The 72,089-nt window shown below is 41.1% G+C and overlaps 1 long non-coding RNA gene across 3 annotated transcripts; it reads right to left on the minus strand.

Moving 5' to 3' along the window:
- Positions 1-17,025: 17,025 nt before the first annotated feature.
- LOC110341232 lies at positions 17,026-29,091 on the minus strand. 3 transcript variants are annotated; one of them, XR_002383119.2, is made up of 4 exons: positions 21,044-21,094; positions 20,620-20,751; positions 19,824-19,927; positions 17,026-17,284 (listed from the first exon to the last, which is right to left on the minus strand). It is a non-coding gene; the product is annotated as an uncharacterized LOC110341232 (long non-coding RNA). The 3 variants fall into 3 exon arrangements; XR_005881476.1 differs by lacking the exons at positions 20,620-20,751; positions 21,044-21,094 and adding an exon at positions 28,894-29,091; XR_005881477.1 differs by lacking the exon at positions 20,620-20,751.
- Between the last annotated feature and the right edge of the window lie 42,998 nt (positions 29,092-72,089).

Below are 72,089 nucleotides of genomic sequence, written 5' to 3' on the forward strand. Positions count from 1 at the left end.
ACATGCGCACATATGCATTTCCTCATATAATATGAAATATTTAATGAGGACATACACTCAGACACATACACAGATTCTAACATTTATCACTAAAAATAAGTGTTTGCACTTTTTAAAACAAGTGTGTCCTTCAGAGTGTCTGGCACAATCATCCCTGCAAGCTATTTGTATTTTACCTTAAATGAAATATAGCTCTGGTCTATCCAGTTTCACTGAATTTGTCCTTTCCACTCCATGGTGAATTCTCATGACAAATCAGTTCTCAATCACAATCATACAAACAATGACGTACCATACATTAGAAAATGTATTCACTAAAATAATGTGCTTCACATTAAAAGCTGGAGAGAAGCCTGTGACGTTTGCTTATATGACAATTATTACATCATTGGATGGCAGACAAGGAAGCTCAGGCCCTTATTCTCCCACAGAAACACAATCTGTCCAGTGGACTGGATAAGAGAGTCTCCTGGAAGCTTCAGACACCAGTTAAAGGTGTATGGCAACCACATAAATACCCCAACAAGAAAAGTCACACAAAACTGAGAGGACTTTGTCTTAGGCACTGTTCTATTGCTGTGAAGAGACACCATACCCAAGGTGACTCTTACAAAAGAAAGCATTTAACTGGGGGCTTGCTCACAGTTTCAGAGTTTTAGTCGATTATCATGGCAGGGAGTGTAGTGGCAGCTCTGGCAAACATGGTGCTGGGGAAGTTATTGAGAGTTATGTCCTAACTTAAAAGCACAGCAGAAACTTTCCAAATCTCAAAGCCAACCCCAGTGGCACACTTCCTTCAACAAGGCCACACATCCTAGTTCTTTTTGTTTGTTCGTTTTGTTTTTTGTTGAGACAAGGATTCTCTGTGTAATAGCCCTAGCTGACCTGGAACTTTCTTGGTAGAGCAGGCTGCCTCAAACTCACAGAGATCTGCCTGCCTCTTCCTCCCAAGTGTTAGGATTAAAGACCAACACTCATCCAATTCCTTTTAATCCTTTCAAATGGGGCCATTCCTTGGTGACGAAGAATTTAAATGTATGAGCCTATGGGGGGGCAGGCTTTTTTTACACCACACAGAAATGTTGAGGCATTTTGCTCACTCTTGCCTTAGCACATCCCTGGTGTGTCATGATGTCAGGAGGAGGCTGTCCCATGCTCACCTCCTACCCTGCTGTAGGAGGAGAAAGAATCAAACTTCATTGCAGCGTCTAAGCTAATCTAAGGAGGCCACACATGGATAGATTTTGTTTCATCTGGCTTGAAGCCCCACTTGGACTCTTGCATGGCTTGGATATTCTTTTGGGAATACCTAAATCAGCTGTAGGTATTGTGTCACCAAAGAGGACTGTAACTTGCTGGTTATGGAGGACAAGAGGTAACAGACACAAGTTACAGTAGACAGTCTGTGTGCGTGCAATTGAGAATTTGATTCACAGCTCCATAGCTCCCCAGCAAGAAGCAGAGGGAAGCTTTAAGGAAACTGAGATATTTTTGTGTAGCCATGAACATGGGAAAATGAAGAGGAGGGTGTGGGTAATCCAAAGAAGATACATTCTCAGGGAATACTTTATTTCCTACCCTGGTTTTGCTAGTGTAGCTCTTCTACACAAGACCCCAAAGAAAGCATTTTACCCCTAATGCACTGTTTTCAAATGAATGATACTAATAGATAGAAAGATATTTTAAAAGGAAAAAATAATTTAACAGAAACAGAGCCAAAGAAAGACAGGCTTAGACTGACTTGACAAAGGCTTCAAAATACCTGTATTAAACTTGCTCAAAGAATCAAGGGAAACACAGAAGACCAAAAGAAGCAGGAAATAATGAGACCATCTACAAAAGATCAAATGGTAACACTAAGCTGAAGGGAAGGGGTGTCCCGGGTTTGCTTTAACAGGTACCGCTTCAGTTGTAGAAGGTGAACAGAATCCCATATATAAATCATGGTGACAGTAGCTAATGATAGGAATGTTCCTAATGCCACTGAACTGGATGCTTAAAATAATAAAATGGTGAGCTTTATGTTATGTGTATTTTAAATACTATGATTAAAATGTAAAAGTCACATAAAAGGAGTTCAAGACACTGTCTCACTCTGTGGCAGTGGTTTTCAGACTTCCTAATGCTGTGACCCTTAAATACAGTTCCTCATGCTGTGGTGACCTCCAACCATAAAATTATTTTCATTGCTATGTCATCACTGAAATTTTGCTACTATTATGGGTCATAATGCTAATATATACTCTGCAGAATATCTGATATGTGACCCCTGTGAAAGGGTTGTTAGACCTCCAAAGAAGGGTTTCTGATCCACAGGTTGAGAGTGGCAGCTTTATGAAAAGTTTGTATTTAGATGTACTTTCAGTGTCCTGTCTACACAGTGGTAGTCAAGGCCAGTTCGATGACTTGTTCTCCAGAATAGTATGTGGGAATACGTGCTGGGCATTCCCCATTGCTCTTCGGAGCCTACTTTCTGCCTTGCTCCTCTCTGAGCTGTGCTCCAGGAGGCTGGCAGGTGCACACCCCGGGATGTTTCCTTTGTCCTCTGGCTCTTACTGGGATTCACCAACGGGAATCATTTGTTGATGATCTTTCCACATTTTTACTCTGTTATTGGCCTTTGTAATACTGTTTAGGAAGAGCTCCTTATGCTCAAAGATGGTGTCTACATTAAAGAAGTTGGTGGGTCACTAAGGGATACAGCACAGTAGAGAACAGGCTGGAAGTTATGGGTGGGGAATAGAAGGATGTGAACTAACTTCACAAGAAGAGAACACTGGAGCATCTGCATTACACAGTCTTCATCTGTGTTTTACCCCGAGGCAAGCTTCATGGGATGTAACTTATCTAGGTGTACAGTTTTAGGGGTTTTAGCCCATGGCCCTGGCACCATTGCTTTAGGCCTGAGGCAAGACTGACTATCATGGTAGCTGAAAGACTGTATGGCTGAGAGTGACGTCAAGAGAGCAAGGATACACTCCCACTGTATGGCCGTTCCTGAAGGCCCTCCTAAGCTCTGCTACTACCAACAATGCCATCAAATTATGACTCCATCAGGGGTTCAACCTACTGAGGAAGTCAGAGCCCTCTCAATCCAATCACTCTGTCAAGTTCATCAAGGAGCAGATAAAACTTAAACACAAGTGCCTTGGAAGAGGCATTTTATATCCAAACCATAATGCTAATTTTAAAAATGAGATGGTTCTTTCTGATACCAATTGTCTTAACTATTTCTCTTCTTCTAACTAGTGAGTAGAAGAGTTGTCTGTGAAACCAGGTTTTTACCCTAGCCTGCCTCAGCATACCTTCACCTCCTTACCCCACTTTTACCATGAGGAGGAGGGAATTACCACAGATGGTAGACATCTTTTCTGTGTCCTTAAGAAGAGAAAGTATATCTATAAATCTTTCATTCCATTTTAGCAGTAACAAGGTCATTGAAATACAAGACTCAGAGACCCCAGCATGGCCCATTCCTCAGGACACCCTGCTGCCTGAGTTTGAGAGTTTCTGGGTTCTTGGTCCCATCAAGGCCTCCTGGACAGATGAAGCCTGCAATCCATCAGCTTTGCAGACCAATGTGGTTGACAATGAGTGCGGCCCTGGCTTAGTTACTACTGGAGTCTGATTATGGTGACACATGAGCTGTGTGTGCTTTGCGTAGGAGAAAGCCAGACCTTTTGCCTCTTGCCTGTGCTTCAAATTGGTCTCCATCCCTGGGATTGCTCATTAGGAGAGAAATGTGAAAGCACACAAAATCTGATCTTTGATGCAGAATCCTGTGTTTATTCCCAATGTTTAAAACTTAAAGGCTTTGGATTCTGAGCCCTGGGCTGGGACCAAGAGACATTTATTCAGGTCCATTGTGCATGCAAGCATGGTTTAGCTCATTTTCCAGCTCTGTGAAGTGAAAAAGTTAGGATTTTCTTCTTTTTCGTTATCACAGATCCCTTTGGAAATCTGATAGAAGCTGTGGATCCTCAAAAAAGGAATGTCTCTTGGTCATACTAGACTTTTTATTTCTCACTACTGAGCAGTCTATGGGACCTCTGACAGTGGAACCAGTATCTATCCCTAGTGTACAAATGGACTTTGGGAGTCTGTTTTGCATGTAGGGCTACTCTCTCAGCCTAGATCCATGATATTCATGATATGACAGACTTTGATGATACCTCATGGGAGTGGATGGGAGGTAGGATGGGGGGGCGGTGGAGGGCATGGGAAGATGGGAGGGAGTGGGAACTGGGGTTGGTATGTAAAAATAAGATTGTTTCTAAATTATATTTAAAAAAGAAGAAAAAACAGTGTAACTAGCAGGAACTTTCTCCTTGTGCCCATCTGCAGATCTCAAGGGATCCATGGCCTCTCTGTTCATGTTAAATATCTATGAGGCTATTGGTCACCACGGGTTAAAATGCACATTTAATTCAGGGCTGGTGAAATGGCACAGTAGGCAAAGGCACCTTCTACCAAGCCTAATGACCTATGTTCATTAGGGATCTAGGTAGTGGAAAGAGAGAACTGACTCCTGTAAGTCGTCCTCTGACCTTTACACATACAACCCCTATCCCTCACAGAATACATAATAAATAAATAGCTACATTTAAAAATTTAAAATATACACTCAGGAGGCAAAGTTATGTAGATTTTTGTGAGTTTGAAGCCAGTTTGATCTATAGAGTGAGTTCCAGGACAGCCAGGGCTACACAATGAAACCCTGTTTTGAAAAACATATGTGTGTGTGTGTGTGTGTGTGTGTGTGTGTGTGTGTGTGTGTGTGTGTGTGATGGGGAAGTCCTGTGTATATGTCAATAAAGCACTGTTGGCCAATAGGGAAGCAAGATAGGTGGGACTAGGAGTTGAGGAGAATTCTTGGAAAGAGAGACACAGGCAGGCATCATGGAGCTGCCATAGAAGTAAGAGGTCCAGACCCTTTCTCCGGTAAGAGAAATACCTACATTAACAATTATGGCTTGAATACTTAAGTCAGAGATAGCCAGTAAGAAACAAGCAAATGGCCAACAGCTTCATAATTAATACAGTATCTTGTGTGTTATTTGGGGATTGCAACACGGCAGAGCCCAGGCGACTGGTGGGGAAAAACCAAAGAGGCTGGCAAGGAAAAGTCTTCACCGTGTGTGTGTGTGTGTGTGTGTGTATTTTATGTATAAACATATTTAATTATATAAATATATTATTAATATACAAAATATATGAATATAATATATATAAAACCTAGCTCCAAATGTTATAGTGACTTTCCCCATTTTCTCAACTTTAAGCTACTTATGCAGAAGCCAACCTTCTGTATGAACAGGAGGCATGGTAGTAAGATGACATGAAAATTCTTTCTACAGCTAACCACATTCTCTTTGAGTCTTGGTTTGCTGTAGATGCTTTCCTAATTGGTTTCCCCATGGGGCTTTGGAGTTTCTTGCCTGGCACTGCCTGAATGACAACACTAGACATATCACCTTTATTTGCTACTAAGCCTCTGCCTTGGTTCTGGGATTTGGATTCACATATTTAAGTCCTTTAGATCTCTGGATAAAATCTTTCCTAAGTAGGCATCACAGCATCAAAACAACCACCTCACTTCTCTGTGTCCTGACTCCCTCACGTCTAGGTATAAGCTGACCCTATAGACCCCTTCTTGGCTGTCACAGGCAGGGATAGCTTTCTTCATGAAGAAGGCTCATACTCATTTTGTCTCTAAAGTCCAAGGAAAATTTACCCATCTCTTTTCAGTGGGCCCATGAATATAGAATAAGAAATGAATATCTCTTTGCCCAGTATGACTCCTGCTTTGGATAAAAATAGAATGTCAATTGTGTCTCTCTCTTTGCAAATCTTTTATTTTCTCTCCACCTCTGGACATTCTAGTTTGCTTTCTATTGCTGTGATGAGCACCTTGACTGAAACAACTTGGGTAGAAAAAGGTTTATTTCAGTTTAAAATTTATAGTCCACTAAGAAGGGACATCAGGGCAGGAATACCAGGAACCTGGAAGCCTGAACTGACACAGAGGCCACTGCTTTCTGGATTCCTTCTGAGTCTTCTAACTTTCAATGGTGCTTCTTAGAATTAGCCTCAGCTTGGTGATGTCCAAGGGAAACATTTTGGCATGTCTGGAGCAGTTTAGGCGTGAGAATGTGGCAGATTCGATGAAAAGTCTTGGCAATGAGGACAAAGCCGAAGTGGTAAAACTTGGATGTAGCTGGGATAAGTGAGAGGAAATATCTAAGTTTATTCTTTTTCTTAGACAAGGCACAGAGGTTTTCACAAAGGAAGAAAGAAAGAAAGGAGCAAGGAAGGAAGGGAGGGAGGGAAGGAGAGAGGGAGAGGAGGAGAGAGAGAAAGAGAGAGAGAGAGAAAGTAAGAAAGGAAGTAAGAAAGAAAGAAGGAAGGAAAGAAAGAAACTGATTTAGTGGAAGAAACGACAAATAATATGGAAAAGATGGTGAGGTCGAGACACCACGCCAGGACTTGCAGTAAGAGGAATGGGCACGTGGCTCTGTAGGGCTCCACTTACTGTTTGGCCAAGGTCATGGGCTCTCAGCCAACTTCCCTGCCTTGTGCAGAAGCACAGGGGCAGCGTCTAGTCAGTGAAGTAGAAATCAGGCTCCAGGCAAGCGTTCATCCCTCCACTTCTGCTTCTTGCTTAGGAGGCAAAGTGCTAAAATCCACCAATTCAATTGGGATTCAAAGTTTGTTTCGAACATGTCATGTTGGGGACAGAACCCCGGGCTTTGACCATGCTAAGAAAGCTCTCCACCATTCTGTTACACCACAGCCTCTAGGTTTTGAGAGACAGGGTCTCATTGTGTAGCTTAGGCTGACCTTGAACTTGTAATGTAGATCAAACTGACTTCAGACTCATAGTCACCCTGCCTCTGCCTCCTAGATGCTGGGAGGGTAGGCATGTGCTGGTAAGTGTACCCAGTTCTTCCCGACAGTGTGCTGAATAGATGCTTGCGATGCCTGATTAATTCCAGGCTGCAGCAGATGGCTTTCCCTATTACTCAACAAGTCATCAAGAGTAACCAAACCTGAACCTGGTTACAGCGTGAGGTGAACACGGCTAAGTCATGCCTCAGGCCCAGGATATGCCAGGCAGTAGTGTGTGTCTACTTGCCCATAATACCTTCATGACAGCAGAGCACAGAGGAGAAGAGAATCTGATTATTGTTTGGGGGAGCCATTTCTAAATTTCTAAAATTAACCACAAACTGCAAGAAGACTTAGACCAAGACGCTAGAGGAGAATTCCCTCCACTGCTCCTAAGGAGGATTTCATTTTGTCTCAGTTTCTTGTTTGTTTCCCGAGTGGCACTTATAGTACACTTTTGCCTGCATGTGCTCACTTGTGATGTTTCTATAAAACCAAGAGGAAGCAATGTTCCATCATTTGTACCCCAACACTTGGTGCACAGACCAGTACGAGGTACACTGAACAAATCAAGGGGCTCCTAAGGATGCCTGGAGAAAGTGGCCCTGGGGTGAGATTACAAGGACGGTGAAAGAGACCATGCCTCTCTGTCTTTATTGAGTTCTTTATCCTCTTAATACTACCAATTCCAGTGCTCCTGGAGGCCTCATTGCCACTGGAGGTTCCCTGCTCCTAGAGAACCCCATGCCTCTGGAGGACCACCTGGCCCTGGAGGACCCCTGTTCCTAGAGGACCCTCTGCCCCTGAGGCCCCCTTGGCCCTGGAGTTAGCCCTTTGCTTCATAGTTAACTCTGACTGCTGTTACTTCTTTCAATGTGGATGAAGGCTTGATGTTTATGTGTTTTAACCACTACCACTGCCAGTGCAGTGGTTTACTGAAGAAGCCCTGTCTGAGCTTATTTTTATGTACACAAACACAAGGAAAAGATAAACATCTCTAAATGAGTCTTTAAACAACGTTTCAAGAGATATTCTTTGATTAGTCCTCATTTACTGGAGCTGTTGGCAGTGGCAAATGCTGAGTCTCTGGAAGATCCTGTGGCCCAGTCACTCCATGAGGAAACCAAGTAGGGGATCATCTTCAGGACAGAGGCTGAGCCAGTTAGGGAAGGGGAAGAAGTGGATGGAGCCCAAGTGTTATCCGGAAGAACATAGAGCAGAGGTGAAAGCCTGGCCATTTCCAAGGACCAGTCATCACAGGGCACATCCCTGTCGTGAGCTGTTACATCACAGTACACAGAACTCAAGGTGGTAGGTGAGTCTCAGCTCTTGAGGACCCTAGACTTTGGGGACAGAAATCAACTTCAATTGTAAAGTACATTATTTAAAAAATGTAACTTGAGCATCTGATGAAACTCTTCTCCCAAACTTTAGAAAGTATGTGTATATGTATGTGATGCGTATGTGTGTGGTGTTTGTGATATATGTATATGTGTGATGTGATTGTATGTAGTTGTGTGTGATATTTGTGATATGTATGTGTATGTGTATGTGTATGTGATGTGTGTATGGTATGTGTGTGATGTATATGTGATATGCGTATATATGTGTGTGTGGTGTGTGTATGTGTGTGTGTGTGATGTGTGTATGTGTGTGTGATGTATATGTGATATGTGTATATATGTGTGTGTGTGAGATGTGTGTATATGTGTGTATGTGATGTTTGTATCTGTGTATGTGTAGGTCAGAAGTCAACATTAAGTGTCTTCTTTTGTTCTTTTGTTGTTTTATTTTTTGAGACAGAGTCTCTCCCTGAACCCGGAGTTATGTATTTCATCTAGACTAGGTTGGCCAGTGAGATCCCTGAGATCACCTATTTCATCTGCCTGGCACTGGGATTATAAGTGTGTGCAGTTAAGTCTGTATTTACATGGGTGCTGGGAATCTAAACTCAGATCCTCGTGCTGTACAGCAACAGCAAATGGTTTATGCCCTGAGTCAAATTTTAACCATCAAGAGTCACATCTGTAAGTAGGTCAAAACCGCCAGAAGGATAAACCTAAAATGCTCTGTGCTTTAAACTTCCAAATAGTTCAATATTTCTCTGTGGGGCCTCATCAAAAATTTAAACTTTTGCACCAGTTGGCATACAATCTAGAGTATTCTCTTTGTGTACAAGAAAAAGTACCTTCAGAACCCAAAGAACCAATCACGAATTGTGTTCCCTTCCTTTCTGGCAGAAAATATGGGTGGCAATGTGTCTTTTCTTCACTTTAAAGGGGGGGGGAGTTTCAGAGCATCTTTTACATTAGGCTTTTAAAAATATTTTGGAAAGAACAGCCCTGTGAATATTCTGATTTATAAAGATCAGAAGATATGAGAAATGCAGTGGGAAAGACAGGTGGTGCAATGATTGATTTAGATGGCCAACTTGACAGGATGTAAGGATGTAGACTCACCTGAGAGACAAACTTCTGGGCGTGGCCGGGAGGGAGTGTCCAGCCTCTGGGCATGGCCGTGAGGGAGTGTCCAGGTTGGGATGAGGTAAGAAGACAGTGTGTGATGGTTGTACCCTTAAACTGCAGGCCAAACAACCCTTCCCTTCCTTATTTGCTTTTTTCTTATCCTTTGTCTCTCTGTATGGCCTGCCTCCCTCTCCAGTAACCAGAAAGTTCCCTGCACTACACAGAGGCAGACCAGAGAATTGCCAGACTGTATCAAAGCTGCTCAGTGTGTTCATATGTTGTGGGTTTGTAAGGGACATCTTTGGTCAGAGATGCAAGAGATTATAGATCAGAATAGTCAGCACAGAGGAAAGCCTTTGTTTTGGAGTCAAAGCACACCCACTTTGCTCCCAATGCCACCCCTGGAATTCTAGATAGTGAACATTGTATGGTTGTGTAAATGGAGTTCTAATTGGTCTAAATAATAAAAACCCAGAGTCAGAGAGTTCCTGTTTCCTACCACCCATATCCTCTCTCCACTCAGCCATCTCACTTCCTGTCTGTCTGTACAGACATGTAGACCTCTATGGTTAGCTAATGGCAAGTTCCACCCTCTGATGCTCAGACAAGCAAGATATCACCACATGCTTGCATTTGTAGCCCATTTCCAGGGACCTGCCCCTTAGGTCAACAGCATTCACCTTCCGTATTCCTCTTTGGGTATTTCTGTCCAAGGGTTTCACACCAGTGTAACAAATGGACAAATGATCTCACATTGCCATCAATGTTTCTGGTAAAGAGTGAGAGACAAGTGAAGTGTTCCACTTGGTGTGGCTAATTAGACCCCAGTACTGTTTTTGAACACCACCTCACTGTTCTCCTAGGTTTGACTTAACCTGTGACCCCAGTTAACTTCATCAGGTGAAGAGGAACACTTGATCCCTCAAAAACAAAAACACAAAACAAAAATTAGTTTTAGGCAATTTGAGAATTCAGTAAACATTTCCAAGATACATAGAGTCTATGAATCAGTCAATGTCATAATAGATAACACACATTGAGAATACCTTTACCGTGGCTGATCACAAGTGACGACTGTAAGAAGCAAAGATTGTAGAGCACATAGGACTTGAAAAAGTTGGAGCCTGAGCATCCCTGGGCTCCATTATTAGAGGTGGAGAGTGCCTCCTAGAAGCTTGAAGAGCATTTGGAGAGGAGGGCCATAGACAGCCTGAGGCACCACCACAGGGAAGGAGCTAGGAGAGTAAGTGCCCTAATGATTACTCTACTTCCTCCCCTTTCTCCTCTCTAATCCCTCAGTGACCAGGAGATCTCAGGATGAAGGGGAGCCCACAGATGTGGTTCATAGACATCAACTTCTTAGACACAGCAAAATAGGAAGGCTAGAGAATGGATCACAAGTGCCAAAGGAATCTGCCTTGTGCCGTCGCCGCATAGTCAGGAGAAAATGTTGACTGATTACTAGAAGTAATTCAAATGAAAACCTGGTTTGTGGTAGTCATACCAACTTCTTAATGGCTCCAAAAGAAGAATACAAAGCATTTCCTGAGGATTTCTTTTGCGTTCTCTGTTAAGTGGAAACTCCTCTAGGTTACAGTTCTCTCAACTTCTGGTGCTAGGTACTAGCCTTTCTCATTTTCACTGGCTTGATGAACTAGCTTCTCCAGGCAGCATAGCTAAACAGTGGTCAACTCAGACCTAACTGGTCTGTCTCCAACACCCATAGTCGCTCTACTGTAAGAGGAAACCCCAGCAAAGTATAACACATGCAAATCTGGCTTTTCTGAAAACACAGAGAGCTAGCTTATTTGAAATTGGGAAGGTTGAGATGATTTACATATATGTGGGAAGCAATACTAATGAAAAAAGAAACCCTGCTCTTTGCTTGACTCCATAAAGAAAAACATGGAAAAATGCTGATGCAGCTCTTCTCCGAAAAAACCAAGCAGACTGACTTCTGCCTATCAAGACCTGATTCATGTGGCCAAGTGCACCACTGTAGTGGGTTGTATGGCTGCTTCCTTGGGTCATAAGAGACTGAGCCACCAACACCCTACTTTCTTCTCTACTGACAATTTTAACTTTGATTCATGTTATTAAATCCCCTCTTTCATCACAGGTTACTAGCCTCACAAGAAGTCACTACAGAGAAAACTATGGGGCAGCTAAAGGCAATTAAAGTTTTTTTAGTATTATTTGAGCTTTTTATGTTAAGCAACTACTGAAACATTACTTGATACAACCATCTCAATCAGTTTTAAATTCTGTTAGCTTCATTTTACATGAAAGGTAGCTCTGAGGTTTAACTAATTTGCTTAAAGTAGCACACTGGATGAGATGGTGTATGGGGTTGAGTTTTGACCCCAGTTCACTAGACACTTGAGCCCACAGTCTGAGGGTGAATAACACCCCAGGGAAGCGGTGGTAAGATGAAAGGGTCAGAAGCGGAGAAATCCATATACCCCTATCTCTGAGCTTCTGTAATTTGGCGTCATAGCTACAGCTATCAACTTGATACATACTTGGGAACCACAGATGTCAAATGAAAAGCTGTCTTAATTGCTAATTGATACAGGAGGGCCCAGCCTATTGTGGCAGAGCCACAGCTGAGTCACCGGCTTCCACCAAAACCACTGCCTCAGTGGAACAGCCTAGAAATAAACACAAGAGAATCCATACCCCTGCCTCGGGCCAGTAGGAGATTGTAAACACTTTCTTCCAGATAGACTGTCTATAAACCAGGCAGCTTCATGCATCCTTTGTGAAGAGACCCAGAAAGATGTGGTAATAGCTCACTGTTTTCTCTTTGGGTAATAAACACTATTATCAAAGCAACTTGGGTAGAAAAGGGTCTACTTTAGCTTACAGCTTGTAGTCCATCACCGAGGGAAGATAGGCAGAAAAACTTAAGGCAGGAGCTTTGAGCAGAGCTGTGGAGGAACTCGACTCAGCTACCTTTCTTATACTTACAGGCCAATCTGAATAGGCATGGAACTGCTCACAGTGGGCTGGGCCCTCCTATGCCAACTAGAAACTAAGAAAATGGTTAATAGAGAAGCCCACAAGGGGGCGGCCTACAAGTGCAGACTGCAGGGACAGGAAATGAATGGGATTGAGATACATGATGAGAAAGACAGAAAGAATAAATAAAAGGAAAGTTAAAAAAAAAAGTAGAGAATCCCACAGGCCAATCTGAAAGATAGAAATAAATATTGATAATACTGTGGTTGTGCATGTAAGTAATAAAGGAACATATTAAAAACAAAAAGAATAAAAACTGCATACACATACTGTATCAGCTGTCTTTTACATTCTTTTAAGTACTGTTTATTGTGATAAAATACATTAGTCATAAAGTTGGCTATTTAAACTATTTTAAAAAATTAAGTTGTTGTATGTGTGTGTGTGTTTTGTCTCCACGTATGTTTGTGATTTTTTGAAAGAAAATGACCCCCATAGGCCCATAGGGAGTGGCACTGTTAGCAAGTGTAGCATTGTTGAGTAGGTGTGGCCTTGTTGGAGGAAGTGGTCGCTGGGAGTGGGCCTTGGGGTCTCAGATGCTCAAGCTACACCCAGCCTGTTGCTGTCACTTTCTGCTGCTTTCAGATCCAAATGTAGAACACTCAGCTACCTCTCCAGCACTACATCTACCTGCCTGCTGCCTTGCTGCCCACCACGATAATGGACTAAATCTCTGAATTGTAAGCCAGCCACCCCAATTAAATGTCTGCCTTTAGAAGAGCTGTCATTGTCATGGTGTCTCTTCAGAGCAATAGAAACCCTAGCTAAGACAATGTCTGGGCAGCATATATGTACCTGGTGCTTGAGGTAGGTGGTCAAAAGGAGCCTTCAGATTCCTTGTTTGTGCTTTCTAGGGGAGCCCAGGCAAAAGAAAGTTGCATATGTGCTGCTTCCTGTAACTGCCATAAGCCTCTCTGTCCATCATGAACAATGCAAACATTTTTAATGATGGTAGCATAAGACAGACTCCAGAGCCATGCTGCTTGTCAAATGACAGTTGGTTAAGGAACATCGGATAAGTTATTCAGCTTTTGGCTGTCAGTATTCCTACATATAAAATAGTGGTAATAGTAATAAGCCTCATTTGTTAGCAAAATAATTGAAGTTATTCAGATGCAGTGCTGCTTTTTTTCTAGCAACAGCACTGATAACACTTCATTGTGTTTTCTGAGGTTTTTCACTATAACAATAAAAACTAATAATTTCTGCAACTTTTCTAGTGTTAAATAATGCATTGTTTGAACTGCCTTGCATGAACTGGGTTCCCCAGGCCATGTGTTTACCGTGTGAACCATCTGTGTAAAGTGTGTCTGATTTCAGATGTCCTTAGACTAGTTTCTGAGCCCAAATACCAGCTGTCTATGGATATGGCAGCACTTCCCAGCAGCCATTGCGAGCCTTAGATTACATGTGAATCACAACCCCTTCCCCCAAATGAAAGTCCTCGGGGCACGAGCCAGTGCTTTTTTTTTATTAACATTTTTTTCATTTATTTTATACATTAACTGCAGTTTCCCCTCCCCCCTCTCCTCCTGTTGTCCCCCACCCTCCACCCCACACCTCCCATCTACCACCTCCCCGCCCACTCCTCCTCTAGTTTCAGAAAGGGGCAGGCCTCGCTTGGGCTTGAGCATAGCATGGCATATCAAGTTGAAGCAGGACCAATCTCCTCCCCCTGTATCAAGGCTGGACAAGGTAATCCAGTATGGTGAATAGGTTTCCAAAAGCCAGTTAAGCTCCAGGGACAGGTTCTGATCTCACTGCTAGGAGCCTTACAAATAGACCAAGTTTCACAACTGTCACACACGTGCAAGGGGCCTAGGTCACTCCCATGCAGGCTCCTGAGTTGTTGGTTCAGAGTTCATGAGCTCCCACGAGCTCAGTCCACTGTTTCTGTGCCGACCCCTCTGTCATGACCTTGAACCCCTGCTGCAGCCATTGCTTTTTGTTCTTCATGATATCTTTAGTAATTAACAAATTAACTATGTGTCAGTCGTAGTACTTGAATATTAAATGACACTGTAACGACATATTTCTAGTATGTTTGCCAGAACAGGAAGTATATCTGTAACATTCTTTTAGTGAACTTGCAAATGCTAATAGACGCCTACATAAACTGGTCATCACACGTGGGACATTTGGTTAGGAGGCTCACACAAGTCTGGGTCTGAGTCTGTAAGAGTTGATACTCATAATGCATTGCTGTAATATAAACTTACTCATCCATCCCCACTTTTTAAAAAGTAAACATGTTCGGTATTCCAACTGTGTCAATAACCAAAGGGCAGAAATGGATCCCACAAGAAAACAAACACTTGGCCTTCATAATTAAAGTCAATATGAGATGAAGGCCCCCAAAAACAGGCAATCACCTGGCCCCTCTTAGATCATGCCTTGACCATCCACACTTCTCCACTTAGATCACGCCTTGACCATCCACACTTCTCCTCTTAGATCACGCCTTGACCATCCACACTTCTCCACTGTGGGACAAATAGCTGCCTTGCCAGGGATCACCTGCTTAGACTTTTTTATGAAGCGTGACTTTGGTGCTGGGTGAGGAAGCCCAGTCAAGCAAAACCGTGCAAATTAATTTGGGTTTAAGTTACCAAGAGTATATCCTAACCACTTGCTTGCAAAGAAATTGTAAGGAAAATTGAAACATCAAATGTCATATGAACAGAAAAATAATTGACTACTTTGGAAGCCATAAAATTGGGCCCTTCTGGGAAATTAAACTCAGATTTACAAGAGGAGACCAAGTGTAAGTAGAACTGATGAAAACAGACATAAGAGAAACAACTATCAATTTGAAAGAGGGGCAGTTTAATGTCTATTATGAGTACCTATGCACATGTTGTAGAGATAAGTTTTTAGGGACAAAAAAAAAGAGGATGTCGTGTCTTCTACCAGGATTACATGTGATAGCATGCAGTAGGAACATACTCAGTAGTAGGGTTGATGGAAGGAAGCATTCTGGTGTGTGTGTGTGTGTGTGTGTGTGTGTGTGTGTGTGTGTGTGTGTGATTTTCCAGGCATAATAATATGGATAGAAGATGTATCATCTTGTTCTCTAAGATATAAATACATATAAATACCTCTCTTATAAGATGAGACACTCACCAGCCTTCCAACTTCTCTGGGATTCTTAACTAAAAGTGTTTGGGGGAGGATATTTTCCCCTATTTCCAAAGCCTGTGGGTTCCTAACTATAATGAATTGGACCATTCTATCCATCACCTGGCTTTAACACTTGACACCTTTTCTACATTGCATCATCCCCGCACTGAAGACTGCCCCATATTTCATGCTCCCAAATACACCCGACACCAGCTCTGTCATATGAGACTTTTCCTAAATAGTCAGATGATGAATGGGTCTCACAGTGTAGCATCAATCACAACATTAACTTGAGTATAGTTAAGTATCACTTAAGGATTGGGCTGTGTTTAGAATGAAGTTTTGTTGTGTGAGTACCATGGAGTACATTGACACAAGCCTAAATGACAGAAGTTATTATACAGCTAGGTTGTATGGTACATAAATAGAGCATAGCCTGTTGTCCCAGGGCCATGATAAACAAAACATGGCATTGCCTCTAGCATAAGGGGAGATGTTGTGATAAATAGACAAGGTAAGCCTGAGATGTTGCTGATGGGATCACATGACAGACTCTTTTTCAGAAGTGTTTTAAAAAGTGGTTATATTATAAAATAAGAATATGTTACAGAGGTGGTAAATACTCATAAATCAATAACATATCACTTATTATTCTCATAAAGTACCATATAGTATATGTAATAAAATATACTAGAGTCCTATATGACTGGTAGATAGTTCAGGACGTTGGCTTACGACAGCATCACCACAAACACGCAGCTAATGTTTGTGCTCACACTAACAGCTATGCTGTCTTTAAAGTAAGGGCATTTTCAATTGCATTGAAATCATATGAGGTCACTGTCATATCTGTGACCCACTGATGAGACATGGCTGTGTGGCACATGACTGTGTTTAGATAGTCGTAAGTCTTTTACAATCCATTTAACCACTAAATTATTATGGGTGTCATGATTTATCTTTTACTTTCTTCTCCCTTTAAGCTGAATTCTTACCATGGTTTGTCTCCAAATCTCCATTCTTTAGTTAAATTTCTCTGTCTTATAATTTTTATTCTATTCTAATAGGGTATTTCCTTCGGTTCTATTGTTATTGTTTCTTGAAAAATGGAGAGACTATTTGTTACTTGCTTTAGATGGGATTGGTCCAATAGGCCAAGGAACCGGGAGATACAGAGCAGAGAGAACCGTGTTGTGACTTGAAAATGATATGTCCCCCATAGGCTCATGTGTATGAACACTTGACTCCCAATTGCTAGTGCTGTTTGGGAAAGGAACCTTTAGGGAGTGTGGCCTGGCTGAAGAGAGTATGTCTCTGGGAGCGGGCTTTTGGGATCGGTCCACTTCCTGTTCTCTCTCTTTCTTTCTCTGTTTCTCTCTCTTTCTTTCTCTGTTTCTAGCCTGCAACTGAAATGTGATCGCTCGTCTTTCTGACTGCCAGACCCGAATCACACTCCTTCTGCCATGCCTTCCCTACCAGGGTGGACTATAACCCCTCTGGAACTGGAAGTCAAAATCAATCCTCTCTTCTCTTGATTTGTGTCAGGATATTTTTATTACAGTAACAGGGAAACAGCTAATTCAAACAGTTTCCAAAGTTAGGTCTCTTTTGCCTGAACTCTGTGTCTGTGGGCAAGTTAGCAATGTCTGAACTTCTTTATATTCAAATTGAAAATGGGGCAAGACTGGATGACTGATAAAGAAAAGAGGTTTGTTCTAGTCCACAGACCTGGATCCCCAGATGGTGACAGGATGATTTCTGGCAGAGTCCTGGGACACTCAGGGTATCATCTGGGGAAAGACAGAAAGCACAGAAGTGAGAATTCTCACAGCACCGCAATCAACATTCATGGGATGAGTTCCCTTGATCTAATTGCCCATCAAGATCATTCCCCTCATCTGCTTCACTGGTCAATCTAGTCTGAGCATAAGTTACAGTGGGAACAAACCATCTTCAAGTCACAGCAAGATCTAAAAGTCTGACCCTTGACAACATTAGCTAGGGATATAGTGATGATCATTCCGCTAAGCTGGATCAGGGGCAACCATTTCTATGAGCTGATGTTCCACCCTGAGTGTGATTCTGGGGACCACTCTGCCCAAAGCAAAAACTAAGACATGTGGCTTAGTGGCTGTGTAGGTGGAGACAACAATATCAATAACCCTCAAAATCTAGTATTCTCCTAGTGCTCATGAAATGCATAGTTTCTTGAGGGGGATTAGTTTAATGTAGGCTTGGGCAGTAGAGCACAGGTTCTGGACTAGAGTACAGTTTGAAGCTCAGCATTCCTGCAGCAGAGTGGTGTGGGTCAACCAGCCTGCTCAGTGGAGCTTTTATAGCAGCAGAGACTTCAGTTTCCAGTTTCTAAGAGTCTATATGTTCCTTCTTGCCCTGTTTCCTCTTACCTTATCAAAATAGGGTTTCAGCAGCTCGAGAATGCAGGTAGGTAGGGGCCCCTCTAGCCACTGATTCCTTCCATATGTGTGCTATTTCATTTTCCAAGGGGCCCTATGGTTTTGGAAAACTACTTGTCCAGTGTAATCACCTACGAGCTAATATAAACTCAAGCTTTGCTGTAATTTATTAGTCACTGACATGACAGAAAGAAAAGGGGTTTAGAGAAACCAAGAAAACAGTCCTTTGAGAGATTCTTATCTGAAGTTCATTTGAACCTGTTTGGGTGTTGCACATCAGAGCAGCAGTCTAATTTCTATCAGTATCCATGGAGCATCCTTCACAGTGATGTGTTAGAGCTGATAGGGTGTGAATGAGACCACATTACCCAAGTGTCCCCAAGAGGTCAATTTCAGAATCTATGATGCAAGGAATACTGGTGTTTGAATCTCTCTCATGAGGAATTAAAGTACTGAGCTTGTGTTAGCCTTATTATATAAACTCCGAATTTGCTAAAATATCTTTGAGCAACAGAGTTGATATGCTTTAGAACAGATGGATTCTTCTCTGTAGTCAGAACAGCCCTCATATTTGTGCTGGGGAGTTTCCTAAATATCTCCAGGCCTCACCTTGCAAAGGTCAAGAGGTATAAGCCAGAGCAGAATCTCAGTCATTCGTGAAGCTGTGTGTGCTGTGTGTGTGACACAGTGGAGGAAAACCCCTTACTCTCACAGAGCTGAAAGACTGGCAGATGAGATAGACATACCACACACACACAATCAGAGAGAGAGTGACAGAAAGAGAGAGACAGAGACAGAGAGAGACAGAGAGACAGAGAGAGACAGAGAGAGACAGAGACAGAGAGAGAGACAAAGAGAGAGGGGAGAGAGGACAGTACAGTCATTGCTCTGTATCACCACAGGATTACTTCCAGGTCCCCCATGAAGAGCAAAATCTGAAGCTGTCTAAATTCCTAATATAACATGGTACATACACCGTAGTATGTAACTTATGGATATAATTCTAGACACAGACATTTCTCTATTTCTGTGGGATACACATTCATGGAGTGAGCCAACTCATGATTAAAAGCTTTCTGTTGCCAGTTGGGAGGTGGTGGTGCACACCTTTAATCCCAGCACTCAAGAGGCAGAGACAGGAGGACCTTTGTGAGTTCGAGGCCCGCCTGGTCTACAGAGTGAGTTACAGGACAGGCTCCAAAGCTAAAGAGAATCTCTGTCTCAAAACAAAACAAAACAAAACAAAAACAAAAAACAAACAAAAAAAACAAACCAAAAACAAAAGATATGCACATTGTATTATTTCATTATTTATAATGTAGAAAGATTTCTAGTATGTAGAAGGATGTGTGTGGATTGTATGCAGATATGCCACATGATGTAAGGAACTTGAGCACCTGAAAAATCCACTATCTGAGTATTTCTGGATTCCTCCCCTGATTCCAAGAGACTTCTATACTTTAAGTCATCTCAGGATTGCTTACACTATCAAATCTCATGCCACTTGCATGGACGCAGAAGAATACTAAACATATAGCAAATTCAAGTTTATCTTTTGGGAACTTCTTATAATTAAAACAAACATTTTCAGGTTTTAGTTGGTGGACTTGAGGAATATGGAACCCATGGATGCAGAGGGCTGAATGTATGAAGAGAAGTCTATCACAGTCATGTTTAATTTGAGCCTCCAGAGAGTCACAAAGTCACGTGCAAGTAGAGCTTTTGAATGTGAGTAATTAATAATTAAGGAGGCAGTGTAAATCATGTGAGTGGGTGCATGTGCTTCCTGGAAGGTAGTGGTACCTGTGGGCTCATACTGATGAGTCACTGATTATCCCACCCCTTTTTTTTTATCAATTTGAGTTGCCTGAAGCTAATACCTGAGCAGTGATGTTTGAACCAAGATACCACTTACCAGATAAAGGAATACTGTGGGTGGAGCTGGTCATCTTGGTTATGAGGTTGTGACCTTGGCATCCTTAAGGCAAGTGATTGGTTGGCCAAGAATTGTTCACCAAACTGAGGAGAACAAGATTTTATGCATTCAGGAAGTAGAAGTTAATGTAATTTCTGGGACTAGACTGCAAGAAAACCTACAAATCCTAGACATTTATTTCATTGATTACTAAAATTATTTTTAAAATATTGTCTCCTTCTTTAAACTACAAAAGCATCCTGTAGCCCTATGGCAGCTCATATTCATGAAGCCCAGTTTCTCTTTCTTGAAGGCTTACTGTATATACACTGAACCTGTCTGGCAGTTGTAACTGTGATAAAATGGTGTGCAGTTGTATCTGAGGTACAATAGTGTGATTAATCACGTACATGCTTACTGCAGGATTGCTCATTCCCATCAGCTAGGTCATGACCTTTCCCAACAGTACCGTGTCCTTGCTCTCCATACACTGAATATTTCTTACCCCTTAAAGTAGTTTAAGATAAAGACAGAATAAATCTAAGCAAACATGGCACATTGGATAGCTCCAGAAGCACCTTTAGAAAGGGCACGATGGCTTTGGTAAAAAAAAAAAATAAAAAACCCTTCCAAAGAAAATTGTCAATATATTTGATGAAGCCTATTTCATATCAACTTTGGAAATTTGAGACAGCTATAAATAGACAAGCACCAGGCTAGTAGGCCTAATTCTAAGAGAAAACAGATCAGAGTTGTAGATAGGCCCAAGATGGATAGATATCACATGACTACTTACTGTGACTATTCAAGACCAATCAGCAACACTAGTGATTGTCTTATGCTTCCTTTCTGGCCAGATCAGGACAGATGAGAAGGTGGTGAGATACTGCAGGATAGCACTTTGAGTCCAGGGCAGCTAACAGTGTCCCTAGGTACCCAACAAGAAGACTGGTATAGAAAGTAAAAAGGTCTTTGTAATCTGGTCCACAGTCAAGGCCAGCTTTGTTTCTTACTAAATGATCTTGAGTGACTCACTGTAATGTGTAGTCTTCCAACCAGCCACCTGGGTCCTGTCGCCGCTTTTGCCCCCAAATAATACACAAGACACTGTATTAATTATGAAGCTGTTGGCCTTTTGCTTGGTTTCTTATCAGCTAGCTCTGACTTAATTATTAACCCATAACTGCTAGTCTGAGTATTTCCATGTGGTCTTCTCTTACCGGAGAAAGGGTCCGGATGTCTTACTTCTCTGTCGTCCTACATCTTGACTGACTGTGCCTCTGTTTCCCAGAATCTTCCTTGACTCCTAGTCCCACCTATTGGCCAAAAGTGCTTTGTTAGCATATACACAGAGGGACTTCCCCCATCAACTCACTTAATTTCTTTAATCTCAATTTCAAGACTTAGCAAATGGAACAGCAATTCTTTTCCCACATCTGTGAAAGGGCAAACCATTCTGTGTTGTTGTCATTGTCATGTCTGCTCTGACACTGGGTTTTGAATCAGAAGCAGAGAAAGAATTCTTAGTAAGAGACTTTGTAAAGGAATACTTAGAAGACACCGTAGGGAGTGAGAGAAATCTGCTGGGGCAAGGAGGTCAACAGAGGTGTGGTATCAGTTGAGGTCAACTCTTAGGCTTTGTTATAGCCAGAGCACTGAGTATGAATGCTATAAGAGTGTTGGTCCATTGATGTGGGATAATGCTCTTGTACACTATAAAAATTTGTCACTCGTTTTGGTTTAATAAAATGCTGATTGGCCAGTAGCCAGGCAAGAAATATAGGTGGGCTAATAGGCTAGGAGAATGCTGGAAAGAGGAAAACAGAGACGGAATTGACAGTCAGATGCAGAGGAAGCAAAATGAGAGTGCCTAAGTGAGAAAAGGTACCAAGCCATGTGGCTAAATATTTATAAGAATTATAGGTCAATTTAAGTTGTAAGAGTTTGTTAGTAATAAGCCTGAGCAATAGGCCAAACAGTTTATAATTAATATAAGTCTCTGTGTGTTTATTTGGGACTGAATGACTATAGGACCAGGAGGGACAGAAACTTCCATCAACAGTCCATCTTGGGGCAAGGGAATTGTGTTTTTACCTCATTCTGTCTTATGGTATTAGCTGCTGTCTTTTCCATGTTATGTTGCTATAGCATACTTTCCAAGGTTGAATGCTTTTATAAAGAAAAAGGTTTATTTAGCTTACATTAAGAGGTGGAAATTGCAAAATCAGACAGTCTTACCAGTTCAGCCACTGGGTAGGGTCTCCCTCAGCTGGTCTTAAAAGTATCAGAGACATAGAAAGGAACTGACTGCAGTGAAAAGGATCACATTGATGTCACAGGAATCCAGAGGGCTGGGAAGGGTGCATTTGGTTTGAGTATGTCCCCTGAAAGATCATATGCTGGAAGCTTGGTCCATAGTGTGGCCATGTGACAAACAGTAAAGCATATAAGTGGTAGGGTCCAGTGGAGGTAAGTGGGTCATTGGGGACACTGCCCTTAGCAGATATTGATAGAATCTTGGGGGAAAAGTTCTCTGAAATACAGTTTTTATAGAAAGCAATGCAGGTAAATGATAAGTGTTGCCCAGCTAGGCCCTCTTTGAAGCACAAGCCTCTTCTGCCTAATGAAATCATTTGCTACTCAGTGTTATGGGAGATGTCATTCTGTAAATATGTCTCTCTTATTGGTTGATGAATAAAATACTGTTGGTCAATAGGGAAGCAAGATAGATGGGACTAGATGACAAGGAGGATTCTAGGAAATGTAGTAGGAAGCTGCCATGTGATCCCAGGAGGAGAGGATGCATGAGTCTGGCATTCTTGGTAAGATAAGACCTTGTAGAAATACATATGTTAGTAGTTATGGGTTAATAGTTAAGACAGAGCTAGCTTATAAGAAATCTTAGTCACTGGCCAACAGCTTATAATTAATATTGTGTGTTATTTGGGGGCCGAAGTGGTGACAGGACCCAGGAGGGAATTCTGTAGTACCAGTGTCCCTAGACAAGAGTCCAGAAATACCAAGGAAGTCAAACTCACCCTCCTGGCAGCAACTATGGTTTGGATTTGGTTTTAGTGTGTCCCCTGAACGGTCATGTATTGGGCTTGCTCCATGAATGGTCATGTGACACAATCCAGGCACTGATTCTCTTTCTTCTTAATCACACTTTCTGAAGAAACTCAAAGAACAGCTATGGATGGTATGAACAAGACCCTAAACTGCTAAAGCTGACTCAAAAGCAGTAATAAATCCTAAATTTCTTCCTTTTCTTCCCCATTGCAATTTTTTCTTCCTTTTGGCTACATCTGGGTTAAATACCCAAGGCTGTGTTGAACTTCAGTTGGGGAGTTGGGACATTGAAGGGTCAAAGCCAAATTATTTTGAGGCTATATTAGTCCCTTAAATGGTCATTTATCACCTACTTCTATTTGTGACCTAAATTCTTTGTGACTCTTAGGTAAATCCTTTTGGAATGTGTGAAAGACCCTTCACTTCCTCCAACTTTATGCCAAGAACATAAGCTGATCATTTCTGATATCTAGAGCACAGCCCCCCCCAGGCTTTACTGTATTTCATCCACCCAATGCTTCCATTAATGTATTTAAGAAAATCTTGATTTATGATAGTCTTTGTTATAAAAACTTCACAAAACTGTTACAACATTGGCACATGGTATTTGGGGCAACCTAAATCTCTGTTCCTGGATCAAGGTCATTCACTTTTGCTCCAAAATAAACTCTCTAATTCCCTTTGAGGTGAGAGCTGTGTTTCTTTGTGTCGACTTTCACCTTGGTTAAACAGTTCTGCTCTGTGGGTGTGAATGATGACCTGCCCTCTGGGAAGAGTCTTGGGCCTTTCTGGTTCCTATACCCTAGCTGGGTAATGGTTGGTGTATTTAGTCACATGCAGTGATAACGATAGTAGCAGTAACCAAAGAAGCCACAGTCTAGGCTTCAAGTATAATTCATTACCACTTTATCAGGAGACAACAAATCTATATCCTAATGTTGACCATGATTAAAAGTAGAAGTAACTTCTAGAATGGCTATTTCCTCCTGTGGTGATACTTTGTGCTCTAGCAAATAAAGCTTGTCTAGAGCTAGCCACTAGCTAACCATAGAGGTCAGGCAGTGATGGCACACACATTTAATCCCAGCACTTGGGAGGTAGAAGCAGGAAAATCAAGGAGTTCATGGCCACACTGGATTACATGAAGTTTAAACAGTCTAAAAGAGAAACAGAGCTCACACCTTTGATCCCAGCACTTGGGATCTCACTCCCTTAATGCCAACACTAGGGAGGTGGAAACAGGAAGAATATGGCTGGGCAGAGAGAGGATTATAGAGAGGGAGGAGACAGGAGCTCAACCCTTTTTGGTCTGAGATTTTTGTAGAGGTAAGAACTTTACTGGCTGGCAGCCCTGCTTCTCTGATCTTTCAGCTTTCACCACTTAATATCTGATTCTGGGTTTTTATTATTAAGACCAATTAGAATTCACATTATACCCTCCTCTGCCTGCTGCCATATGGACACCAGGAGCCCAAAGTGATCAGTAGTAAGGTTAAGGTGAGTAGGGCACCTGATATGCTTCCTAGGGGAAGCTTCTCACACAGGAGCCAGGACCCTCCTGATCCTCAAAACTTCATGCTGTAGAGTATCTCAGACTCCCAAGTAGGTCCTTGGGATGACAGAGAGGTGGGCATTCCTACTCCTTTCTTTTGGTTTCTAAACCTAGATATTGGAGTTCTGAGAACACAGCACCATATAGTGGCTGTTGGGTCTAGATGAACACTGCATCCATAAGGACGTGCCCTCCTGAATATATGTAAGTCTTAAGTTTGCAGATTGGTTACTTCTTTAGGAAGTGGTTTCTCTCTTCCATCAGACCAGCAGCTTCTGTGTGGTATGTTATATGAGAAGATTGATGGGCTCTGTTCATATGTGGATATAACCTGTACTCCTGGTACCAAGTGCCTCAGGTCAGGTTTGCTAAGCACAGCCCTGAGGAAGCATTTTAAGGAGAAATCTTTAAGGAGGAGGAAAGCTATAGTTTCAGATGAGCTCTGTATCAGCATTGCCCTTGAGCTTTGGAACCTGAATTGAACCTTTGAGTCTCCCAACCCAGGACTTACCCTTTGTATATTGACAACAGTCCTGAATTCCTGTCCATTCCTGGGGATAGCATTCCCAGATGTGATAGCTCCTACTAGGTGTTGACAATTTTGGGGAACAGTGTGTGTGTGTGTGTGTGTGTGTGTGTGTGTGTGTGTGTGTGTGTGTGTGTGTGTGTGTGAGTCACTGACAGCTCACACTCAGCTGGGCAATGGGTGTGCTGGCCCAGCAAAGAGTTGCATGTAACCTCAGCATTGACTCTGTCATATCTTGTAGCATGAGGTTGGTGTTATTCTAAGATTGAAGGTGTCCCCTCCTAACTTAAAAAAAACTAGGAAACTGAGTCAGCTGTTGAAATAGAACATTGGCTTCTCTGTACAATCACCCCATCTAGTAAACATCTTTGTTAAATCCTGACTGTGACTGACATCAGTGATATGTTTGGGGGATGTGGAAATAAATCAAATAATCTTGTTCTTCTAAGCACTATATTCTCAGCAGTTTATAGAAAGTTGTAACCAAGATTTCTATGTAGCAACACAACTTCCCCAGACTACCTTGCCATGAGACCATTTATCAGAGATGGACATTACATCTCTTGCAGTCACCAGATGTTCCCATATCCCTGCTGATAGCATCTCCCTCTGTCTGCTTCCTGGCCTCTTGATGGTTATTCTGGATGGTTCTGACTTCTCTGCCAGAGCTTTTCCCCTGACAATGTCAGCTTTAAAATTGGTCATAGCAACTTACATTTTGGAACACTTTAAGTACATTTAGTACTAAAAATGTTAAATACAGTTTTAACATAGAAAGTAACTTGTGAAGTTTGACTATTTGACATACCTTGTAGTACTTTTAAAAACAGATTTTTGGGTCTTGTTCCAGAATTACTGAGTTGGAAGTTCTATGGCTTAGGAATCTGAATTTTTTGGTACTCCTGATATTATGCACAGCAAATATGAAAGTCAATTGCTATAAAATAGATCATGCGTGACTCTTTTCTTGGTGACTGAGCAGGAAATGGCCTTTGAACTCCTTGAGCCACTCTGCTAATAGGCACCAGGCAGCATTGACCTGAAGGACAGCTTTATCCCATCCTCACATCATCGACATTTTGGACCAGATAATTCTTGGTTATAGGAAGACCATCCTGAGCACTGGATATTTGGTAGTGTCCTACTCACTATTATCACCAATGTCTTTACAATTTATGGCAACCAAATATATCTCTAGCCATATCCAAATATCCATTAGGAAGCAGGACTCATTATACATGCCTCCACCGTGGCCAAAAGCTAGTTGTACTTTATTTACTTCTTAATTTTAAAAAATACATAAATTTGATGATAAAACCCTTGCAAATAAATGAAAACACTACACACCAAAATTAAGCAGACTCAAAGTCAATACACCTCAATGAACTTCTATACCATTAGAACAGGAATTCAAAATGAAGCTGTGTAGCTTCACATTAGCTCATAAGCAGTAGTGGTACATGACATTTTCTGTCAGATAGAATCATATTTGAATTCTGACTTCATCACTCATAGGATGTCTAACATTAAGGAAAAAATTAATTCCCCATATCTTTATAATAATCCTCAGGGGATTGCTGAGTATGATGGTGCTAATATCTCTTTATGTGGGTAGCCACCTTCCTCCCTCTGAATTGGCTCTTGTCTTGTGTTCTTGTCAAATATTAGTATTCCATCTCTGTTGGTGCAGAAACCAAGTCAGCAAGTGTTTAGCAAGCTTCAAGCACTAAGAACACCTTTATCCCCAAAGCAGTTCTCAGCAGAGGGTGGTGGGACCCAGGACACAGGTGCTCAAGTACTTTGCTCCACAATTGGGTTTGCCCCAAGTGATGTGTACTGTATCATTTCTTCTAAGATTAAGCTCCAGGCATCTTAGCAATGTACTTACTGCTCATATTCTGTTGGCCCTCCCTGTCTGTATTTCCGGTATGTCCTATATAAGCCACTTGGGACAAAATTGGATCCTAACCTCAGGACCTGCATCAGCGTGGTGTTTTGACATTTGCACACTTGATGGAATTATTTTGGGTAAGGGTATGGAACTTTGGGATGTGGAACAGTGTTGAAAAAAGTGTATCACTGGAGGTGGGCTTTGACTATTTATAGCTCATCTCACTTCCAGTTTGCTCACTGCTTCCTGTGTGTGGTTGAGATGTAATCTCTTGCCTTCAGGCTCCTACTACTTGCTGCTATGCCTCTCTGCCATGATGAACTCTTACATCTTTGAAACCATAAGACAAAATAAACACCCTTGTCTATACATTACTTTTGGTCATGGTATTCTATCAAAGCAATAAAAAATTTTAATTAATATGTGGGGAAAAATCAAAATAGGGCACCAAGTTTCAGAGAGGCTGTCATTTGTACAATGTCAAGATCATTGTCTTCTAGCTTACAAGGGAAGTAAGAATCAGCCTCCAGTGTCAGGGAGACTACTCAGTTAAGGTGCTTTGGACTATTCTCTTCTTATTAATGCTATGCCAAATATAGCTATAAGGAAAGACCATAGCACAGAGGAGATCCTAGGTGCTTTGCATGCCTTGTTTCTCAAGGGTATCTGCCCTTGGGTTGCTCATAAATTGCTGGTAACATAAGTTGCTGGTGAGGTCATATACATAGGAAGCCAGCTGATCCCTACACTCAAGATTGGCTGTCTATCCAGCAGAGTTTGTCAAGCCTCACAGACCTCTACAAGAATTGTCATCGTATAACCTAGAAAGAACATGACAGACACACTCTCCAAATCAGGACCCATGGATTTTGTTAAGTCTTCACCAAGTGTTTTACATTTTATCAGCATAAACACAGAAAAAGCCTCTCCACCAGATGGGTTGCGTCAGATTTTTGTAAACACTGCAATGTTTTGGCAGGGTTACTGTTTATGCTGGAAAAATGCAATTTGTAAGGTACACACAGACAACCCATGTCCCCCCAGTGCACAAGGAATGGTTTATGTGTGATGTGGCCCATGCCTTCTGTATGGTGCTTTCTAATTTATCAAACACAATGTTTAACAGCATCACCTGAAACACTGACCGCTGCTTCTGCCCTGCTGCCACTTCATGGGAGCGTGAGAGATGAAATAAAGAACATCCTTGGACATTTCTTCACAGCTTACTCAAAGAAGAAAAGGCCGGGAGGGCGGCCAAGCCACACAGTGTTGTAACAAAATCGGGCCTTTTAATTAGGTGTGGGCAGAGCAGATATTGTCCTTTGCTAAAAGATAAGCATCCTGTAGTTTAGGTGGTTTCACAGTCATTGCCTGAGGACATTCACAAGGATGCTGGCCGGCTCTGATTGTTCTGGGAATGAATCAGCAAGCCTGGGAAGCAGCATCTAACTTACATAATTTCATTGGTGTCTTGTTTTCAGAGAGTATCTTATTGCTAGAATCAAGAAGCAAAGGGACTTTTAGCAAATCAGCCTTAGGCCTATTTCCAATGGGAGGAGGAAAGTCAAACATATGTCTACCGAAAGTTCTGGACCCAAGGGAAGCCCTGTGCTGGAGACTTGAGAGCAATTGCAGGATGTATAACTGAAGACTTATCCTTTGTCATGGTTCTGGGTTCTGCGGGTTGCTTAGAGAATGTAGGTGGAAAATGTCTTTCAAGTGTGAGAATTGAATGACAAAAATTATCCTTTTTGAGACCAAACACTCACATACTATCCAATCCTAAGGAAACAAAAGTGGGATGAGAAATAGGGGAAAAAGAAGGAAAAATAAAAGATAAGGCATTACTAACATTGTCACAGTTCCTGGAATTTCAAACCGGTTTTGTAATCACAGGACAGTCCCCGGGGAAAACAAACAGACCCAGAGAATCTGGTGAAGGACAAAGTGCCCATTTCCTCTCCCCAGCTGGTTGAGTCCAACCCTGAGAGTGGGGTGAATTCACCCATGCTTTCAGATTCATGTAACTTACTCCTGTTGTTTAGGTCATCTTCAGTCCTGGTGAAGTCCAATCTGGGTCACCATGTTGCTCAGGAACTCCCCCTCTACTCCAGGAAGGAGATGAAGGCCTGGCAGAATGTCCATCCTTGCCTATGAGCGAAGGAAAACAAGCCAGCACAGTTAGAAGACAAGACATGGGCTTTATACCCAGCTAAGCAGATCTGTCCTGTGGAGAGGTTTGTAAACTAAGCCCAATATAGAAAAGCGGTGTGGGGCTGGGCGGTAGTGGCACGTGCCTTTAATCAGCTCTTGGGAGGCAGAGGCAGGTGGATCTCTGTGAGTTGGAAGCCAGCCTGGTCTACAAAGTGAATTCCAGGGTATCTAAGATTGTTACACAGAGAAACCCTGTCTTGAAAATCAAAAAGGGGTGTGTGTAGAATACAACTCTTTTTTTCAGTGAGGGGCATGAAATGGAGAGACTACAAAAGAAGCCAAATGCATCTGAGCAGTTGCACAAATAAGTCTAGATTTTATTTGTGTTTCCATACCCACACGTTTTCCACATGTTTCACTATGACATTGATGAGCATATAGCAAATGTTCCTGTTCACACAGTCCAAGTCGCATAATTGATATTTTCCATCTGTTGTCATTCATACAATATTTAAGTTCTTAATTTGCTTATGAATCAGTCAATCTACCTATAAAAACTTCTCCTGTAAATTATTAGAGGTTGGCATTTATAGTTTTAGTCAAAAATAACATATCAAAAATACACAATACTTGCAACTTTGAAAAATGCATACTCTTGCACAATGCTGAATTCAGTTAATGTTGTCTCTATCTTAATAACTTATTGTTATGGATTCTTTGACTATATTTAAGACAAAATTTTAATTTCTTAAATTTGTACTTGTGGTTGGTATATTAATTACATATATTTATGACATACAATATGACATTGTAATACACATACACAATATATATGTATATATATATGTTACAGATGGATCAATTAGGCTCATAAACATGTCCATCACCTCTCATAATTCCCATTTATTTATAGTAAGAACATTTAAGATCCATTATTATAACAATTCTGAGCTCTGTTTTCCCGGTCAGCTCTGTTGCATTCTGCTATTTCCTTCTCATTGCACCCCAAAACCCCTACTCTGGCCAACTTTTCTAGTTCCTGTAGTTACTCCAGTATATTGTTCAAATCTGGGTATTTGGAGTTGGGAGTGTCCAATGAGAGAGAACATGTGACATTAGTCTTTTTGGGTTTAACTTTCTGAGTTATGTCACTCAATATGATCATTTCTAGTTCCATCCATTTACCTGCAAAGTTCATGTTTTCATCTTTCTTTAAAGCTGAATGATATTCCATATATGCGCCACACTTTCATTATCCATTTGCCATTTAAGGGACATTTAGATTGTTTCCATTTCCTAGCCATTATGAATAGGACAACAATAAACATGGATAAGCATGTATCTATCCAGTATGATGTTTAGTCCTTTGGGCATATGCCCAAGAGTACTAAAGTTGCGTAATGTGGTAGATTTAATTTTAGCTCTTTGAGAGTCCTTCACATTGATTTTCAAAGTGGCTGCACCAGCTTGCAACTCCACCCATAGGAAACGTGGGTTCCCATTTCTCTGCATCATCTCCAGCATTTGTGCTTGGCTGTTTCATTGGTCTTTGCTATTCTGAATGGGTAAGATGAAATCTCGAAGTTGTTTTGATTTGCATTTCCCTAATTGCTAGAGATGCTGAATATATATTTTGAGGTATTTCTTAAGCTTTTTTTCCTTCTTTTGAGAATTCTCTGTCTATATAACAGGACCATTGTTTTTTAAATATGCCTAAGAACTTTTAAATATAAGCTCATATCATCTCCAAAGAAGGATAATGAGAATTCTTTCTTATTTACATCCTTTCATTTATTTTTCTTAACATTACTCTAGCTAATTTTTAAGCACTATGTTAAATAAAAAGAATGTCTCTGGCTTTCCGTTTCTCTACATTTAGTAAAATACAGCCTGTAGGTTTGTTGTATGTAGTCTACCTGTCTTAGTTAGGGTTTCTGTTACTGTTATGAAACACGATGACCAAAAAACAAGTTGGGAAGGAAAGGGTTTATTTGGCTTATACTTTCACATTGATGTTCATTGCTGAAGGAAGTCAGGACAAAAATTCAAACAGGGCAGGATCCTGGAGGGAGGAGCCATGAAGGAGTACTGCTTAGTGGCTTGCTCCTCATGACTTGCTTAGTCGACTTTCTTACGGAACCCAGGAATATCAGCCCAGGGGGCACCACCCACCATGGACTGGGCCCTGCATCAATGATCACTAATTGAAAAAATACCTTACAGTTGGATCTCATGGAGGAATTTCCTCAACTGAGACTCCTTCCTCTCTGATGACTCTAGCTTGTGTCAAGTTTTTTTTTAAAAAAAAAACTGTGTTCTGATTCCTGCTCCCTTGATGCTTCTGATCCCAACATGAGTATATCAATATTTGACAACCTAGATGTCCCTCACCCGAAGAGTGGATAGAGAAAATGTGGTACATCTACACAATGGAGTACTATTCAGCAGAAAAAAATAATGGAATCATGAGATTCGCAGGCAAATGGATGACACTAGAAGAAACCATCCTGAGTGAGGTAACCCAGTCACAAAAAGAGAAGCATGGCATGTACTCTCTCATATATGGATTTTAGACATAGATCTGGGGAGTGCCAGCCTACAATCCTATGGCCAGAGAGTCTGGGAAACAGAAACTACATTTAGTGGCTGGTTAAGTACTGAGCTGAACTCAAGAAAGCCAGTATCAGAGAGGGAGGACTGATGATCAAAGGGATTAAGACTGGGCTGGTTTAACCCCCAGAAACAGCTGACCAGACAAAGGTTAACTCTTGAATCCCAGGCATCAGCCTGGGAATCCAGCATGGGACTGATCAAGACCCCCTGAATCTGGGTGTCAGTGAGGAGGCCTAGGTAATCTATTGAGCCTTGGGCAGCAGATCAGTACCCATACCAAGTATACACACGGACTTTGGACTCCCATAGAACAATGTGAGGTGCACTCTCACCCTGAACTCTTGGGGAAGGGTCTAGGCCCTGCCCTATATGAAATGACAGACTATGGACACCCCCATGGAGGGCCTCACCCTCCCTGGGGGAATGAGGGGATAACGGGGGGGGGGAGGGCACGGGAGGAGGGGAGGGAAAAGGAGAGGGACCTGGAACTGACTTGTGAAGCAACCTTGTTTCTTATCTAAATTTAAAAAAAAGAATAAAAAAAGAATAAAAAATGTTTAAATTAAATGTTTGTTACTTACTCAGGCAAGCCCACTGGAGCACAAAAGAAAGTACTCAGATGCCTGTACTTATGAGTAGAAATGCCACAAATAATAACCGTAAGTGAAAGCCAATACAAGGGCTTTGAAATGCCCACAAATAACCCACGCAACATTATGTTGAACTTTTTTTTGAGTGGATATAATTTACTTTTCAAAATTTTGCCAAATGTCCACATGATCAGAGCTGATGTATACTTGAGCAAACACATTTGTAACTAATGTAATTAAATTCCAAACTCAGATTTTAAAAGATTATTATTTCACCTGTGTGCAAATTATGTATTGCACTGGCTGTCAGTAACTTCTGAGACTGCGTGTTCTGGAGTGTTTGCCCACTAAACAGTAGTTACAGCCCACCCTGCAGCCCTGCTACTTCTGACAAATAAGACTACCCCATGAGTTTCACAACATCCTGAGAGTGTGGGGAGGTTGTCCCTGCTGGAAGTTCCCTTTGTCCACCACTATGATGCTCATGATGCTGAAGTTCACAATGGAAGGACCAAGACCACCGTTAATGTTGGCAGACAGCTGCAGGTGGTTTCTTGTGGTCACCCTATGGGCAAACTATGCAAGGAGTAACAACATAACTTGTAACTCAGTTACATAACTCTGCAGCTTCTAGAGGCCACTGTGCCTCTGATACGTAAGAGCAGAGGTTAATCAAGACTTCAGCGTCAGACAATGTATGTTTAAGTCTCATCAATGCACAGATTGCCCTTCCTTCCTTCCTTCCTTCCTTCCTTCCTTCCTTCCTTCCTTCCTTCCTTCCTTCCTTCCTTCCTTATCTCTCTCTCTCTCTCTCTCCCCCTCTCTCTTTCTATTTTTTTGTTTGTGTTTTCCAAAACCATTTCTCCATGTAATGGCCCTGGCTGTCCTGGCACTTGCTTTGTAGATCAGACAGGCCTTGAACTCACAGAGATCCACCTGCCTTTGCCTCCAAAGTACTATTAAAGGTGTGTGCCACCACACCTGGCTATGCTCCTTTATATTTCTACTTGCCTGTCTGCTGATTGGGTATGTTACTGACAAGTGCCACGTGGAATTGTTGTTTGACCTTTCAAAGCAACTTATTAGGGCTTGGTGGATGAACATGAACGTTTTCACCATTAAATTGTTTATTTCTCTCTGGGCTATTGCTGCTAAGTTAGGAGTCTCTACATTAGGAAGATAAAAATTATATTCAACAATTCTCACCAGAAGAAACTCAAGTTTCCCAGATGGGGAGGGGGATTTATTTCTCAAAATCTAGATTTGTAGAGTCCAGTCGGCACACATGTGAAGGGAGACTGTAGACCTCTGCTTATTGTTCTAAACATGTGGGAGGTTCGTGTGCAGTCTCCTAGCTTTGTATTCCTAAGGCTCCATATGTCTAAGTAATGACTTTGTTATGACTACTCAATACTTTGCTTTGTTCCTTTTTTATGTCTTAGTACTCGTGAAGAAAAGGCTGAATAAACATGTGTGTGTGTGTCCCACTAAGTTTAAGATAATCTCATCACTGATCAGACCTTAGCTAAGTTCCTAAGGTGAAGACGGCTGGTTTCCATCATCTTTTGTGCCTTGAAGTCTTTGACTGGGTTTTCTATTGTGGTATAAATATCTGAGAAACACTCATGGTCCTCGCTTCCCAGAACCATAAGAGCACCAATTGCGATCACTGCAGGTCCTGGGGGAACAATTTGCATGTGAGCAACTGATTAGTCAGCTGCTCTGTCCATGTTTATATGAACTTCATGTCAGACAATGCCTCATATCCTATGAGAGCCCTTCATTTCCATTTGGGGAGTTGCAAGAATTTGGCCTCCCGCAATAATCTGCCTTTTGAGCATAAAAACAGTGGGCAATATTTTCCATCCTTCTCAATGATGAGCCAAGAACTCAAGGTGCAAATAGGATTAGAGCTTTAAGAATGATTCCATCACACTTCATGTAAATATCCTCTCTTCTTCCCCAGGAGGGATGGACTTGACCCATAGCAAAAGAGACTATTCTCTTAGCACTCAAGCCATTGCAACTTTGCAGGTTTAATGGGCTATTTGTTATTCCCAACATCATTTATCATACATTTGCATAGAACCCCACTCTCCAATTCTGGCCTGTTAGTGGTATTTGAAGAAGACTAACCCAAATGATGGCCTTAAGAGAGGATGCCTCATCAACCAATCAACAACAAAATTTTAAAAATTCAATTAGTAACAACTTAAAGAGGAAACAAAATGTGATTAGTATACTAGGAGAGAAAATACAATCATAAATGATATTCAAGTAAAACCAGTGAAGGCAGAAAGACAAAATTAAAAAAAGAGAAACTAACAGAAAGAAGTGAAATAGAAACAGATATTAGATATTAGCTCAACTGTCTATCATTTTCAACATCAGTGGTCTAAATGTACCAACTAAATGGCAGACTATCAAAGTGGGAAGAACACAAGCCCCAACTCTATGTGGCTGACACTTGTATAAACCTTAAACGAGTTAATCATGATTGAATATCATTGTCAAGGTTGCCTTTGGCCACACTGTCCACTCTAAATTACATTTTTTCATTGAGCACTGTGCTTATGAGTAAACCTCCCAAATTTCTATAAGGTAACTTTAAATCTACCATTTCATGTAAGACCTAAGCAGGTAGTAGCCAAGCATGATCCCATATAACACACACACACACACACACACACACACACACACACACACACACACACATACACACAGAGACAGAGAGACAGAGACACACATAGAGAGAATTAGCTTTTTATTTACTAAAATGAAAACATAGGCAGTAAAGTTTTACATGGGAGAGAGATTTTTTTTCAAAGAGTTGTTTGGCCTGTTGCTGAGTAGTGACCATGGGTTTCTAATTGCCCTTGGCAAGCTTCATTCTGTAGGACTTCTCAAGTTTCCCTATAACTGAGAGAGGCCTGACAACAGTGCACTTAACAGAAACTGAGAATCTAGGAACAGACCTGGACATAACTAGAGTGTGTTCGTGTGACTCATCTTTCTCCATCTCTGTTTCCAATCTGTCTCTTTCCATTTAAAGCGGGTTTGTAGACAATGATAGTTGAGTCTTAGTTTTTTGCTCTACTTTGACAGTCTGGTTTTTAATTGGCAGTTTTAGAGTATTTACATTTAAAACTTTTTAATGACATCTATTCAGTGTGTATGCTTGCATGTGTGTGTGTGAGAGAGAGAGAGAAAGAAAAGAGACAGAGTGAGGGTATGTGTGTTTACATACATGCATGCACAGCATGGCATGTGTGGGGAAGTCAGACTACAACTTATAGGAGTAGGTTCCCTCTTCACACATGGGTTCTGGGAATTGAACCCAAGGTTGCCAAGGTTGCCAAGGTTGATGGTGAGCACCTTTGTCTACTGAGCCTTCTTCCTCAGGACAGATCTGAGGTAGAGTATGGTTGACTGGTATGTTTCCTCTCAAAATCTGGAATTCTGCGCTTCTTGCTTGCTCCATTTCTGAAGGAAAGTCCGTGTCCTTATCTTTCTATGACACTTTAGTCCTTGCTAGGCCTGTGCCCCTGGGCTGTTTTTCCACACTGTTGGACTTCTCCTCCTACAAAGATGATATACAAAGTCCACAATGGGTGGAAACTGAGCCACTCCTTTCCAAGTTGTCTACCCTCTGGCAAAGTCCCAGTGGTGTAGGCTTCGGAACCCCACCCCCTAAGCATATGGGCTGCGTAAATTAAACAGAACGCTGTGTCCTGTCTCCTAATAGTTGGCCCATATCTTTACCTCCTCTGGGAGCCCAAGGGTCTTTTCTCCCATCTTCATTGTGAGAATCTGTCAATGTTCCCAGAGGTAAAACTTCCCAAACATAGCCACCTCTTCCCCTAGAACACCACGGCGAGACTCCAACAGTGTGGAGCCACAGTAGAGCTCTTCTACCTTAGCTAGTTCTGGGTCCAGGGAGGTTTTCTGCTAGTGAGTTTCTACCCTGCTAAACTGTTGCTCTCTCTAACTGTTCATGTGGCTTTCTGGTTGGGGAGGTGTTTGCCATGTGGCCCCAGGTCTCTGATGGATCTGACAGGAGAGGCTGATTGTCATTTTGTTCAGCTTGTTTCTATTTGTGTGGATAGAATGGCAAGTTCCAAGCTCCTTATGCATTGGATCCCAATCAGAATCCCCGACCCAAACAACCTTTTTGATCCTGTTTCCATTCATTAGAAAGGGCAACTTACAGGTGAGAGTCAGGGTTTGGCATGGGCAGGCTACTCTTTAAAACTCATCTTTCCCTGAGATGGGTTGTGTTATGAGCCAGTCTCTGTTCTTGGAACCAGACTGACTTCTGCTCACCTTCATTCTGCTTTGGGAGAGCCACCTCCCTCCTCCGAGTTACCTTCCTCCTCAGAGCTACCTTCCTCCTCAGAGCTATCTTCCTTCTCAGAGCTACCTTTCTTCTCAGAGCTACCTTCCTCCTCAGAGCTACCTTCCTCCTCAGAGTTACCTTCCTCCTCAGAGATACCTCCCTCCTCAGAGTTACCTTCCTCCTCAGAGTTACCTTCCTCCTCAGAGTTACCTTCCTTCTCAGAGCTACCTTCCTTCTCAGAGCTACCTTCATCCTCAGAGCTATCTTCCTCCTCAGAGTTACCTTCCTCCTCAGAGTTACCTTCCTTCTCAGAGCTACCTTCCTTCTCAGAGTTACCTCCCTCCTCAGAGTTATCTCCCTTCTCAGAGCTACCTCCCTTCTCAGAGTTACCTCCCTCCTCAGAGTTACCTCCCTTTTCAGAGCTACCTCCCTCCTCAGAGTTACCTCCCTTTTCAGAGTTAGCTCCCTCCTCAGAGTTACCTCGCTCCTCAGAGTTAACTCCTTCCTCAGAGTTAACTCCCTTTTCAGAACTACCTCCCTTCTCAGAGCTACTTCCCTCCTCAGAGTTACCTTCCTTCTCAGAACCACCGTCCTTCTCAAGTAGGCTAACCTTGATTAGAAAAAAAACATTTTTCTTCATATCACAAGGAACTATAAATTCTAAGAGTGGGGGAAATCAGTCCAGTAGCTCTGGCTATAATTGTAGTTTTTCAAGGGAAGGAGAGGGCTGCATGGCCTTGAACAACAGAAAGCTGCCAAATGCACTTCCTGTGCCTGGAGGTTGGCACTGTCCTCTTGATTTAGCTGAGGTAACTTGTGTTTAATCACCTGTAAGAAATTCTTCTTCTGAGATCCCCAGTGACAGAGCCGCATAATCTCACAGCTACTGGCCAAGGGGAGGAGGGAGGTGAGGAGAGCAGCTTGGACCCCACATTTAGAAATGTGGCATATTCCTGGCATTGAACGGTCTCACAGTATTTGTTTCTTGCTGAGCCAATGCAGGAGGACAGACTTCCCTTCTGAGTTATTTAAATAGGAAACCCAAAGCTATGTGGGGACATTAAGGGTGAGCTTTAGTGTTAAGGCTAGGACAACTGGAGAACAAGAGTGGATCCCTGAAGTCTCAGGAGTCTGTTACTTGACTTTGGTAGCTGAGCAAGGCAGAGGGGGTTCTTGGATGTGGTTACTGGGTTAGTTCAGTAGACATGCTTTGATGGGTGGGCAGAGGCAGACATGGCTGAGTAGCTGGGTGTAGGCCTGGCACTTAAGACTTTTGCTCATTTTTGCGACCTGTTCAATGTGAGAAGTCAATGTACTCTTTATCCTGTCACTGGTGCTACACCTGTGGTTATCACATTGTCCTCAAGATCTGCTTCCTGCCTTCAGATCCTGTGTGCCCTCTGTGGTGATCAATGTTTCCACCACAAAATCTAGGATCTTCTTTTAATATTCAGGTTGTCTGTATACTGCTGCAAATTTTATTTCTTCCTTTAGAAATGAGGTTCTCCTGTAGCCCAGGCTAGCATCAAATTCACTGTGTAGCTGAGACTCTTGAATTCCTGATTCTCCTGCCTTTGCTTCCTCTGTACTTGGATTATGGGTCTCTGTCACAGTGCTGCTTGTGCAACATTGAGCATTGAAGCCAGAGCCTGTGCTTGCAAGGCAAGCATTCCACTCATTGAACTACATTGCCGGCCCTGGAACAATTTAGTTTTGATATCAAAACAACTAAAGTGAATCGATAACTAAAGTTGAGGGTTCACTAATGCAAAGTTATAGCAGAAATAAAAGGCAAGGGTTGCCTTCTCATCCAACTCTCTACCTCATGAATACGAACTTTGATGTGAAAAGCTGCTTTATAAACATTCAAAGTAACTCACATGATAGTTAATCTTATGTATCAACTTGTCTTGGCCGTGGAGTATACAGATGTGGTCAAATCATTTTGGTTGTGTCTTAGATGCTGTTTTGTCTAAGATTAATATTTGTTAGGTTGGTAGACAGTGTCACAGAATGCCCTCTCCCATATGGTGGGCCTCATCCAATTACTTGAAGGTTTGAATAAAAGAAAATGTTGACTCTCTTAAGAGTTTGGGAAACTTCTTAATGTTTGAGCTGGAAATCTGTCTCATTCATTTAGACCTAAACTCATGTTGGGTCTTAAGTCTATTTCTCTTGAGCGATCAGTTCTTGGTTCTTAGAGCTTTGCAGTCGATCAGTTTTCTGCAGTTTTTCTGTCTTTCAATTCATCAATTGCACGTCTTGAGCCTGATTTTTTTTTTATTTTAGAAGCAATCTTATTTTACATATCAATCCCTCAATTCCCTCACCCTCCCATCCTCCCATGTCTCCCAACCCATCCCCCACCCACTCCCCAAGGATAGTGAGGCCTTCCATGGGGGATCATCCAAGTCTGTCACATCATTTGGAGGAGGGCCTAGGCCCTCTTTCATGTATCTGGGCTGCAGTAGTATTCCTCCATAGGGAATGGGCTCCCACAGTCCATTTGTGCACTAGGGATAAACACTGGCTCCACTGTTAGAGGTCCCATAGATGGTCCAGGCCTCCTAGCGGACACCCACATTCAGAGGACTTGGTTCATTCCAATGCTGGTGCCACAGCTTTCAACTGGGATTCCTGTGCTCTCACTAGGTCAGGTCAACTGTTTCTGTGGGTTTCTCCAGCACCATCTTGGCTCCTTTGCTCATTCCTCCTCCCTCTCTACAACTGGATTCCTGGAGTATGGTTCAGTGCTTAGTTGTGGGTACCTGCTTCTACTTTGATCAGCTACTAGATGAAGGCTCTAGGACTTCAATTATGGTAGTCATCAATCTCATTATTGATAAGAAGGGCATCAAAGGCAGCCTCTCTGCTACTGCCTAGATTCTTAGTTGGGGCCATCCTTGTGGATCTCTGGACATTTCCCTAGTGCTAGATATCTCTTTAAACCTATACTGGCTCCCTATATTAAGGAATCTCTTTTGTTGCTCTCTTCTATACCTCTCTTATCTTAGTCTTCCTGATCCCTCTTGTTCTCCTCCCCACTTCTCTTCTCTGAGCCTGAATTTTTAGTCTTTATGATATGTGAGCCAATTTAATACATTAAGTCTGTCTATTATTTATACCTATCAACCTATCTATTAATATAGCCATCGTCTATCTGTCTATCTATCTATCTATCTATCTATCTATCTATCTATCTATCTCTTCCTCGGGTTTATCTGGGAATAACTGAAAAATTCAGTTCTCAAAATTGTCATTTGGTCATTTTCTCACTTTACAGAAAGAACTTAGATTTGCTGGTAAGACTCAGATTTTTCGTGAAGATCTTCCCAGCCTGGACTTTTATACCTTGCATCCCAGGGACCACAGGGAACCTGAAGAAGTACTAACTAGAAGTCAAACCCCAAGCAGAGTACCAGGGGAGAAACAGAGAAAGCTTTACAAGCAGAGGTAGCAGCTTGGCCTGAGCCTCAGGATTTAGAGCCTCTGGTATACTCGGAGCATCCTGAATGTTGCTTAAGCTGGAACAAACTGCAGTGAAAATGAAGGAGACCCGTGACTCTGAAAACAGACACAAAAGGACTTTCCTACCAGGAGACAAGGACTGCTTTTAATCACCGAGCTTTTAACTCTGTGGCAAGATAGCTCCCCATACCCCAGCCTCATTCTTACACCTCCTTTTTTTCTACATCCCCGCTGATTGGCATGGGGGTGGGGGAGTGTAACTTTCACCCAGACTCCAGGATCAATGGAAGCTTGCGTTTCTGAAAACATTTTCAAGCAAAGATGTTTTCTCAGATTCTTTCATACAGCCAAGAATCAATGCATCTATGTAAAACCCATGGGATCATTTCTCCTTGACAAGGGACTTGACATGCTTATTATAGGAAAAACTCTGGGGGAATATCAAGGTTGGGTGTGTAAAAATGTTTAGTTGGACTAGGTGTGTGGTTCAGTGGTAGAGTGTTTGCTTAGGAAGCATAAGGTTCTGGGTTTGATCTTCAGTCATGCCAAGAAGTAAAAAATGTATATTATTCTAGACTAAAATTTTTAGGAATCTCTCATCAAAGAGCAACATTTAAGTATTTATTTAGTTATTAAAACTCGATTGTAAAGGTAAGTGAACCTCAACATTTTTTTTTCAAAATCCTTCCAGATAGGTTGAAGCCTCCCTTCCCCCAACCCTCACCAGCTAACATTTACTTACTGTGTCTCTAGTCCAGATGTCCTCTATTCAACAAATAAGCACCTCTGTATGATTCATCTGTTTGCTTTAAAACCTTTATATGGGCGATAAGAAAAATGAGTCAGATTTCCACGGAGGTCCATAAACTTCGTATAAGTCTTACGACACCTCGTGTCCCGAGAACCCATTCAGTCTTTCTCAAATGCTTTTAGCAGCTGGTCGTCCTAGCTCTGCCTGGCAGAAATAAATCACCAGACTGGAAGAGCTCATGGCCACAGGCTGTGGAAACCTGAGCACACGAAAGTAGGAAGGCAGATTCAAAAAAGCAAAAGTCAACATCTTCCTAAGAGCTTTCTGACACCAGGCATCAAGATGCTTGAAGGTTTAGCCCCCTGAATTCTGTTCATTTGTCGGATTCATAAACTCCTGCTCTTTGGGCAGTTTAGAGAGATGTCTCTGAGCAGGCTACAGGCCTGTGACCGAAGGCCTAGAAATGTTTCAATTAGGCAGAGCACCTGCCTGGAGCCAGCTCGAGATGAAGTCACTTCACAGCCCTCCCACCGAAGAGGTGACCTGAGAGTGGCCATGGCACAAGTTCCAAGGGAGGGCTCTTTGATCATGCAGAGAGCTTTTGACTGGAAAGAGTCATCACTGTTTTATTATCAAATGCCAAAGCTTGCAGAACTGAAACACTTAGAGAAATGGAGTTGAGGACAATGGGTAAGTTGAAAAGAATTTGCTTTTAACCTGTGCTGATGGGACCAGCTTGTGTGTGGAGCTATCAGAGGTGGCCACATAGCACTGAGAGTATATTCAATGATTGCTGAATGACTTGCTGTTTGGGGATAGCCATTTGTGCTGAGCTCATAATACACAAAGTAAACACAGGTGATCACTTGACCATGCTATGTGATACTAAGTCTCTTGTGTTTTGTTTGTTTGTTTATGTTTTCTTCAAGACAGGGTTTCTCTGTGTAACTTTGTAGACCAGATTGGCCTTGAACTCACAGAGATCTGCCTGCCTCTGCCTCTGCCTCCCGAGTGCTGGGTTTAAAGGCGTGCACCACCATCTCCCAGCATGGTTTATTCATTTATTTATGGTTAATTTGTTTTGAGATACAGTCCATCTGTGTACCAGACTGTGCTGGTATTCTAAGTAGACACTACCTTACCTGACTTTAGCATATGTGGATGAAGTTACGTGAAATGCATTTATCAGCACCTTTATTTGTAAAAAGGAGATAGCATTTGACTTGTCCCCAGAGTGTACAGCTGCTTGCCTTTCTCCACCAGGAAACCGTGACCAGGTGCCCCTTACTCTGCTCCTGTCCACTCCACTGGTACGCGGCAGGCAATTGACCATGATTAAGTACTAATGGGTTCTAATGAGTGTCGGTTCAGACTTCAGCCTAAATAGTTGAGCCCCCAAAGTGCCATGGTTCATCACATTCCACTTTGAACTTCATTTGCTCCATATTCGGAATCTCTAACCCTAGGGGGAAAGGATGCTCCAAAGAGAGCCCCTGATTCTGTGCCAGCGCTACCCTAGAGTTGACTTTGGGGCACTCAGTAGAGCGTAGGAGGGCTATAATATGCAGATTTGTGCAGCGAAAGGCAGCCTTCAGGAGCCCAGTCTCACTTCAAGCTTCTTTTAAGTTGGAGACAGGAGCAGAGCTTCAGTAGCCATTTGCTTTACAAGGGGGTGGCTAGCTCTGCCTTCCTTGAGATTACAGAGACTGGATTGGTGGTTGCTATGGCAGCTCTTGCACAAGTCATTGTGAGCATGTGTGAGAAGTGGGCCTTGGAAGTGGAGAGATGGTTCAGCGGTCCAGGTCACTTGCTGCTCTTGCAGAGGATCAAGCTTAGTTTCCCAGCACCTACGTGTTGACTCACAGTTATGTGTAACTCCGTTATATGAGATCTTCCTCTCTTCAGACAGTTTAAAGAGATATCCCTGAGCAGGCTACAGACGTATGACTGAAGGCCTAGAAATGTTTCAATTAGGCAGAGCACCTGCCTGGAGCCAGCTCGAGATGAAGTCACTTCACAGCCCTCCCACCGAAGAGGTGACCTGAGAGTGGCCGTGGCACAAGTTCCAAGGGAGGGCTCTTTGATCGTGCAGAGAGCTGTTGACTAGAAAGGGCCACCACTGTTTTATTATCAAATACCTAAGCTTTTTATAACATGCCTGCTCAGTGCCTTCTCCTGGTCTCAGTGGGCACCAGGCATGCATGCTGTGCAATACATACATATAGACAAAACACTCATACTCATAAAATAAAATTGAAAAAAATCTCAAAAATGAAAGGAAGAAGTGGTTCTTCTTGGAGGGTGGGAGCAGCTCATGCTGACAGATTTCTCTTGATGTCTACTACTGGCCCGACAGGGTCCCCAGGGAAAGAAGGAAGCGACTATCTCAGGTCTGCATCCCTGACAAAACACAACATTATTGGAGCCACCAAAGATGATAGCACGTGAAACTGAGCCACCAAACAGAAGCACTGTCCTGGCCCCAAGATGGCTCACTTCATGTCAACAGAGTTTAGCAAGGACTATACAGACTGAAGCTGCCCTGGAGGAAGAAGTCTTTATTAAACACACAAACACGTATGATGACTTACAACGTTTTTCATCTTCTCCATGGGTATTGTCCCCCACTGTGAATAGACCAGAAGAGTGTCATAACGATGGCTGCTGTCCTCTGAGCCATGCTCTTCATGCTCCTGCCTCTCTCAACAGTGTCACTAGTTCAGTCCCCTGGCCTTAATTTTACAGACTAATGTTTTATGGGACTTATAGAAACAGGGTTGCCACAGAGAGAGACCAGGATTTGAACTCCGATCCCTTTGGTTATAAATCCTGGAACTGGGGCTAAGGAAATGGCTCAGAGACACAAGTACTTACACAGGAATGAGGACCTGAGTTTGAATCCCAGAACTCAGAGAAAAGTCAGACATATAGGAGGAGCATCTGGAATCCCAGCATTACAATGGAGTAATAGAAGACAGAGACAGGGGAAATTCCTGAAAGCTTTTGGGTCAGCCAGTCTGGACTATGAAGAAGAGATTCTGTCTCAGACACGAAAGGGAAGGATGAGACTTGAGATTGTTCCATGACCTCCATATGCACACCATGACATATGTGCATCTGTGTTCACACACATTAATGCACACACACACACACACACACACACCTTGAAAACCAAATCCTGGAATCTTCTTATAGCACTTCTCTAAGATTTTCTGCATTGTCCGAGTATGTTTGTCAGCTTGCCTATTGGTTGATGGAGTAAAATGATGAAAAGTAGGAAACAAAGGAATGCAAAGCCTATTTCCTCTGATGCCTGCCTCTCATTCACTCAGTACTCTGCCATAGCAAGTCTTGTTTTCAATCTGCCCATTTCTTCTTTCTACACAAGGTGGCCTTCTAGACAAGTCTGTTTTCTGAGTTTCCCTTCTTCCACTTAGTGTATGCTACAGATCTTCCACTGTCCAGATGTATGTGCTTCAGTTTGTGTTTTCAGTATGGGAGAATACTCATTTTCCATCTTTGGTCAGTTTTACAAACAATGCTATAACTAATATTCTACATGCTTTTATTTTCTGTGCATACATGGTCTGGGGTAGGCAGCTTTAGGAATGAAATAATTTGTTTAAAAGTCATATACATGAATAAAATTTTGAAGATGCTGTCAAATTGTTCTTCATGGAAGCTGAGATAATAGTTTATACTCCCAGCAATAGATGAAGTTACAGGTTATCCCACATGGTTAATTATCTAAGTTTGTGATTTTTGATCATCTGATTACTAACTAATGGTGTCTCATGCTTTTAATTTGGATTTAACTTATAAACTCTCCTGGAACCTTTACATGTGTAAACTGTTTTATTTTTGTTCTTGGTGTCCTGGCTCTAGGAATACAGAGGATATCTGGAATATGTTTTCATGTCCATGTTTTTAGTACTTTTCTTATTAATTCAGTGAAGCATATCATAGCCTCTGAAAAACTTCCCCATTGCTTGTATTTTGAGTTTCAAATATCTGTAGATTGTCTTTTACATTGTGGATTTGGAATTCAGAGCTGCTTACCGTTTTATTGTCAAATATAGCTTTAGAATCTTCTGTCAAAATTTGATTTTAGGTGCCTCAAAATTCTAAAAACACATTTCCCAATGTAGTATAGTATTTTCATATCTTGTTATTTAAATCCTTAGACCTGTCAGATGTAGAAATCCATGTTTCTTTCTTCAGCAGATCAAATATTCTTTCTTTCATGTCTCTACCTTCCACAAATCCGCATGGCATTTCCCCTTCCTCATCCCTTTCACCACCCTCCCCCCTCCCTCCCTCCTTTAAGTAAGACTTAAAACCGGAGCCTTGTACACACTAAGCAAGTACTTCACAATTGATTTGTATGCCTAGCCCAGCTCCATAATTTTCCATTGAGTTTTTTTACTGTGTTATTTGTTGTTCAGATTTCTAAAGGTGGTTTTTGCAGTTTTTCCTATATGACCCCCAGTGTCTCATACAGAAGCAGGGGTTGGTACTCCACTCTTATGCACACTTGGTAAAGGATCACTAGTGGCTTTAAAAGGTGGCAACATAGTATACACTTGGCTTTTCCTTTAAGGGGCAGCATGCATCTCTAAAAATTCTGTTCCTGTTTCCCACCATTACGAATGTCATGGCCCTGTAAGGGTTTGCCTTTAGCCTAGATTCAGCAGACCCACTCCACGGTCATCAAGAAATAATGAGGATGGGAAATAAATATTTACTGTTATAAAGTTCTGAGAATTTAGTTGTTTGTTACTTTAGAGATGACTGATTCATGTTATTAATCATATCTGTTTATCCTGTATATAATGAAATATAACACGCATCCAAAAAAGGAAATGAATGTTCCCTACCATAAATTACCTCTAAGCTAGATCCCATGTATCAATTCTAAATACCACATAGCAGGGCAATAAGTAAAATGTTTCCAGTTTCAGTCAGAGCATTGAGTCTGTCTTTGCTACTTTTCTGTTGCTGTGATAAGACACTACCACCGCCAAGGCAAGTACTTACAAAGACAGTGTGTATCTAGGGCTCAGGGTTTCAGAGGGTTAGAGTCCATGACTATCGTGGGGTGTGGAATGGAAGCAAGCAGACAGGCATGGTGCTGGAGCAGTAGCTGAAGGCCTGCTTTGAGACAAAATGATGAGGCAGAGAGAGATGCTGGGAATGGCATGGTAGTCTACTCCTACCCCCTGAGACATAGATCCTCTGACAAGGTTACACCTCCTAATCCTTCCCAAACAGCTCCACCAACTGGGCACCAAGTATTCAAATATATGAGCCTATGGAGGTCATTCTCATCCAAACCACATTCTAAGGGCTGAATTGAGTTCATCAAAGATCCAGTAATTTATCAACTGAAGATGTGATTATGAATGGCCAGAAAACCTTTAAGGGAGTCACTAATTCAAAGTGAGGGCATTGGGGCGAGACTTTGTCCAATGTAACTGACACTGCATAGTCACAGACACACAGAAGGAAGAGCATGGAGGCATAGGAAGACAACAGTCATTTACACGAGGAGAGGGGCCCACACAGAACTCAACTTCCTACTTGGTTAAGCTTTTTAGCTTTTATCAAAAATATATAGATCCAGAACCAAGAGATCATAGAATTATGTCATTTGGACCACACATTCCGGGCCACTTTGTTATGGGCAACCCTAACAAAGTAATTCACTTAGTATGGTGAGTCCCTCTCTAACTACTGGCAATACCAATAATCTGATTTCTTCCATAATGCCAGCTTGTTTTTTGGGTCTTCAAAGGAATATTGCCGTGTGTGTGTGTGTGTGTGTGTGTGTGTGTGTGTGTGTGTGTGTGTACACACCAGTGTGTCCACATTATAATTATAGACCATCACTTTTTTAGATAAAAATATTCTACAGTGCATCAGTCTGTTTTTTAGATCTTTAGTTTCCATTCTGACTTTATTCTGAATAACATTTTCATTAATTTATCATAAACATCTCTTTGTGTTTATGCGCACACATTTCTGCTGGTGTGAAAGAGCAGGCCTGCAGGATTAGAGGGTATGTATGTATACAGCTTTAGCAGCTGTGGCCAACAGTTTTTTTTTTTTGCATTGTTACATTGCATTAGTCTGACAAAAATACCTTACAGAAGCAACTTGAGAAAGGGTAGGCTTGTTTTGGGCGATAGTTTTAGAGGGTTTTAGTCCATCGTGATGGAGAAGGCACAGTAGAACATCTCAGATCACAAGGTGGGAATGTGTGGCAGAGCTGATCACATCATAGTGGATTGATAAACAGAATGTAAGAGGAAGGAGCCAGATATAATACAGCTCCTAGGGTCCAGGTTCGATAACCTCCTCCTTCTGCTAGATTCCACCTCCCGAAGTTTTCAAAGTCTCTCATAGTAACATCTTCAGGTGAGGGCCAAGCATTCAAACCATGAGCCTGTGTGGGACATTAGACCCCTGGCTACCAAAGGCTCATCTCATAGCTACTATGTAGTGTAAATATGTTAAGTCCACCTCCAAGAGTCTGTGTCGCCTCAGCAGTTTCAGTATTATTCAGAAGTTTAGGTCTAAACATTCTGTTGAAATTCCAGACAATCATTTGGCTGTGAGCTGCTGTAAAATAAAAAAATAAGAAAGATACATGCTTCTAGTATTCATAGAATGCATAGAGTAAGCATTCCTACTGTAAGAGGGAGGAGTAAGAGGATAGAAAGGAGGGACCAGACCCAAGCAGGACTGATTTTAGCAGTATAGACATCACATTCTATAGATTCTATGTCCAACATCTGGGGCACATCCTGGTATGATGTGAACTCCAGTGAGTTTGCTGGTTCCACCCTTCAGCCTTGCAAACACGAAGGCCACATAGTCTTTCCCTTGGAATGTTTTCCTTGGTATCTACAGCTTTCCATGGCAGATGTTAGTGTTTCTAACACCTCAAAATCTTTGAGTATCTATTGCAATAATGGCTTCACCCTCACAACTTCATGTATTGTCCTGTCAGGCTTCCCACAATGAATCCGATTCTGATCCACATTGCCTGGCTTCCTTCAAACTTCCTCCATGTTCTCATAACTCTTATATTTAGTATTCATTCAAAATCATCATCACATGGAGAATGCCACTTTCTGATGCCAGCTGGAAAAGTAGCTAGAAACTCTTGAACCACAGCTGTAGTGGCCCTTAAGTGCCTTGATGGCTGAACTTGTGAAAACACTTCACTAGGCAAGTAGAACATTCCAGTAGGACTCTTCGAAGGAAAGCCTGTCAAATGGGTTACAGTTTATAGCCTGGAGCCTTCCTCAAGTGAGGTCTAGTCATTTCTGAAATGTCCTCCAGGCACCTCCTGAGAAGATGGCTTTTCTTTAATGACTACAATCTGTCTGACAACTATGGCCTTTTTGTCCACAGCTTTAAATAAACCCCCTTTCTGGACAAAGTGCATGCATGTTTTTAAAATCTTTCTGCTTGGTTATTTTCCTACTGATTCTCACTATAAATGTAGCTAAAAGTAGCAAATGACAACTGTGCCACAATCAGAAGCTGCACTTCTTTGAAATTTCCTCTGCCAATTAGTGCTTTTAATTTTAAATAAGCCTCATTCATTTTTTCACAATTTTAGTGTATATATATATGTATATATGTATATATATACATATATATAGTCAGGATGAAACACAAATAGAAAGTAACCCAATCCCAAATAGAGCCCTTATTTCCATCTAAAACTGTATTGGTTTCTATAGACAGTCTGATCATCTCAACTCCGCGAAGAATACCCCATCAAGCTCTGCCTACAGCATCTTAGGGCCTCCACAGTCTGTGTCACCAAACTTTTCCAAATTCTGGACACATCCCAGTTCCAAAGGCTTGAGAACTGCATGATCAGATTTAATCACGGCAATGGCCGCACTTCTCCGGCCCCACTTCCTGTATTCTTTTTGTTTGTTTGTTTTTATTTATAAACCCTTTGTTGCTTATTTATTGAATAAGAATATTTTTGTAACTACATATTTTTTCATTCTATGAAATGTAACCTTATTTCTTATATGTACAGCAACAACAACAAAAAAAAACATTTTAGGGTGTGTGTAGGGTCTAAATAAAAAGTCAAGCAATGCGACAACCAAAAATTATATAGATGAACATCCTATTTCCTTTAAAGAGAATATTTTTAACAGTGTGTAAAAATAGTCTCAAAAATCAATCTTAACCCACCATTAAGAGCATGAAAAATCAGGCCCATATGGGGCAAGTGATATTTTTAGTGGTGTCAGAGTAAGGTAAATCTATATTATTGTAGGCTGCAATTAATGACTAATATTAAAAGTTGGTTCATCAAGACATAATAATACAAATATTATTTAAACACTGCAAAATACCCAGTGAGTCATGATTTCTGGCAGTGAGATTGGAGCTGAGAAGGATAGGAAAGGAATAAGGCAGTATTGGATTCCATTATAATCACTCCTTGCTATTTGCCTTAATAATTATGTGTGTATGTTACTTTGATTTTTTAAAATGGTACTTAAAAGATACAGCATTTCTTAAGGTCTTACCAAATACCTCTGTAGTGGGAATGAGAACACATCCCCAGCCAAATGTAGGCGTTTGCTAAAGTTTAAACAATAAAGCCAGAAATTATTTTAGGTCTTTTATATATTTTACAATAAAGATCACGAGGATTGCATTCTTGCTCATAATACATTCATGCTAGCTTTAACGGGAACTGATCTTTTATTTAAAGCACTTACGCGGCCACTCAAGTCTTCAAGCAAATTGCCTGCTCAGGAAGATCCAGGGGGGCTTATTCTTTGGCTTCAAGTAGCCCCAGGATACTTCTGTGAGATCCCTGGGGCTCTAAGTATCCAGTTCAAGAAGGATATTTCCAACTTGTTAATGCTGTCATTATGGCTAAATGTGTGATGGCTTCCAGATGTTCTCTCTGCTACAGACCTCAGATAGGGAGCGTAAGACAATGCAATTGGAGCACTCTTCATTTTGCATTGAAATGATCTGCTTAGGCCCACACCAGGACCTGACTTTGAGCAAGCCATTTGAAACCTCCATGTCTTTAGTTCCCTCAAAAACAAAAAGACAAAAAACAATGAGCCCAATAATAATGGATTTATTTTGTAAACTATGAAACGTTTATCTTCTGTTTTGCAAACTAACATTTATCTCCTACAATATGAGCATGACAAATTAATGTTAATTTGAATGCAGTATTTTAAACATAAGTTGGAGATATATTAGTGACTTTATGTTTCTCCAAAAAGTTTGCAATGACCACATAGAACATAGTGAACATTTACATCTACACAGCATTAGCTGTATGTTAGGAGAAATATCTGTTCTCAGTAATATGCAGTCTACACTTGCAGCTCTTATAGAAATGCCACTTGCATGGGCCTACATGCTGCATTTTTTCATAGTGTGTTAACTTGAAAAAAACCCAACATTTCTTTGTCTTGGGCTTTGGTTTCTCTGTCAGTAACAGGGGAATGTTTACAAATGTTTACCTTGCCTATATTCGCTATGGAGATTCCTGCCTGTTATCTTTAAGGAAGGGATAGCTGCACGTGCATTTTCTGGGTACCAGCTCCTTGTTCAGTGTCAAGAGTTCAACCTGGAAGCACTCAATACTGAACACAGAGGGAGTTAGTTACACTGGTGGAAGAAGAGTTCAAACGCCAGTGGGAACCCAGAGATGAGCTACATGGGAGACCTCTCTCATCCCCAGGCTTTAGGAACAAGCAAGAAACTGACATTGTCAAAGACTGAGGTCAGGGTCATGTGGAGAGAAATGGAACTAGATAAGCTTGCCTCGTAGCCAAAAAGTAGACAGCCAGGACCAGAAAGTTCCTGGTAGAGGAAAGGATTGGTGTACCCAATGTTTTCTGTTCTCTGCCTCATGTCTGACTTCAACCCAACTGAAACCCTCTCACCAAGTGCCTGAGAAACCCAGCCTTCTGAGAAAAAGCAAAACAGGAAAAGTGTTCGTGAGTGTGGGGAGTGGAGCTGGTCCCTCGCCATGGATCATGATACTTCTTCAGGGAGCTTTGAATGAGATGGAAGAAATCAAACTGATATTAGCAAAACAGCAAAAATAACAACAGCATTTGTGGAAATGACTCATTTTTGTATATTATCTAAGACCTGGAGATTACTGTCTCTATTTTTCTCTTTCTTTCCTTCCTTCTTTCTTTCTTTCTTTCTTTCTTTCTTTCTTTCTTTCTTTCTTTCTTCCTTTCTTTCTTCTTCTTCTTCTTCTTTTATTTGAGGCAGGGTTTCTCTTGGAAGCACTGAAGTCTTTCCTAGAACTCACTCTGCAGACCAGGTTGGCCTCAAACTCACAAAGACCCATCTGCCTCTGCCCTTGAGTGCTGGGCTTAAAGGCATGTGCCACCACCACCTGGCTGTCTTTTTTCTGTTTCAGATGAATAAAAATATAGGAATCCAAATTTGCCCAAATTCACACAGAGTAAAGGAAGGTCATAACTGGAACCCTAGCCTTCAATATGTGATCTCTCTTCTGTGCATGTCAACAATTACAAGAATTTAATCGGATGTGTGTCTGATGAACAGGGAACTTCCATTTCCTCATCTGAGAAATGGGACTTGGAGTCCATTATTAGTATAGACTAGAATTATTTTAGAAGGCTTTACAGAAATGCTGGGGTCTTGAAGCTTACATAAACCTCAGAAGGGTATCAATAAACTTTTCTTTGCTCTTCTTATTCTGAGAAAGGAACCCTTTTTCTCTTTCTGCAGAGCTGATTTTAATTGGAAGTGATGAAACATAATATTGCTTCCAGGGACCTATTTGGTTGCACTTAAAGCATGCAAAGCCATTGTCATATCTCACAGCCTCTGAGCCTCCAGGGCTTCCCAGAAAGTGTATTGGGTCTGGCCTCCATCTCTAGTGCCCTGTGCTCTAACTGAGGGCTACCTGCATGTTTGACATTAGCTCTCTCTGGCAACTGGATCTCTATTGGCCACACATCTGAGAACTCTTGAGAATACTGTTTATTCCTTGAGAAATCTGGAATGAATTAAACTGAATAAATTGGCTCTCCACTTGGCTGTTTCAGATGGCAGCAAAGAAATAACATATGCTCTTTCCTCCCGTTTTCTTTTTCTTTTTTTTTTCCTTTATGAAGGAGGAAATAAAAACACGCCCATATCCATGGAAAAATTAGATTTGGTCAAATCGTGCTCTCTGTCTCCTGCAAGTGGGAGCCCTTCTTTGATCAGAATATTAAGGTGTCTCAGAAGAGTGTGGGGATCGGGAGAACACCTGGAGAATCCATTCTGCTGCATGTCTGGAACCCTGGGCAGCATAAATCTAGGTGGGACTGGGGTGTCCGTAGCCGGTCTACAGCTCGTTGCCGGGCTAGTGGCACAGTGAGCAATCACAGCAAAGACTTTTTTCCCTTCCTAATCCTCCGCCAGTCTTACCTTTCTCCTCAGGGCCAAACACCCATCAAAATAAAGCCACATGGGGACTTGGAAACATTGTTAAGAAGGAAATTAGAAGAAAAGGCATAAGGGGAAATAATGTGGGCATTATGAATCATGGTCACATCTAACACATGCATTGCTGTAACTGTTTAATGTTGGTTTACAAATAATTACTGATAAACTCTTGAGTACTCTGCTAAATTCTCGGCATACTGTCACCTTGTTTACAGGTAACCATAGCTCCTAATAAAAGTATTACCTTAAAGGCAATAAAATTGGGAGATTTTGAATTCCAACTTTTAGAAAATACAGCAGGTGGCTTTCAGTATTAAACCTATACAAGTGTGATTCCCAGCTCTAACCTTCACTCCACACAACAGGGAGATGTGTTGCCCAGATTCTTCATTGGGAAAAATCTCTTCTCCTGGATGTCAACGGTGTTGCCCGGAGACAGTGATCAGTAGTCAACTTCCTCCGGGATCACATTAGCTGCAGAGAACCACCTTCCCCAGGAGCAAACCTTTTCTAGGATGCTGCTATGCAGTGACATAATCCCTCTTCCATCATTATGGTTATTGGAGTCCCTCTAGTAGAGGAGAGGTGGTTTTTCACTGGCTCTCAGTAAGACCACTCATCAGACTGTGTCCATCTTCACCCACATTCAAGTACCCCTAAGACAAAGGCCACACCTATTGGCCACTCAGTATTCACGGTCCGATTGGAAGACATTCCTACCTGTCTCAATACAGATCAAAGACTATTTATCAAATATTCTGTCTCCTACTTTATGATAATAGATATGTCCCAGTGATTCATCTTCCTCTTCAGAAAGTGTGTCCCATCATGCCTCTGGCCACTGAATCTTTGAGACCTTGACTGATGTCACAGATCTCACTCAGGTTTTATTTTTCAGCTCTGAATCACTTTTGCATTCTCATAGCCTCCATCTTGTTTGCTAGTTCTTCCCCTAGCCTAAGTTAATGAATGCAACCTATCAATGGTTTATTCTGTGGGATGTCCTGAGATTCCTATCTCTCTGAACTGAACTGTAATAAACAACGTACAAATTAACATAGATTTGAAGCAGTATTGCTCACATATATTTTATCCCTCCCATTTTAATGTAAACTTTTCAAAGTCATCTATTCTGATTGAAATATGATAGCACATTTTCCAGATAAAAGTTTCTGAGGTTCTGTGACTCTCCTTCAAAGACACCAGAGCCACAGTGTTGGGCCAGTTCTTGATTGAATTGCTGTAGTCTGTAGTCATTCCCCAGCAGCCACTGATTTTAGCAGGGACCAGATGGGGTAATTTGATGTGAGATGGCCCATCATTCTCCTCTCTCTGAGATCCTTAAGGGTGATACTAATCTCCATCTCTATCAGATGTGAGTTTTAGGTTTAATTTATTCCTTTAGCCTAGACTATATATAGATATAGATATATATACATATACACGTGTGTATTATACACATGAATACATACCCAAATATATGCATATATAAAAGATAAGGAAAGATAAATATATTTAAAATTTAGGATTAGTTAGCAAATTTAAGCTTTTGTGTTACAATCTAATGTTTTTTAATATGAAGGTGACAAGGAAAATATTCTCTTGTGATGATCTTTTATTGAGTATTCCCAACTTGCCTGAACAGGAGGGATACTATCAGGACCTCTTAAGCAAGGTAGGAACTTACCACACTTCCAATGACATCTGCCTTCCTACCTTCTGCCCTAAAGGAAATGCCATACATATCTGTCTACTTGTCACCATGCTTTGTGTAGTATCTGGCAATGTTTATTCTATTTTCAATAAATATTGCATGAGTACATTAGTGGCTGATTCAGAGATGAATATATTCTGTCAAATAAAAAATATTTTCTGTTATTGATTGCTCACAGATTTTTTATCAGTGCTAAATAGAGCCTTTTCTATCTATCTATCTATCTATCTATCTATCTATCTATCTATCTATCTATCTATCTATTTTTCTTCCTTTATTTCTTTGTTTCTTTTTTTTTGACAGAATCTCATTATGTAGCACTGGCTGGCTTGAAACTCACTAAGTAGAGCAGGCTGGTCTCAAGTTCAAGACCCACCTGCTTGTGCCCCCTAGTGCTAGGACTAAAAGCATGTATCTCCACACCTGATCAAATGGGTTTTTGTTATTGTTGTTTTGTCTTTTTCTCTTTAGTCCTCTAAGTGGAGGAAGCCCAGATATACTCAGAAGACCCAATGAGGAAAGTGTATAAAAGTCACAGACAAGCAGAATTCCTGCCTTTTCCAAAACTCTGTCAGCTTTGGATGATGCAGACTCATATCTGTCTTCTTGGTTCTAGGCACCTATCTCCATGCATACATATATGTATACATATGAGATCTTACATGGATACAAACTGCAATAACCTTATAATTTGCTCATTCAGATGACATTGACTATGTAAATTGTCATTCTTTTAGCTTTAGTGGCATGGAAGCAGTGCAGTCCTGTCGACATTATTTCAATGGTTCGATGACTTGTCAAACTAGACAGTGCAGTCCTAAAGTGTCCAGGTATTCATAGAGAATCTCATCTTCCAAAGTATCAAATCCTGGCCTTATGTAGTAGGCACAAAGATTAAACCTTTTCAGATCTTCTCAGACTGAGTTTGGATGTGGCTCACAAGGAGCTTTATGAATTGGTCTCAGGGTCTAGAGAGGGACAGAGTCATTGTTTCATCTTAGGGTAACTTCTAAATCACAAGCATAACTTTCTAATCCAAAAGCACTGTATTTTCAGAAATGTTCAGTTCTTTTTCTTGCCTCATCTGATCCTCCCAACGGTCTTATGAGGTAAGAGATGTGAAGCATGGAAAGACCAATAATTCAGGAGTTTAGGAGATGGATATTTTAATTTTCTCTACTATTTATTAGGCGTTGTCTTGAGCAACTCTTGTAATATTAAAATATATTAGCATAAAAAGGAATGGATGGGACTTAGGATATGGCCTGGTGGATAAAGTGCTTGCTTTGCTAGCATGAGGACCCAGATATAGTCCCCAGCACCCACATAAAGAACCTACTGTGGGGGCACCTGCCTGCTTGTAATCTCAGTGCTGGCAATGGGGGAGCAGAAATTAGCAGATCCCTGTAACTCTATGGCCAGTTTAGCCAATTGATGAGCTCTGGGTACAAGGACAAGCCCATATCAAACACATAAGACAACGAGAAGACTCCACATTTACCTTTGACCTCTACATGTGCATGCATGGTTGTGTACAATGTCACATGCATATATTCATGTACATCACACACACAGGAGAGAGAGAGAGAGAGAGAGAGAGAGAGAGAGAGAGAGAGAGAGGAAGAGAGAGAGAGCAAGAGGAGAGAGTTTTATTAAATTTAATGCTCAACAAATATTTTAATGAATGTCTTTTATGAGTGTGGCCCTAGACATAGACAATACAATGGGATAAATGCCCAGTAGTCCTTTTTGCTCACAGAGATTTTATTCTAGTGGGATTCAGATGCATGGAAAGAGAGTGAACAGATGGGAAATTTAAGAGGATAGTGTGGAAGAAGAGTAAAAGCTGTATATTTAAAGCAATCACCGATGGAAGCAAGCAGTGTTGCGTGGGTGATCAGAGAAAGATCCTTCAATAAAGAGATGACATTTGCCATATTTAAAAATCAAAACAAAGACAGCTTTAGAAGATGCAGGTGAAGACCTTAAATATTCAAAACTATTTACAAAGTTCTAAGATGGCACAAGTGTGGCTGTCCCTAACTGTTAACATCAGTGATTCTCATTTTATTGAGGTGGTTCCTAAGGACAGAAACAGGGAAGCAATTTGCCTGAACGTATATTTGAGTATCTGGAAGAGTGCAGACTTTCACACCTGTTTTTATGATTCCAAAGATAATGTTCCAAAGACACTTGAGTCTCAGATGACCCTGCTCATGAATCTCTTCAGTTGCTTCCCAGCTACTTTCTCTGCATCCATCCCTAATTCTTCCTTCCCAACACATCCATACCCATGGTCCATGGCAAAGATGGCTGGACTTATGTTTCTAATACACAAGCCTACTCAGACCCCCCTTTCTGCTTTCCTTACGTCTTTTGAATGACAGCAACTCAAGGGATGAAGCCCAAGCTTGTTATGTGATATTTTGATTTCATTCTTGAAATAAAGCTTGTTTGAGTGATGGAGCTAGCTGCTCACTGACAAAAATTAACCATAGAGGTTTGGAGGACTGTGGCCAGATAGTAGACAGGAAGTAGTAAGGTGTTGCTGAGAGAGGACCTCAACCCTTATGGAGGTAAGGATGGAAGAGGTGGAAAGTCACTGATGGCTGCTCCCCTGATTCTCTGACCTTCCAGGTTCTTACCCCAGTATCTGACTCCCGCTGTTTTAATTAGATTCTTTACACTTCACACGTTCCCCACTCTGTTAGTCAATGTATTTCCAACGTTTCCCAACATTGTCACTCACCGCCATCTTGCTTCACATCCTCCTCTTAGCAGCACTAGCGAAATGTGTCACAGTATCTTTAAACATGCTATTCTCTTTGTTGGAAAGCAGCAGCCACCTTGTAATTTGCTCACTCAGGTGGTACTTGCTGCATGAAGTATAACTCTGGCTTTAAGTGGCATAGAATTTTGCTGTAGTATTTATTGTGTTGTCCACATTATTTCTGTGGTTCATTGCCTTGTCAAACTGGACTATAAGGTACTAAAGTACATCTTGGTAAGTAATTTTTAGAAACTTTCAAAGAGAGCTTGAAGACATTTGAAGCCCAATGATGTGAAAGCAAGAATGAGAGAAAAAGAGACTGTCTTAACTTACCTAGGTTTTGCTTTTGGTCACTGACTCAAGGGCAACTTGACCATCTCTCTCAACATTATCTTTTTTATTATATATTTAAAAACAGTCAATTCAAGAAAGTAACATTAAAAAAAATTGTTTCTTTTGAGCCAGGGTCTTAGTACATCTCTAGATGTCCCGAAACTCTCTATATAGAACAGGGTGATCTCAAATTTACAGCAACCCTCTTACCTCTGTACCCTGAGTACTGGGTTACAGGCATGCATTACTCTGCCCAACTTCTGTTTTTCTTGAATTTTGTATGATCTGAATGTTTTCATACAAATACTACATAAGGATATGCTAGTACAATTTATAACATTGTTTTGTGTGCTTACAGTCTCCATATCAACAGTATGTTGCAGCACAAGTTAATTTCCCAATTGCTTTTATCCACTAACATCTCTTAAAAAATTAATTCTGCTGGAACATGTGACTGTAAACAATGATATTCAGCTATATAGTATTATTTAATTATAAGGGTATGCCATAATTCATTTGAATCATCCTGTTGATGGACATTCAGGACACTTTATAGTTTACTTTTATAAACAATGATGTAATTTCATATATGTTTCTTGATTCATATGTGCAAATTCCTGAACCAAGTGGTAAATGCATCATCAACTTTACAAAGGATTACCAACTATAACTCTTAAGTAGATAAATCAATCACCACTCCAGTAAGCAGTGTATAAACTTTAAATTACTCATATGTATATTAGCACAGCATTTAAATATTGTAAAAAGACATGCTGCTTTCAAATTTATCTTACATCAGAAGGTATTCATTTCAAGGGTACAATTTATTGAATTTTGACAAATTTATATACCACTGCATGCAATACCATCTCAACCCAAATATAGAACAATTCCATCATTCCTTAAAATTTCCTGCAAGTCTTTGACATTAATACTGTCTCCAAATTCATGCCCCAGGCAACCACTAATTTAATTTATGTCATTGCAGAGATTCATTACAGAGATTCATTTTGACTTTTCTAAACTTTCATTTCCATGGACTCATAAAACATGGACCCTTGGTGTCTGACTTTTTTTAACTTAGCAAAATATAGTTTCTCTTTAAATGTAGTTTCTTTCCTGAACTATGTGTTTCTGGTTTTGGGTATCAGGGTAACATAAACAGAGACATGTCTGAGCCTCTGTTATTTCCTGAAAATCATAAACATAGTTGGAATTATTTTTTCCATAAATACTTGATAAGTATCTACCAAGGAAGCTATCCAAGCATAATAATATTATAGATATAATTATTAATTACAAATCCAAATTAGTTAATAAGTATAGTGTTACCTTCTTTTCTAGTTTTTCTTGAACTTGAATGGATAGTTTGTAACCTGTTAGGAATTTATCCGATTTTTTAAGTTGGTTAGTTTTCTATCATTATATTTACAACATTTCCTTCTTGCCCTTTCAATGTCTGTAGGGTCTGTGATGCTGCCTCTTTATCTCAGGCCAGATATTGGTCATTTGTGCCTTTCCTCCATTTTTTCTTAATCAATATGATCAATATGGAGATTTATCAGCTTTATTGACCATTTAAAATAAATAGCTTTTGGTTTTATTGACTTTTTCCTCTGCTGCTCTGTTTTCCATTTCATCAATTTTCACTCTTCTTCCTATTTTGCTTTCTCAGTACATAATTCATTCCATTTTACTTATTTATTCACTTATATTTTAGCTTTTTAAGTTTGAAGCCCAGATACATACCTTGCTTACTGTTTTGGTCACACAGAATCTAGAGCTCAAACCTTCACTCTAAGCAATTGTGTGGGAAGGTGATTCTCCACAGGACTTCAACATTTTTGTATTTTTGCAAACAGAGGCACCAATTGCCTTTATTTTGCATCATCTTTTCAATATACTCACTCAGCATTCTCGGAAGACGGACTGGGCAAAGGTAAAGGTATTTATATCCTAAAATGGTAGAGAAGAGATGCCCTTCTAGAGCAATGAACAGATGTCTTACTGTCTGTTATAATCAATCCAGGATGTCTGAGCACACATTCTCTCTTGTAATATACTTTCCTGTATGAGAATGTGCTGAACCTTCTTTGCATTATTCCTTTAGAAAGGCTTCCAGAGAACTAGAATAGGGAAGTTGCTGATATTCTGCCTGCGGTCATTTCTGTCTTTAGTCCTTTACTCAGATGTCTTGTGTTTGTTGTCAAGACCTGTGGGACTCTAGGCAACAGCTTTCTCAGATGCATAAAAGAGTGTATTAGTCAGCTTTTCATCACAAGGAACTATTTATTAAAAAATAGGCTTGTGTGGTTCCCAGTTTAGGGGATCCCAGGTGTGGTGCTGGTACAAATCTCAGGGTATTTTATTTGTAGTATGTATTGGTAAATTCAAACATCTTTTTCTATGTTTATTCACCATAGAAATGATACTAGATTAGATTCAGAACTACAGGTCTCAAGGATGCTTCCCACTTTCTCTTCTATGAGGTTCAGTGTGGTTGGATTTATGTTGAGTTTTTTGATCATTTGGACTTGAGTTTTGTGCATGGTAATAGATATGTATCTATTTGCATTCTTCTACATGTTGACCTCCAGTTATGCCAGCAGCATTTGCTGAAGATTTTTTTCTTTTTTTCCCATTATATAATTTTAGCTTCTTTGTCAAATCAGGTGTTCATAGGTGTGTGGATGAATATCAGGGTCTTTGATTCGATTCCATTGGTCTACCTGTTTTTATGCCAATACCAAGCTTTTTTCATTATTGTACGTCTATGAAGAGCTGGAGTCTAGATGAAGAGAGGGAAAAGCAATAAAATGAGCAAAAGTCTCAAGACCATGATGAGGAAACCCACAGAAATAGCTGACCTGAACTAGTTGGAGCTCACTGACTCCAGACTGACAGTTTAGGAAACTGCACAGGACCAAATAGAGCCCCCTGAATGCAGGTGACAAAAGAAAGCTTGGCCAGTTTGTGGGGTCACTGTCAGCAGGACTAGGAGCTATCCCTAATGAATGAAGTAGCCTTTGGGGGCCCCTGTCCTATGGAGAGATACCCTGCTTTGGGAGGGGGTGCTGGTCCTACTTCATCATGGTGATGGGACAGAATTCATTGACTCCTCATGGGAGGCCTTATCCTCTCTGAGGAAGGAGCTGATGGAGTGGGGCGAGATGAGGGGAAGGTGATGGAGTGGAAAGATGGGAAGGAGGGGCACTGGGACTAGTATGACAAAGACAAAGACAAAATAAAAAGAAGACTAAGAACTCCAGGTCTCCCATCACAGCAGCCAAGCCAGAACTTGTTCATAGAAACTATCACAGCACTCCACCCCCTTGAGACATGGGCTGGTATTCAGGCAGGGTGGAAATATGTGTGGTGGCCATCATTTTAAAGATTTAATATTTTTATTTATGTGTCTGTATATCAATATGTATATGCACTTGTGTATGTGGGGACACAAGGAGACCAGAAGAGGACGCCAGATGCTCTGGTTCTGGAGTTAAAGGTGGCTGTCAGTTGCCAATGAGAGGCTGGGAACCAAACTCTGAAAGAGCAGCAAGAGCGCTTGACTGCTGAGCCTCTCTGCAGCCCCTGGTGATCTTTAAAAGGTTAAATGGCTGGTGGTTCAGAGAGTGTAAGGAAGTTGTTTGTATTTAAAAGCTCTGGAGGGTAGAGCCAGGCTTTTAAAACCCAATGCTCAACATTTTGTCCATCAGAGGCACCTTCTTCCGTGTATGATCTGGCCACCCCAGAAACAGATCCAGCTAGGGTGTTTGGTAAAATTTGGCATGCCTGAGTCCTACCCCAGAAACACTGAGTCAGAACCTCTGTGGCGCTTGGGGTAGGGGAGCCAAGCTGTACAAGAACTCCACCCATGATTTTTAGCATTATGTTTTGAGAACTCCTGCACCTAGTATATGGCCTTTTAAAAATATTAATAGTCATTTGATGAAGAATACTTAAGTCATTTGTTCCTCCATTTCCATCCCTGGTGACTGACTTTCCTGGCTCAGGAAATTACAACCCACGTCCACATGCTCTTACCCCATTTCAAAGGACCAAAAAGAGAAAGCAAACGGTCTGGCTGCAGAGCCTTCAGCGCTACACTGTGCAAACATTCCAAGCAGGACACTTCTGCAATTGCCTGTCAGCCTCCAATGCACACATGGCACCAGGAAAGGAGCCTTGCAGGCGTGGGGTTGTGGAAATATTAGCAAAGGAAATGAAGTAAGAAAGCGGATGTCGGGAAGGGGCTGCTGCAGAGCTCCACGTCACAATGAGAAATAGTATACTGAAAGCCCAATAAAAGGCTTTTTCCCTAAGCTCTTTATCAGTTCCAAGGCTGTTTTCTTCTGTCTGTGGTTTTGTTTGGTCCCTCTGTGGAATGTATTTCTCCTGGCTTCCTGCAAACACCTGTATGTCAGCCTTGCTGGAAAAGAATTAAAGGATAATCTCATCTTTGTTCTTTATTTACCCACCATAGACAGCCCCATCGTACTTTCACTCTGCCATCCAATCACTACCACCTTTACATGCTCATTAATCAACACCTCAGACACTGTGCTAGGCAGCAGGCCTCAGTTCTTCAAGGAAAAAATCATGCAATTCCAATGGCAAGTTGAAAATTATTTTTAAAAGTATTTTTCTGTCAGAAAGAATTAGTGATGTTTTTAAGCTTGACTAGAGGAAAGACTGGAAAGTGAGTGATTGAGAGTACTAGGCAGCCTGGATAATTCTTTGCCTCCCTAGCAGTGTGTCCTTCATCCACTGTGTTTTTACTTCCCAAATTTGAAAAGGAGAAATTTGGAATGAACAACATTATTAGGCACAGCAATAATAATAATCGCAAACCCCTATGTTGCAATGTTGTTTGCTATACAATGTGCGTGCTCATGCACACACACACACACACACACACACACACACACACACACACACACAAGTGTAGCATTTTTCTCTCTGGAAAGGGAAGAGGGCAATGGGGATGAAAAACGAAAGTCCTACTGCACTGATAAATTCTCTAGGAACTCCCTGAGCTGCTCTGGGGAAGAGTAGAAAAGGCTGGCTGCGTATAGTTGTCTTAGTTAGACTTACTATTGCTATGTTGAAACATCATGACCAAAAAGCAAGTTGGGATGAAAGGGATTTTTGGCCTTACACTTCCACATCACTGTTCATCACTGAAGGAAGTCAGGGCAGGATCCTGGGGGCAGGAGCTGATGCAGGATGCAGAGGTGCGGCTTACTGGCTTGCTTCTCATGACTTGCTCAGCCTGCTTTCTTATAGAACACAGGACCACCAGCCCAGGGGTTTACCATAGGCTGTGCCCTCCCTCATGAATCACTAATTAAGAAAATGCCCTACAGCTTTATCCTTCTGTCCTCTTCTTGGTTCATGTCCCCAGGGTATTGATGAGATTCCTAAAGGAGAGAGTTTAAGATAATGGTAAGGAGAAGATGGTGGTGGTGGCCCACACCTTTAATCCCAGCACTCAGGAGGATCTCTGTGAGTCTGATAATATCATGGACAACAAAAGTGAGTTCTAGGACAGCCAAAGCTACACAGAGAAACCTTGTCTCAAAGAGCAAGAACGAAACAGCAACAAAACCCACACAAAAGGATACTGGTATGCAGGGGTGGGATGAAAGTAGGGGCAGTGGAGGTGAGTGAACTAGTTTAATTTCTAAGTCTTTTTCCCCAGCTCAGTGTCTAGATGTGCTGCACTCTGGAGTTCCATTTCTTGAGCCCTAACACTGTTGATTTAAATCTCAGTTACATCTTAAGGCAGACATAGTGGCACACATAAGTAATTTCAGCCTTGGGAGGTGCAATTAGAAAGATCAGGAGTATACGGCCAGCTTCAATTTCACAGCAAGTTTGAGGCCAGCCTGGGCTACATGAGACACTGTCTTTAAAAAGCAAAAAAAAAAAAATTTAAAGGCAATTAAAAAAATACCTTCACAATAACATCTACAGGATAATTAACCAAATATCTGACAACCCCATCTCTGATACTGAGACACAAAATTCATCCTCCTAGTTGCTGTAAGCACTTCAGAAAGTTAATTAAGAGCTACCCAGTACTGGAGGTGTTCTTATTGAGGTAGGCAAAGATAGTAAAAAGACCATTCAAATATATGTCTTAACCAGAAGAATGCTAAGGTTTCCCATTTTCTTGTACATCAAGAGTCTAGGAATGGCATATGATACTGGAAAATTCTTAAGAGAGATGAAGTAATTTTAATTCAATTTCTGGGGGAATCCAAGTCAATCCCTTACAAATAAAACAAGTATCTACCATTGTACATAAAATCTGTAACAATTTGCATTTGATTTTTTGCTTTGGATAAATGATTGTTTAAAATAACTTTATAGAGTATCTACCAATGTGTAGATTTTCCTACAAACAAAACAGACAAAAACCTCTGTCTTCCATTAGGGAATTTTCAATTGTACTGCAAGGACAATATATAATCTATATAATCTTATATAATCTAATAAGTTATAGATGATAATGTGCACTGGAAAAAATAAAGCAGGAAAAGAAATAGGAAGACTCGGAGCAATGTGGATAAAGGTTTGTTGGTACTAATTTTAAATAGGAAGTTCTGGGAAGACCTTAGGAAGAACAAGATATTTGAAATCAAAACCAGAAGAATCACGGGAGCCAGAGTTGGGACTAGAAGGGACACTCTGGAGAGAACTAGGAAGTTCAAGGCACTGATGAAGGTGACCTGGGTTTGCTCAAGAGCAACAGTGAAGTCAATACGCTGAAGAAGTATGACTACCAAAGCCAGAGGATGCGGGGCTGGAGACACTGGGATTTATGGAATCATGAGGTTTATCTTGTTCTAAACTAAATTATTAAGGTACAATTGGTATGAAATAAACTGTCCATATTTGCAGTATACAAATCAATGAGTTTTGAGATGTTTATAAGTCCATTAAAGCATCTCCACATTGACGATAGAAAGATGTCCCATTAGCGACTCTTCATTGTTTTCTCATATGGTATTCCTCTTCCCGTTCTCCTCCTTCCCCACCTTCTCCTCCTTCTCTAATGATAGTACTGCTTAGTTGCTGTTTTATAAATAGAGTGAGTGGGTGCTGTGTGAAACAAGAGGTGGTGGCCATTGTTCTCCCTTCCTGGCAAGAGTCTGCTCACTGCCTTGCACTATTCCTATGGTGGATTTTCTTCCTCTCTTTCTCACTTGAGGAATACCTAGAGGGGTTTGTACAAGGCCAACTTCAGCTATTCCAGAAGTGCCACTGCATTTGGTCTACAGGTTTGAGCAGGAAGGGAAGTGGCCCATGTATTTCTTTCCAAGATTATTTACTGAGTATACATACAGCCCCTAGAAGTTGTTTTCAGGCCTGCTGTAGAGGAAGCAAGCTATTTGATTGGAAATTGTTTAAGTTACTAATAAGCAATTCTAAGCCAAGTAAACTGCATGAAAAATGAAGCAGAAGGAGGAATACAGACATTCCAACTTCTGCATAGCTGTGCTTGGCAATGATGTCTCCTTTGAAGCTCATTAAGAAATGTAGACAGGTTATTTTTAACCTCCTTAATTTTTGCCTTCAGGTCTCCTCTTATCTTATCCTTGATCTATCTCTAAGGAGCAGTAAATGTTTTACTAAGTGAGAGGAAATTCCTAAATAACTTAATACCATGCCCTGCCCACATCGTCCATAGCATCTTGGGGGTTCCTCTGCCCAACACACTTACTTTTCCAAATTCTTTCTCATTCCCATCTGATATGGATTCTCCTTTGGCTGCACTATGAGACTTTCTTATGCATCTTGACTCTTACTAATGCTTGACAGTATTAATTTTCTCAAGTTCAAATCCATTCACTAATGCATATATTCATCTGTAATCTCTTATTTTATTTTATTTACTTCTTTAAGACAGTGTCTCACAATATATCCCTGGTTGACCAGGAACTTGCTATGTAGCTTCAAATTCATAGGGATTCACTACTCTACCCACTGAGTACTAGGATTAAAGGTTTACACCACCACACTTGACCTGTATAATAATTATTTAACAAATGTCACTTGTACTATTTTGCGTTCCAGCAGGAAAAGCATGGAAGACACAAATGCATAAGAATTATTTAATGAATGTGGGAAACCGTAGAATAAGAACGCCAAAGTTGTAAGCAGTCAGATTCATTTCTGCCCATCATATGTGTTTCCTTTTGCTATAACAGAATATATGAGGCTAAAAAGAGATTTATTTCTCCTGATTCTGAAGACTTAGAGGTCCAAGGTCACAGTGACATCTGGCAATTTAGTGAGGGCCTTCTGCTGCATCAGCCATTAACAGAAGATAGGGGACAGGATCAGGCAAGAGGGAGGAAAAGCAGATGACCTAATCTTTCTATCAGAAACTCACTGCTGATGAGAGGCAGAGCAGGGTCTTCATGACCCTACAACCTCTTCAAAACTATTCCTAATCATGAACGATGGACATACACAAGATCACAGCACCACCCCTAGGTCAGAAGTGGGGGAGGAGGGCATAGTCTGTACCTAGGTCAGAAAGTCGGGGAGGAAGGCATGGCATCTAGAGCTTCAAGATGGAGACCAAGGCAGAGACTGAACCTTGGGTTCTAATCAAAGGATGCAGCCTATGTACAGACTCCCAAGTGGGAAGAAACTGGGGAGTTTATGCTTAGCTTTCTTTCCTTCTGTCTCCTGTAATGTTTTCTCTTGATTAAATTTATCTGTAAACAAGCAAAGGAAAGTATATTAATGTCATGCGTATCAGTTGGTTTTCCAGGGGACAAGCCTGGTAGGCAGTTGGGTCTGGAGGGCCATATGAAAGATGCTGCACACATGCTTCATGAAAAACAGTGTCTGTTGGAATGTTAGTAAGAGTACCCTATAGGTGTGCAAATGCAGTTGGGCATCCTGTACACACGTCAAACTCACTTGGAGGAGGTTGGTTTCCCTTGCCCTGAAAGCTGATTCCTCTCTCTCTGTTGCTGTCATCTGGTGGTTCACCCATGTCAAAATCATTGGGGACTTGAGATATCTTGTAGTCTCCTTTTTCTCTTAGTACCATCCTTCTACATGCTCCCATGATGCTGGCAATAACTATAGATCTTAACCTCAAATAGCCTTTTTGCTTATCTGTATGGATGTTTTGTCTGCTTATGTCTGTGTACCAAGTGTGTGCCTGATTATCGTGGGGACCAGAAGAGGGCAATGGATGCCCAGGAACTGGAGTTATTTATGAGTGTGAACTGCCGTTTTGGTACTGGAAATGGGATCTAGCTGGGTCTTCTGTAAAAGCAACAAGTGGAATTACTAACTGTCTAACTACTCAGCCATTGCTTCAGCCACCTCCCATTCAAATAATCTTTTTTTCTTCCTTTTTTATTTAAGTCAGAAACAAGCTTGTTTCACATGTCAATCCCATGCTTTCTAAATAGTCCTCCCTTGAACCACAGTGATTGCTCCAAATACCATTCTTTTTATTTTGTCTCCATTGAAGTAGGTATTGCATCTCTGCACTTACGTTTGGTGTGGGGCAAGTATGTAAACATTTCTTGTATTTAGGACATGTCATTCCTCTGCCTATAATCTCAGTGAGTTCAATTGCAAATAGTTACTTAATCATTATTAGTGCTGACAATAGAGAATTATTAAATATAGTGACATGGGTACTACTCACAATGGAGGAATAGATAACACCACAACCTTCATGCTATACTTCATTTTCAAATTCAGAGATTCATCTGGTTGAATGTGGAAGTGCTCAACAGGCTTGGAGAAGAACAGAGTTACAAAATGGAGGAGCCCAGTTCTCTAATTTGCCACGCAGAGGGATGCCATGGACAGCTTACTATTGAATGTGTATGTAGAAGGAGAGAAGTGTAGATTGTGTTGGGCCTCTGGCATTTAAGAACTTGTTTTGGAACCAGGTGGTGGTGTCTCAAGCCTTTAATCCCAGCACTTGGGAGGCAGAAGCAGGTGGATCTCTGTGAGTTCAAGACTAGCCTGATCTACAAAGTGAGTTCCAGGACAGCAGGGATACATAGGGAAACAGTCTCTCATAAGTGGCATGACACTAGACCACTATCCCTCAAAGGGTGAGAGGGCAATGTGAGTTCAAATGTACAAAAACCAAAACCCTCACTATACACATGTCAACAAGAAGCCACAATTTATCCTGGGGAATCACAGGATAGACAACAATAGATCAGCAAGGTCTTTTCTGAGGGGAAAATGGAGACATTAAAAAGTCTTGAATTTTTGGAGGATTATGATTAATTTTGTAGCTCTCAAAATTAAGGCATAAACATATGACCCTGATTAAAACTTAAAATGAAACTTAAAAATGCCCATACAATCAAAATGGAGATTAAAAATGAAGGATACACAAAATAATTTGAAGAAGTAGAATATGGATTGCATCTCTGGTTACCAGTTATTAAGACACAGGTTAAATCTCTACCCTCTGAAACAGTATGGAGTGGGCCTGGAAGCAGACAATCTTAGCAATGGAAGCAACTAGGGAGCTCAAAAGCCGACTCAGCAAGAGTATATCTGATTAGAGGAGAGAGACTTTACATATGTTTTAAATCTTTGAAAAGCATATTTCTCTATTCTCTTGTTCTCTGCATATGTGGTTGCATCTGGAAACATGAGCAGAAACATGAGTTCCACAAGACCAGGCTACCTTTCCTTATCACAATTTAATAATAATCAGTATACTTGTTTTATTCTTTGGCTGGGAACTCAGAAATAAGGCGGAGTAGGGAACTATGACTTAATTCTCAAGAGTCACATAAGAACATCAGTAGCTCTGTCTTGTGGAGTAGTTTTGATATTTAACTGATGATATGTGTAAAACAGCCTCAACAGAGGCTAGCTCTGAGACTGTTGTTTTCTATGCCATCTTGTTGTTGAACTGTTTTGCTATATGTAGAAAGTCCTGGTCAGAATTATGGGCCTTTATCATTGTACCCCTTACACATGATTTAGAATAAGATATGAACCCCTAAGGAATCCATGTCTTACTATCACCTGTAAGCTGAGACCCCTTTACTGTGATTTATCTAGATAATGTAGCATGCTTCATAACTTAGGCACTACTGTTCATGATTCTGTCAACAAATTTCCTAGTTTATGCTCTGAATTTCATATCCACAATAAACTATAAATATTTTTCTATCCATACACGGTACTTTCTAGCCCATAAGATAAATTTTCTCTTACATTTACCACTTCATTGAACTACAGATATATCTCTGGCATTTTGTTAGATGATGTTGAAAGTGATATTCATCATCCCATGTATTTCATCTTCATCTTTAGGAACAGGGAAGTAATTGGGGCCTCTAGGAGTCAATGAGAATAAACTAGCTGGACACTGCCTTTCTCGTTGAAGCTCAGTAATACTGCAATAGGTTTGTTTACTGTTAGCTTGATACCAAGTTGCAGCACGTTCATCAGCTTTCATCTTGATACCCAAGCGCGAGCGTGGGCCTGCAGCTTATTGGCATGGACACTGGATTTACGTGCTATACTGCGCTTTGTTTCCTCAGCAATGCTGCTACTTTTGCAGTGGAAGCATACACAGAATTCCTTACATGGTTTTCTTCTTGGCAATATATTCGCAGCAAGTGAGTTGATCTATCTCAGAGTATATTCCATTTGTACAGATTTCTAAGTGTCTGAAATATCCTTAAAATACTCTACAAAGATAAAAAAAAACTTGAGCTTGAACTTAGGAGTCATGAAATTATAGTGGGGTGGGGGACATATGTTCAAGATTCATGTTTAGCACAAAGTAGGCAGAGGACTCAATTCCAGGAGAGACTGGGGCAGACTTCCCAGAGAATTCTGAATGAGACAAAGTTTTCCTAGGACAAAGGTCACCCAGCAGACTAGGTTGACAGGAACATGTTCAAATATATAGAATTACAAAATAATAGGCTTTCTCTAAAACATTGTAAGTCTTTTACACACTCATTAAAATGTTCTCACTAGGTATTAATAAGTATGTATTTAATAGATATTTTTCATTTACCTTCAACTGATTAACTTACTGCATAAAAGAACTCCAAACTCGATGGTTTAAAACAACAGTAGCCCGCTATCATTCCTACCTCAGCAAGTCCACAGTGTCTGCTGACTAGAGACTTCAGTGGAGTTCTGATGGGCTAGTGTTGCTCCTTGGAACCAGTGAGCTTACTGAGTACAGGCTTCTCAGGGTGAGGCAGACATGCAGGAAGCAAAAGGCTTCTTCAAACCCGAATTCAGTGTGGCTGTGCTATCATTTCCACCATCTTCCATTGTCCTAGACAAGCTGAATGGTCAAGGTGTAGAGACGTATGGTAATGAGGCCACGGTGAGGGCCTGCCTCTGGCATGGTTGAAAACCCCAAGCTGTTAAGAGAACTGATGCTGACTTTGTGCTGCCAGCAGTGGTTCACAGAAGCTCACAGCCAAGGGCCCAGAAGGTTCTACGAGTAACAGGCTAGTATAAAGGATACCATTTTACAAGGAGCTTTTAGGCTATGGGACACTGTTGTCATCAATTGTGGACATGGATAGAGGTGCTTGATAGTCAAGGCAAAGAGGAAAAGAAAAGACTAAAGAAGAAAGGATACCAATTTGTATTGAAAGCAAAATACGTGCAGGTCTGAATAACCTTGGATAGCTTCACTTCATTCGTTCATTCCAATGCATTCTATGTGGTTAGAAAATAGACTATTGATGGAAGAGAGATGAACTCATAATCTTAACAATGCCCTACCTGTCTATCACACATTCTTTCTTAGAAACACCATTTTATTTTTAAAACTAGAATTTGAGATCTTAGGAGTTTCCCCTTCTGTTGAGAGAATAATTTGTATGTAGGGTTCTTTAACATAAGAATTAGATCAGCTCCTTTCTTTCTGAAGAATACCCCATTTTTCTTCCCAGATAGACCAGACAAAGATAACCAGGCAGACTTTCTCATTTCTAGTGTCTGCAGGGATGACAAAGAGGTCTGGTGCTTTAGCCAACTTGTCTGCCAACATTTCACAAAAAAAGAAAAAAAAGAGAGAAACAAAACAAAAACTATTAGTTGTCTGGACTCAAGGAAAAAGCAAAACCAGTCTTTAGCAAAATTTTTTGTCCTCCCACTCAGTAAATAATTAAGTCCACCTGTAGCTTCATGTCCTGTGAGTGGGTATGACAAGCAGTCTGGCTGTTTTATACAGAAGCAAACCCCTGATGCCCTGCCTCTGGGTATAATCTGAAACACTGGCAGGGCTTTTCCTGTGTGTATCATTTCTGACTTTCAACATGGCGGTTGGAAGGTTTGGATTTATGCCAACCTCTGAGTCCATCCTAATATCTTACTCTTCGTAACTGAGACATTAGTTAATTTATTTGACTCTTGGTGCCCTCATTTGTGAATGAGAACTGTGCTACCTTTTCAATTTGCCATTTAGAGTGTCCAGTGGGTCCAGGATGATAGCACATATTAACATATGCAAGAATTCTTTCTCTTAAGTAGTCAGGAGGAGCCAACTTACCTACTAACAACTCATGTTAAGGACCTGTGATTTGTGACACGAAGCCAGATGTCCCCCACCCTCTGTGTCTCAGCCCATGCTTTTTCTATTGATACATCTGCATTCACTCAGTCATCTCTGCGGACACCTGTCCTCTGTACCCATTCTAAGTTAATGCTGATAGTCTGGAAGGGAGCAAAGAGAAAATCCATTTAGTGCCTTAAATAAACTCCCAGAGAATCTGACAGGGAGAATAGAACTAAATTGATTTGGAGATAGCACCAGATTCTATCGAGATTGAGATTCTTAATAAATTCCATACTTTTCTAAGTTACTAAAAGGACTATTATTTCTAGAAGGATTTTTTTTCATTAAAACTATGTGGTTACTATTTAAGCCACAATCTATTTTTGCTACTTGTTTAGCTTTAATGGTACACTTTTTCTAAAAGCTGTTTTTATTAGCTAAAATAGTAGTTTGTATAAAAAGAGAATATTATCCAGAAAAAAAATCTGTAAGTATCCACTCTCCTCTGTTTTAATTGTCTTCTCTGTCTACCATCCCCACCTCCATCCTTCCTTTAGCTGACTTGGTTAACTCCTGACTTGGAGTTAGCTGTTATCTCTTCTAGGAAAGCTTTGTGGTCTTTTAATTGTTTATTAGGTGACCTTAAAGAGGTATTTTTCACCTAATATAAGTATTATTAATGCCACCAGAAAGCACAATTGGTTGGGTTTTTCAGGTTATAACCAGTGGTTCTCAACCTGTGGGTCAAGACTCATTTGGCAAATCTATCTCCAAAAAATTTTGCAGTACAATTCAGAACAGAACAAAATTACAGTTATAATATAGCAAACAAAATAATCTTATTGATGGGCGTCGTCACCACAGCATGAGGAACCGTATTAAAGGGTCATGCATTAGGAAGGTTGAGAGCCACTATATGTAATCTATGTGCATGGTGCACCCTAATACGGTGAAGCATACAACCTTTATCGTCCTTGATCTAAAGCTGGCAGAGGAAAATTTCCCTTCATCCAGGCACCTTTTCAATTAGTAGCTTTAAAAAAGAAATTAGTTGAGCACTGTTGTTTTCAAAAGCTGAAAACCCAACAGTTAGAACAACATTCTACAATATAAACAAACTTCTACCTTTCCCATTCTTTGGGTATATGCCCAGGAGTGATACAGCTTGGTCATCTGGTACATATATTTCTAGTTTTGTTTTGTTTGAAGAGCTATACTGATTTCCACAGTGGTTGTACCAGTTCACATCCCAACATGTTACAACTTTCTGATTCACTGCTCCCCAGTGCCTTATACTGATCCTTTCCATGTGTCCACTGCCTTGGTGTTCTAGGTACCATTTTCCTTATTTAGTTTTAGATGAGAATATTTAAGATTTGCATTCTTAGCTAAGTTTCAATTTCAAGTACATGATGTGTCATTACAAACTATAATCCCCACACTGTAGAGTCTACTGGTATCCG

This window comes from Mesocricetus auratus, unplaced genomic scaffold (genome assembly GCF_017639785.1).
Source record: "Mesocricetus auratus isolate SY011 unplaced genomic scaffold, BCM_Maur_2.0 Super-Scaffold_100014, whole genome shotgun sequence".
In the NCBI taxonomy this organism is placed as follows: domain Eukaryota; kingdom Metazoa; phylum Chordata; class Mammalia; order Rodentia; family Cricetidae; genus Mesocricetus; species Mesocricetus auratus.